The sequence below is a fragment of the Camponotus vicinus genome, unplaced genomic scaffold (assembly GCF_025532165.1).
Source record: "Camponotus vicinus isolate PSW18456_S1 unplaced genomic scaffold, iyCamVici1.0 SCAF_8, whole genome shotgun sequence".
NCBI classification, from domain to species: Eukaryota; Metazoa; Arthropoda; class Insecta; order Hymenoptera; family Formicidae; genus Camponotus; species Camponotus vicinus.
The window spans coordinates 169,726-241,814 of NW_028141980.1; the positions used below are offsets into that span (position 1 = coordinate 169,726).

The window sequence follows — 72,089 nt, forward strand, 5'->3', positions numbered from 1 at the left end:
AACAAAAATTTAATCGTTTGGAAAAAGTTGATAATAGTCATTCTGAGAAAAAATTACATAATAATCAATTATTAATATTAACGGACAATACGCCAAAAGAATTTATACAAATAACGAATGACAGTAAAAAAATAAGTAATATTGAAGAATTTATAAAACTAACAAATAATTTTAAAGAAACAAATGATATTGAAGAAATAAATATTCCAAAAGAATTTATACAAATAACAAATGACAGTGAAAAAACAAATAATATTAAAGAATTTATAAAAACAAATAATATTAAAGAAACTAATAATATTGAAGAAATAAATAATGTTGAAGAATTTATAAAAACATCAAATAATATTAAAGAAACAAATAACATTGAAGAATTTATAAAAACAACAAATAATATTGAAAAAAAAATGATGTTAAAGAAACTGATAAATATTTTCAAAATAAGCATTATATTAAAAATTACACCGGTTACAAAATTATTGATAATAATAATGATTTATGTAGTAACAATAAAATAAGTAAAATCAAAATTTACCAACCAATCTATCCAAACAAAGATTCTAAAAATAAATGTACTAAGAAACGTTCTCGATGTGAAGATACTGTCCAATTAGAAGTTAATATAAAAAAACAATGTGTGCAAGATTTAGAAAGTTCTCTTATACATTATACTAAAAATTTAGAAAATAATCGAGCTAAAAAACGACGTCCATGCGAACAAGATTTAAAAATCAACCGCGCTAAACAACGGTATAGATATAAAAAGAATTTAGAAGATAGACGCGCTAAGAAAAGAAAGCGATATGAACAAAATGTAAAACATAATCGCGCTAAGGACCGGTATCGATATGATCAGAATATAGAAAATAAACGCGCTAGGAAACGGGATTTATATAAACAGAATATTGTAAAACACGTGCACAAAAACGTAAACGCTATTCCATAAACACTCAGCAAGAACGAGATAGACAAAAAGGATTAGATCCTGATCGCAAATGGCTTTACAACAGACGATATTATCAGAAAAGTAAAAAATCTGTACTTGTTATAAAAAATCACGATGTTGGAAAAAAAGTTACTAAAAAATATAATAAGTTTTGGTCGAAAAACACGATAAAACTTCATCATTCTTTAGAAATATTTATACAAAATATTATGAAGAAACTCACTATTAAAGATCACATCGAGAAACGATTAAAAGCTGAAAAAATCGTACGTTGGTGTATGTATGTTAGAAGAAGTTATATACGTAATATTTACAGAATGTTAGCTTTGATTAAAAAGAAAACAGAAGCGGAGTTTAACTCAAATTGAAAAATGTTCTACAGTTGAAGAAAAATTAGATGCCTTATGTGGCGAATCTAGTCATACAGCCTCATCTGAAAATTATTTTATTGATTCTACATATCAACATGTAATTCCAAAAGAATCATTAGTAATAAATGGAGATGAGAAAATAAGAAACTTACCGTTAATAAAATCTGCATTCGAACCTTTAGTAATGAATGAAGAAGGAAAAGTAATAAATATATTACCGTTAATAGAAATAGAAACGAAAAAATCATGGTCGTGCAATTTTTCATGTAAAACTGACGATCCAATTTTAATTAGTCGTTATCAGAAATTTCTCGAAACTTTGAATTTCTGTACTTTAAAAAATGTACCTAAATTGATACAAGATATTCATAAATGTACTATGAAAACTTCAAATGAGAAATTGGGCCATACGCGTAGCTGCCATATTGATTTAACACTTTGCGAAGGAATGTTTCTTCCAGTTCAACTATTATCGCCTCATTTTCCACGAGTAAGATATATTAAGCGTTTAATTTATCAACTTACAGATTCTTATCGAAAGATGGATAATCTAGATGAAGCATTAACTAATGCTGATTTAAATACATTAAATGAAATTGTAACTTCTGCAGAAGAAAAAGCAGATATGTACAAACAGCAACAGACAGATACAATTATGAGCGATGATGATATTATTTCTAAATATCATCAAGCGTTTAAGGCTTTGGTTAAACGATCAACAGACACGTCACGATATGCTTGCGTATCGTGCGAAAGATTGTGTTACAAGAGAAATGTTTCTGAAGTCAATATTCTTCGAGGATTAGACACTCAAGATTGGAAAAATTTAATGGCACATATACAACAAGAAAGTAATGCGCAATATATATGTACTTATTGTGCAGGTAAATTTCGGAAAGGCGTAATGCCCGCATACTGCATTTTGAATAATCTCTTTACACAAGATGTGCCCGAAGCAATATCATCTCTTAACACATTTGAAAAAATTCTTATACAGAGAGCTAAAGCATTTCAAACTGTCGTCAAAATGGGAACTGTTATTAATAAAAAATTGCCTCAAAGGCAAATGGTACAAAAAGTTAAAGGCAGAACATTTCATTTACCACTTCCGTTACAGGAGACATTGAAGAAATTATGCTTGGATACTGATCCAATAAATGTTAATAACGAATTATATATTTTAGTTAGAAGTATCCCGAACAAATCAAAGATTATTTGGGAAGAAATGGTTAATGTTAAAAAAGTTTTTGACGCTTTAATATGGTTAAAGGACAACAATTCTTTATACTCTAACATTATATTGCCAAATGATCATAATAAATTGAACATTTTAGAACAATTAAAAAATTCAGAATTTCAAGTGGAAGAGACAGAAGTGATATTAGATGACGAACCTGACAATGAGATATTAGATAATTCAATAGATGAGACGAAAAATGGTGTCGAAAATATATTAGACAATCAACATAAGGCAATGTTAACTCAAGTTACAGATGAAAAAGATGGTTATTATGAAGAATACACTATCTATCCCTTATATGAAAAGAAAGCAAATAAAACTTCTACAGAATTGTACCAAATGTTAAAAGTTGAAAATGCACCTTTGGATAATCGTGAAAAAGATTTAGATTTAATGTGTTTTCCAGATTTATATCCTTTTGGTATTAATGGACAACGTGAAAGTAGAAAAGTGAAACTTCAAGATCATGAATTTATTAAATGTCGTTTGACATCTAAACATCCAAAATACAGATTAAACCAACAATATTTATTTTATTTATTGAATGATGCCAATATTCGTCAGTTAAGACGTGGAATTTATCATAAATTGAATATAACTAATCCTCAAGATCGTTATACGGCTGCAGAATATTTAGAAGCATTGTCGAAAGAACAGTTGGAATCTGATCTAACAACAATATTTTCTACACTTCGAAATACGGAACAATATTGGCGTAAACCGAGAAGTAATCTAAGGTGTATGACGCAGCATTATGGACCTGCGACATGGTTTTTAACACTTAGTCCGAGTGAATGGTTATGGGAAGATTTAGGTGAATATATTCGTGAAGTAAATAAATGGCATGATGTTTCTTTAGTTAGCGAACTTGTTGCTAAAGATCCTGTATCAACGTCCAGGTTTCTTGATAATAAGTTTCGGGCAATGCTCGATTTCATTAACTCTAAAGATCATCCAATTGGAGAAGTAACACACTATTTCTGGCGACGAGAATACCAAGGTAGAGGTATACAACATTTCCACTTATTAATTTGGATTAAAAATGCACCGATTTTCAATGAATCTACTGTTGAAGAAGTCTCCAAATTTATTTTACAACATATAAGCTGCAGAATGCCAGATGAAAATATTTCGCCACTATTGTACAAACGTGTTGATACGCATCAACGACATAAACACAACGATTATTGTCTTCGCTCTAAAAAAGTAGGCCGTAAAGTTATTCGTCGATGTCGTTTTGGATTTCCTCGTCCCGTTACTGAAACTTTTAACATGAGAGATGTAGCAACTTCAATAGCAGGTAGAAAACAATTGAAACAGAAAAGTAGGCTTTACGATCTTCCTCGAACGGAGAATGAAGTTAATATAAATGATTATAATCTTGTTCTTCTTACTGCATGGGAAGATAATATGGATATACAATTTATTGGTGAAAAATCATTGCTGCTTACCTCATACATTACTAAATATATGAATAAAGCAGCAAAATGTGAGTTGTCTGATTCTATTCTTAATATTGAAAATAATAATAATAATAATAATAATAATAAGAAATTAGTAAGTCATCTTTGGAATATAAGTATGCGATTTGTGAATAATAGAGAATGTGGAGCTCTCGAAGCTGCTGATACATTGTTAGGTATTTCTTTGTATGGAACTGATCGGAATACAACTATCAGATGGTTAGATGTTAATCAAATACGACGTAAAAGATTAAAAAATTACAAGGAAATTGAAGCTCTTGATCCTGAATCTACAGATATATTTTATCCGTCTTTAATAGATGATCTTTAGCCACATAGACCAAACGAATTAGAAAATATATCTCTTTATGAATTTGCACAGTGGTATGATGTCTCGAAGATCAAACCAAAAAATAAGTATGTTGAATATTATAAAATAGGTGATGGTAAATATCTTAAACGACGACAGCGTGGATATCTTATTGATCATTATAAAATTAATGTTAATACACAGCCGGAAAAGTATTTCTTTGCGTTATTACTTATGTTCAAACCATGGCGAAAATTAGACGATCTTAAAAACGGAGATACATATGCCGAATCGTTTCAGAAAGAAAAATTGCATCTTGTAGAAGCGTTACAATATCATGAAAAATTAGAAGAATTGCAAAAAGCATTTGAAACTGCAAAACAGTTAGTTCAGCAGTGCCTAGATGACGATTTACAAAAACAACAGTCTCAGGATGCTCCTGAAAATCCGATAGGTGTTCAAAATATAGAAGCTGGTGAAGCAATGCAACATTTTAAGGATCTTGGTGATAAAGCGGTTCGAGAAATCGATATATCTGAAATGATAGCAAAATTAAATGCGGATCAAAAACGTGTATTCGATAAAGCTATCAATACTGTAAAGTCAGATGAATCAATATTGCGATTATATGTTAGCGGAGAAGGTGGTACTGGAAAAAGTTTCTTAATCAAGACTATTACATGCTGGATAAAACAAAATCTCAACAAAGATACTGCTGTAGCAGCACCTACTGGTATAGCAGCATTTAATATAGATGGTTTGACAATCCATAGATTGTTTCAATTACCCGTTGAACATGGTAATACTCCTAAGTATAAGCAACTATCTGATCATGTATTGGAAGTTTTACGAGAACAGCTTAATAATGTTATTCTTTTTATAATTGATGAAGTGTCAATGATATCTAATTTGACTTTAATGTATATAAATCTTCGATTGTCTCAAATATTTGACACTAGTGATTGCGATGATGGTTGGTTTGGTCGAAAGCACATTCTTTTATTCGGAGATTTGCTTCAACTACCTCCCGTACGCGATGATCCTATTTTTAAACATTTATCAGATGAAAAAGTTGCTAAATATCTTGGTTCCATAAATGCGGTTAATTTATGGACTACATTATTTGAGTATGATGAATTGATAATCAATATGCGTTAGCAAGGAGATAACACTTATCGTGAGTTATTGTCAAGAATTCGTATCGGTTTATTAACAAAATCTGATGGTAAGATTCTCGAAAGTAAAAAAATTTGTTTTAAAAGTGATTCCTTCGAATCTAGACTAAACGAGTTATGTCATTTTATTAACAATCTATCATCAGACATCGTTTGTTTACTGCCCACTTGTCATATGTGTGATGTTCTCAATGATGCAATGTTAAGTCGCATTACTTCTAAAGAAATAATATTAGTTGCTGAAGATACAATTGAATGTATTCCATATCTAAAAAAGAAAGTATTAAAAGTATTATCAAATAATGATGATGATAATTCAAAAACAGCTGGGCTTTCGAAAAAAATCATAATTAAAATTGGAGCGAAAATTATGATACGGCGTAATGTTGATGTTAGTTTGGGTCTTGTAAATGGTACAATTGCTAAAGTAATTTCAATTGTACAAGATAATGATGGTCAGGTAGAAAAAATTAAACTTCTTTTATCATCAGGTTTAGAATATTTAATTGAAAGAGTAAGTGTTAAATTTGAGGTGGTAGATAGAACATACGTTGTCAGAAAACAATTCCCAATATGTTTGAGTTACGGCATCACTATACATAAAAGCCAAGGATTGAGTTTGCAAAGTGCTATTATGGACATTGGTAATTCTGTGTTTAATTGTGGCCAAACTTATGTTGCATTATCGCGATTAACATCTCTAGAAGGATTACATTTAATTAACTTCGATCCTTCATCAGTAAGAGCTAATGAAGATGCAATTATTGAATATAATCTAAAACAAATACATAAACCGAAAGTAGAAATGATTGCTATGTCAAAGGAACAATATTACAAAGTAAAAGATGTCTTATGGGTGTTACCAAAAGTAATAGCTTCTGTTCAAAAATCAGGTTTAGATGAAAATGTTCGAAAAAGTACAGCTTGGGTCATGCATGGTTTTCAAAATACAGACAAGGTTTCATGCTATGCAAATGCAGTATTACAGTGTTTATTGAATTTAAATACCATTAGGCAGCAATTGTCCAATTGTGATAAATCAGATATTTTACGTATGTTAATGCATCGATATGAAAATGGAATATGTAATTTAAATACATATGCAATACGACAATGTGTAGGAGAATATTTTTCAAGTCCTATAAAACGAAATGCATCTGATTTTTTTATAGCTCTTTGTGAAAAATATGAATATATAAAGAGTTTAGTGAGGCATCAAATAACTTCTATTAGACGATGTAAAACTTGTGATAATACAAAAACTACTGTTGATAATAATATTATTATTTCTATTCCTATTAATCATTTAAAGAAGAAAACTTGTAATCTTAATGAATTATTAAATATTACGTTTTCACATTGGTATCAGTCGCATAATGAGACGTGTGAATATTGTACTGGAAATGATATAATATTCAAAAAAGAAATAATATTATCAAAAGAGATAGTTGTTATTCGTGTAATATTTTCATCACAGGACAATAAATTAACGAAAGCAACACAAAACTTTAATTTGAGTGCTATTCCAACAACTAAAGTATTAATAGATGGACATTTATATAAAGTCATGAATGCTATATTTTACTATGGTTCAAATATTGATGAAGGTCATTATATAAGCATGTGTAGAGAAGGAACATCTAATATTTGGATTGAAGTTAATGATGCTCAAGTTAAAAAAAGGCAGTGGCCTAGAGGTGCTAAAGATGTTTATTTACTATTTTTACAGAAAATGTAGTAAATAATAAATATCAAATGTTATAAAATAAAGAAAAAAATTCCTTATTAAAATATATTTACATGTTTAACTTGATTAATACTTAATCATTTAATAATTGTATTTCGATCAGTTCTATGCAAAAAAAGGTGTTATGTATCAGCAATTTCATGAACAATGTTTAATATTCTGTACTATTTATGTATAAAAAATTTTAATGTGAAAGAGAAAGAGAAAGAGATTATCAATTATATATTTTTATTATTAAATAGAATATTTTTATTATTTAAAATAAAAGTTTGTAACTCACTCTTTTCTTGTTTTACTTATTCAAAGATGAATTAGATAAGCAGAGCAATGATTATTTATTACTAAATTTAGAAATATTGATTGAGTGAAAAAATAATTAACTTATAATGACATATTAATTTGTTTGTATTTGTCTAGTAAGAATAGCAAAGAAGTTTGAAGTCTGGTTGTCTAAGTAAGCTCTAAGTAAGATCTAAAAATGACCGTCATATTTTAATAAAATATGATGGGGGTGGTGGCGAGGTCTTTCCTTATATATTTAATCATGTTTAATGTATGTATAGTACAAAAAGGAGTGATATCTCTACAAAAATTACCCTTTTAAAAAAAAGGTAAAAAAGGTGCTAAGTCCGCGTAAAAACTGTTATGTGTTTGCAAAATAATGGTTATTATAACCCTCAAAAACTATAAAAAACCTATTTCAAAAATAGTACCATTTCAATCTACAAAATTATTTTAATCTACAAAATAGTTATTTTAAACCGTAAAAAAACTAAGTTATTTTAGTTATACATTTTACTTACCTTACAAAAGTAATGATATCAATAAAATTGTGCTAAGTAAAAATAAAAATTTATAAAAATAAATCAAAAAACTGTATCAAAAAAGTTACAAAATACTATCAAATCCAAACAAAAAATAATATCGAAAAGTTGTGCTATTTGAAGATAAAAACAATAATATTTTAATAAAAAGTTAGACATCATGTGTTTAATTTTTTTAAAATATATATTACAAAATTGCGCCAACAAAATAAAAACTTTTAATATAAAATATATATTTTTCTTAAATTTCTAGTCAAGTTACAAAATACTATCAAATCCAAACAAAAAATAATATTGAAAAGTTGTGCTATTTGAAGATAAAAACATAATAATATTTTAATAAAAAGTTAGACATCATGTGTTTAATTTTTTACAAAAATATATTACAAAATTGCGCCAACAAAATAAAAACTTTTAATATAAAATATATATTTCTCTTAAATTTCTAGTATTAAAAGAAAAATATTAAATAAAAATAAAGTTGAAAAATTTAATTAAAAAAAGAAAAACAGAAAATATTAAAAATAAAATTAAAACTTATCAAGAAGATAAAAATTAGAAATTAATAGAAAAAAAATACAAATTTATATAAAAATTAAAAATTAAAATAAAAATTAGAAAGTAAAATTAAAAATTATTAAAAAAATAAAAATTAGAAATTAATAGAAAAAAATTTATATAAAAATTAAAATAAAATTTTAGTTAAAAGACTTAGCGCTGCTATATCACTCTTTTTTGTACTATACATATATTAAACATGACTAAATATATAAGCAAAGAACCCCATATTTTATTAAAATATGACGGTCATTTCTAGATCGTATAGCAGCGCTAAGTCTTTTAACTAAAATTTTATTTTAGTTAATAATTTTTGTAGATAATTTTTGTAGAGATGTTTATTTACATGTCCTGAATTCATAAAAGTAGCCTCATCGGAAAAGAGTATTTTGCACAAAAAGTCATTTTCCATAACACCCTGCAGCCACTCACAAAATGTTACGCGGTGATCGTAGTCTGCCATCGAAAGCTCTTGTGATAAAATCAAGTGATATGGATGATATTTTTGCCGTTTCAAACTTCGTTGAATTGAAGAACGACTGATATGTGATGTTTGTGCAAGTTTACGTTGACTAATATGAGGATTTAATGTAATTGCAGCAAGAATATTGACACTATTATTTTCATTAGTGACAGGTTTAGGTTTATTGCGAGTTTTTTTACACAATTCACCGTGCTCACGAAGCCGCTTTTCTAAATTATAAAATGTTACATGAGATTTTTCGATCCCATAACGTTCAAAAAACATCACTGCTGCACGCCGATAATTTTTTTGGCATTCACCTAACACTAATAACATATTCACTTCTGTATCAAAAATAGCCATAATCACAATGTTACTGCTTGAATAACAGCTCTAAACTGAAAACGTTTTCATGGATAATTGAGTCAAACTCAAGAATTGTAAATATTATTATTTTTGTTTCTTCACGAATAAGCAAAGAACTCAAGCGCGTATAATTCAACAACGCTATTTCCGAGCGCTTCAAGTAAGTACCTACAAGTCGAAACTTCAAACTGTTATATCTCATCATGGAAATATCTGACAAAAAAATGTTTCAGACAAAATTTACTTGTTTTTTCCTGTAGAATCTAAATATGTAACGTTTTATAGGGGGTTCCATTTAAAATTATAAGTTACCCCCGCCCCCCCTTAAAGGGGAAGGGGGGGCCACTTCACGTTTATGTAGTTAGAAAGGCCCTTCAGATCCATGCAATTTAAGACCAAGAACTTTAAAATCGATGGCATAGTTTTCGAGATATTGAGCTGTTAAGAGTTATGTGGGCCACCCTGTATATTATGGTTTTTCTGAATGTACACACACACACACACACACACACGTTCGATTCATGGCGTTGTTATACACTTTTTTTTGCAAGCCGCGCATCTGCCGTGAGACTCGGATGCCCGTCGCACGCGTCATCTTACTTCGCATATACTTTGATTACACATATAAACTATTATACTTATCATAATAAAGGTGTAATCACATTTAAATAAAATTTTCAGTTTATTATTAGCGCATAAATTCTATGATTTTTTAACATAATATACGGTTATTCTTCATTCTCTAAAAGTGTGATTTTTTGCAAAGTTTAGATAATTATATTTTATTGTAAACATTATATTTCAAAGTGTGCGATTTTTTTACATGTAGCTTGAACCTTCTTCTTTAAAATAAGCCAAGGTAAAAGTTGATAGGATTATTTGTTTAAAAGTTATGATTTTTTTCATAAGTGGAACATATGTATATGTCTCGGAGGTACGAAAGGGTTAAAGGAATGAGAGAGAGATATAATAATTGTGTATTTATTACTACATAATTTTTCTAAAGCAAAAATTGAAACAGAAATTGTTGTTCTTAAATTACGATTATTTAGTTCGTACAAATGCTTGAATTACGATACAATTTGTCAATTTGAAACGCAAATACATTAGTGGAGTCGGTGTTGAAATACATATTTATACGCATATGTGAAAGATGTGAATTGATGTGAATTTCATAATATTCAGCACAATATTATTTATTAAAAATTTTATTTTTATTATCTTTTTTTCTATAAATATTGCTTCTTCTTTTGTATATATTTTATATTACGCTTATAAGCTGGAGTGTTCATAGACTGAGGGAAAAATTTTTTTAAATCAAATAAATCTGTTTTCTTGAAACTTTTGCATTAAATGGAAGGAATTGTTTATTTCATTTAAGCAAAAGCATTTAATTTTAATTAAATATGCATGTTATATTAAGTACATTATTTTTATTTTTTATATTTAAATACTATTTTCATAAAATATATACTATAATTTATTAAATTAATTATATTATTTTTTAAAATTAAAAAATTTAAAATTTTTGGGAATAAAAATTGCATTTTAATAAATATTTTGTAAAATTAAAATATAAAAATATTTAATTAAAAATTATATTTTTTTAAGCATATATATTTTGCAATAAGTAAATGTACATAGTTCAAGAAAAAAATGTTTTTTTATTTAATATGTCGTTTATTATATAAAAATATATAAGATTTATAAAAAAATTATTTTATATTAATTTAAAAAAATATATGTATTTCAATTAAATATGTGTTTTTTAAATAACTAAAAATATTTGTTTTCGATTGTATATATAATCATTTTTTAATATATAAAATTTTACATATAAGTAAATATTTTTACTAACGTAAAAAATACATATTTAGTTAAAATATATATTTTAAGATTTGTGTAATACTAACAATAACATCATATACTCTTTCATAAACATAATTTTCTTACACACATTAAATATTAAAAGAAAAAAACCACTTTGTGTGTATGTGTGTTTCTTAATATATATTTATTTTAAAATACATATGGTTACATATATTAAAGTAAACATATATTTTTTAAACAACTATTGTGTCATTTTAATTAAACTACGTACTTCCTCTGGAATACATTTTTATTTAAAAACAAATTTAATTTTTAAGTTTTAGAAAATAATATACTTTAATTATAATAACTCATAGAATGTATTTTATGAAAATAATATTTAAATGTAGAAAATGTATGTATATTGAAAAAAATCTGCACTATTTGCACTATCATAAAACAAAAAAATGTAATTTTATTTAAGAAAAATATTTATATTGATGTTAGTGATATATTTATTTGTATACAATATATAACATTAAGTTTATGCATTAACTTATTTATAGCAAAAAAATTTTTGATAGTACAAAACAAAAATAAATTGCGATCAAATAAATATATCCTTCATATTATATATGACATTCAAAATACTGAAAACTATTTTCTTAATTCAAGAAAATATAATAAGAAATTATTTATTTGCATTTAGAAGTTTTTTTATACTATTAAAGAAAGGTAAAATCTGATGAAATAATTATGTTCTTTATATCAATTTTCGATTTACTATACTGGAAAATATTTCTTTTACAATGTAAAAAAATATAAAGAAAAAATAAAAAATTATATATTACTAAATAATTTTTTTAAACAAATTAATTATTCAAATAACACACATATTGTTTTGAAAAAATACTATCCATATTATATAATGAAAATTTTCTAGCATCAAAGAATTATAATAACAAACCAGAAAAATATTTAATACAAAAAAGAAAGAACATAATAATAAAAGCTTAATATGTTTTATTTCATATATAAAAATAGTTTTTCTCAATTTAAGAAATACTTATTTTTTAATCTTAGTAATAATTCCTTTTAAAAAATAAATTATGTTCATGTTTGTTTAAAAAAATATTTATTTACATATTTATTTTATTAAAAACAATTTCTCTAAAGAATCAAATCTTTCTTATTACAGCGTATGTTGCATCTATCAAATAAGGTTTTTGCGTCATAAAATATTTTTTAATACCTAATAAGCATTCATTTTATAATATGTTTCTCTTATATATGTTTATCATAAAAAAATATTGTTTAAATACTAATAATATAATTAAAGAAATATTATTATTGAATATCTTTTTTCAATTATATTTTCTTTTTAATTATATAGTAAGTCTATCATAATATTTATGTGCATATGTATGTATGTATATATGTATAAACATATATATATATATATATATATATATTTATTTATTTATTTATTTATTTATTTATTTATTTATATATACATATACATTCAATTAAAAATACATTTGCTTAAATAAAAAAAGGAAATCTCTAAAGATAACATTAATTATACATGCACGAAGATGTATTTTATTTTAAGAAAAGAAATTATTTATTATTATTACTTATAAATTATTACTCTTATGAAAAAATTGATAACTATCAACGCTATATTCGAATATCCCGCTGAGAATGGCGCGTATATTGCGTAGAAAGCGCTGCGATTTTGCGGGGAACAATCGAGCGGAGAAAAACAAACGCGAAGCACGAGTTGATGGTGTGATAGTGATACGTGAGTGCGAGGCAGAGTAAAGACAACGCAATAAGACAAAAGACTGTTTGGATTTGTCTGTACTTCGTGCTGAGCCGGCATACGCTGCTCACACAATTAGTTACTTTTTCATATAAGTGGTTTTTCGATAAGTTATTTTTCAATAAAAGTTATTTTTCTATATCGAGAGCCAGTTTTATATGTAAGTACACGTGCTTTTTACATAAATTGAAGAAAAAGTTTCGTATCAAGCTAGCGCCAGACTGCATAATTTGTAATTCTTAATTCGTTAAACAATATATACGGGCTTACATGCATCTTGACACATAATATAATAGAATAAATTAATTCTCGATGATTTATGTCTTTTCAGTTTTATAAAAAACCATTTGCTTAAATAACTATAAGAAATTAGGCTCTGTATATTAAAATATAAACTTAAATTTAAACAGGCCATCAGAGCTAAACGCGGATGGTAGTGCGTAAGTTCAACGAGAATTAAGTTTTCGTTGAAATTTATTTGTGTGCACAGGGCACAAAATTTTCTTGGTACGATACCAAGCAAATTTTAAATAATTCTCAATTCGAGAAATTATTTAATTATTATCCCTCTATTTCCCCCCTGTAGTGTTGTAGGCGAGAAAAATATCGGGCTGAAAGTCGCTGAATCGGGAATCGAACCCGAGTTGAGGGGTCTGAATAGCTCAGTGGTAAGAGCAGTCGCCCGGCAAGCGAAAGACTCGGGTTCGATTCCCGATTCAGCGACTTTCAGCCCGATATTTTTCTCGCCTACAACACTACAGGGGGGAAATAGAGGGATAATAATTAAATAATTTCTCGAATTGAGAATTATTTAAAATTTGCTTGGTATCGTACCAAGAAAATTTTGTGCCCTGTGCACACAAATAAATTTCAACGAAAACTTAATTCTCGTTGAACTTACGCACTACCATCCGCGTTTAGCTCTGATGGCCTGTTTAAATTTAAGTTTATATTTTAATATACAGAGCCTAATTTCTTATAGTTATTTAATTCACGCCGGCGGAAGATGGCGTTATACTTTAATTTAATATATATTTGTAGGCGACCGAGAAGTATCGAGTTGAGGGGTCTGAATAGCTCAGTGGTAAGAGCAGTCGCCCGGCAAGCGAAAGACTCGGGTTCGATTCCCGATTCAGCGACTTTCAGCCCGATATTTTTCTCGCCTACAACACTACAGGGGGGAAATAGAGGGATAATAATTAAATAATTTCTCGAATTGAGAATTATTTAAAATTTGCTTGGTATCGTACCAAGAAAATTTTGTGCCCTGTGCACACAAATAAATTTCAACGAAAACTTAATTCTCGTTGAACTTACGCACTACCATCCGCGTTTAGCTCTGATGGCCTGTTTAAATTTAAGTTTATATTTTAATATACAGAGCCTAATTTCTTATAGTTATTTAATTCACGCCGGCGGAAGATGGCGTTATACTTTAATTTAATATATATTTGTAGGCGGCCGAGAAGTATCGAGTTGAGGGGTCTGAATAGCTCAGTGGTAAGAGCAGTCGCCCGGCAAGCGAAAGACTCGGGTTCGATTCCCGATTCAGCGACTTTCAGCCCGATATTTTTCTCGCCTACAACACTACAGGGGGGAAATAGAGGGATAATAATTAAATAATTTCTCGAATTGAGAATTATTTAAAATTTGCTTGGTATCGTACCAAGAAAATTTTGTGCCCTGTGCACACAAATAAATTTCAACGAAAACTTAATTCTCGTTGAACTTACGCACTACCATCCGCGTTTAGCTCTGATGGCCTGTTTAAATTTAAGTTTATATTTTAATATACAGAGCCTAATTTCTTATAGTTATTTAATTCACGCCGGCGGAAGATGGCGTTATACTTTAATTTAATATATATTTGTAGGCGACCGAGAAGTATCGAGTTGAGGGGTCTGAATAGCTCAGTGGTAAGAGCAGTCGCCCGGCAAGCGAAAGACTCGGGTTCGATTCCCGATTCAGCGACTTTCAGCCCGATATTTTTCTCGCCTACAACACTACAGGGGGGAAATAGAGGGATAATAATTAAATAATTTCTCGAATTGAGAATTATTTAAAATTTGCTTGGTATCGTACCAAGAAAATTTTGTGCCCTGTGCACACAAATAAATTTCAACGAAAACTTAATTCTCGTTGAACTTACGCACTACCATCCGCGTTTAGCTCTGATGGCCTGTTTAAATTTAAGTTTACCATTTGCTTAAGATCAATATAAATGATGTCTCATAAATAAAGAATTGATAAATTTTCTATCGACACTTGACAAATTTGACAAAAACTATTAATTATGAATCAAATTGCGAATATGTGCTAACTTGATATGTGCTAAATAATATATATTTGTTTATTATTTAAGCTTACATTCATAACACAAAGAATATAATAAATAATTAATAATATTTTTGTTGTAATATAGGTAAACGAACCAAATAATTCCAAATTGATAAATTATATTCATTGTAAATTATGGAAGACGAGGAAGTAAAAAATATTTTACTTGATTTAAAACTAGAAGAGTATATTGAAACTTTTAAAAGTAAGTAATCAATGCATGTGCGACACTATGTATGTATCTACATATTAACACACATTTCAATTAGTTTTTTAGATATTTACAATTTTAAAAGAAATAAATTTTATTGATATAATACATATTTCTTTTAAATATATGTTTTTATGTATTATCTTTAATTATTATTATTTTTTATTATTATGTTTTATGTATATATTTTTTTTCATGGTTTACAAATTGCAATATACTTTAATAAATTTAGTTAATAAATTGTGATATACTTATACATATATATATGTAAATATGTAATATTTTTAGAAAACAAAATTACTATTGACATTATAAAAGAATTATCAGAACAAATGATATCAGAATTGATCCCTGCTATTGGTCCAAGAGTAATATTTTTATCATATTGGAGAAAACTTAAAAATGAAAATCCTTTACGTTTCATTGAAAATGAAAATATTTCGCCTAAAAGAAACGTGAGTTTAGAATGATTATTTTTTACTAAACTCTGCTGAAAGTTTGTTGTGTATATACTTCTCTTTCATATCATGTTATTTGATATCTTGTTTTTTTCTTTACTTTTGTCTGTTTCTTTTCTCTTTTTCTTTCCTTCTGTTACCTGTGGCAGGCGTTATATCTTTCAATTTATTGACGAGTTATATATCTTTATTTGTACATATATTTTATATTCCATGTTATATTACAATTATGCATATATATATAATTATTTGTTATTTTTTGAAGAAATTTGATTACGATACCGAAATTATTAGTAATTCAGATGAATTTGAACTTTCACAAAAAGATTATTCAAATATGCAATTATTTGGAAATTCACGCTTACGAAAAATAAGTGATATTCTTAAGGAATGTGCTCAAGGCCAACGCATATTAAAAGTATATGTAAGAGAAAAAGAATTAACAGAAAAACATAGAAATAAAATATGTGATATGATTATCACAGACTTAGAAAATCGTCATGAACGGTATAAATTTTTGTTTTGCTTTTATGTAAAATATTTGACTTTTATGAATATAATTGCATATAAAATTGTTTATTATTATGTACCTTTAGATTAAGAAATGAAACTGCGGAACAAATTGCAAACATGATTATTGCTGAGTTTCCAACAGAAGTACCTAGCACTTATTATGTTCCGCCTATAAAAAAAAAAGATTCTCTCTTATATAAATCTATACCAGCACGTGGAAAAATAATTACTATGTGGAGAAATCGTAAATTTTCAAATAAAAAATTAGAAGGTTTAATGAACGTTACAGCAGGAACTTCTAATAATTCTACAAATGGTAAAATCATTATAAATAAATTTAAATAATATTTTCTACATTTCATTATTGTTTGTATATTGTATATGTTTATACATTTTATATTTGTACACATATTTTATAGATGTAAATTTAGACAAGACTGAAATAGAAAGTATTGAATGGTTAAAAAGACATCAAGCCCCGTGGGAACTTGTAGTTCAGCACTGGAGTAAAACATTTAACATTCGTAGTAAAAACATTAAAACCTCTAATCAACGTACTTTAATTGATATTTTCACGGAATGGCCTATTTTAAAGCATCCAAATGGCTATTTTTTAATAATCAAAGATTTCAAATGTATGAATTTATCTAAGGAAACGTTAAGTATGGATAAATGGGAAAACTTTTTCCAACAAATAAAAAGTTGGATACCACTATCTCATAAAGATGACACAGTCAATATTTTATTTGAAACATTAGAAGATAATGACATTGCTGATGGTAAAGAAATCTTTTATCAATAATATTTTAATAATATTATAATTTTTCTTATCTTTATCTTATTCTTTGTTTACTTATCTTATTCTTTTACTTATCTTATTCTTTCTTTATTTTTTTCTTATTTTAATATCTATATTATAACTGATAAAATATTTGAATAAAATACATTTTTTTAAATAATAAGTTTCTTTAAATTAAGACAAGTATTTTAATAATTATGCTTTGTACATATATATTAACTTTTATCTAATATTAAGCATTTATGCGAATCCTAAACAATAAAACATTATGTAATCTTTTTTTATGGTTTTATTTTATTATATATTTATATATTATATATTTTATTTTTATTTTAATTTATACATTAATTTGTATAAAATCCGAAATTTTGTTCACAAATTAAATTTTCATCAACTTATTTGTAACTGTATATATATAATCTCTTAAAAATATTTACTTAAGTTTTCACAAACGGTTTATTACATTATTTTATTTGTTACATTTTTCTTGATTATTTAGATTCGAAAATTGCTTTGCAACTTATGATACTATCGCATTTAATCCCTCTTAAAACAATGAAAAGATGCAGTAATAAATTTTGGAAACCATCTATATGGAACGCAAAGGATAGCATGATAAAACATGCAATAGTTAGTATCTCATAATATTAATAACTATAACTTTATCATTTATTTATTTATTTATTTTTATTTGTTCATTCACTTTAAGTTTAATATTGTTATTTTTAAATTTTGTTATTTATTTTTTTATTATTATTTTATGTTATTTATTGTTTTGCTAATTTTTTAAATACTTTAAATTATAATTTTATATCATAAAAAAGCTGAAAATTATGCAGGAATTATAATTATCAATTTTGTTTTTTTTTCTCTTTATCCTTTTTTAATGTAATAATAATTTTATAGATTCCTGGTGACGTGACGAGGTGACTTAGAGAGGATACGATAAAAAGATGTAAAGAATTGAACCTCACTATTCAACCTTATATAATTATCGTAGGATCTTCATTGAAGGAGATCAATAAATCATATGTTTGCATTGATGACATTTTATACGATACTTCTTCCACTGTGGAAGCTGTTGATATCTGTTTTAAAACATTTCATGTTCTTCAACTATATTATCCAATAGCAAGTGAACACTTATGGTTACTAATACAAAAATGTATTTATAAATTTGCAACCAAATGGGACAGCATTATTCCAAATATTGAGTATATCATTAAAAAGTTTGAAAACGATACCTCTGATAAATCATCTGTAAGTCATAATTTACATTAGTATAATTCTTCTTTTCATTATTGTTCATTTTTACTTTAATATTAATTTAAGAATAACATTTAAAATGTTTCGTTGCATGTTTTGTTCCCGTTTATTGTTATCCATAAATTTTTTGATGGCACATATAAAACTAAATCATAAGTCACGTATGCATTGTGAAGTTAAATGCAATGTTGAAAACTGCTTTCAAATATATAATAATATATATTCCTTAAAAAGACATATATTATCTGAACATGTAAAACGTCGTAATGATTTAAAACTTATTCGTGAGAAAAATATTTTGCAACAAACAAGTAGAAATATTTTACAACCTATTTTAAATAATAGAAACAGTATTCTTAATGTAGAATATAATAACATTATTAGCCAAATCTCAAGCACTTTTGATGTAAATAATGATAATTATATGTTTGTATTCAAAGAAAAACTTAATGAGTGTGTTCGGTTATCTTCCAATTCGATTCTGCAAACTTATGTTGTGACTAAAAGAAGTTAACGCAGATGAGGTAGAGAAGGCAATTGAAAGCAAATTTCAATGTAAGACATGTTTTTATGTATTTGTCAGAAATTATAGTTAGTTATCCTTAAATTTCAATAATTATCTAAGAGTCTATGGTTTCACATAATTATATAACGTTTATCTTCTAATTAAAGTCATGAAGTAAGATTATCAACAATGAAAATTAAGCTCAAGCAATCATAAAAAAGAAACCAACTAAAATAAATACTTTAAAATGTTATAACAATAACTTAAATTTAATTTCATAATATAAGACGATTAATATTTCTATTAATAATGATCATAATGTGATAGGCTTCACAGCTGAAAATTAAAAAGAATTAATTATCTGTAAGAGAAGTAGTTATTAGTTGACTCGAGAATAATACGATTGTATATGAACGTAATGCTATATTGGCAAGCACCCCCTCTCCCTGTCGGAGGGGTCTGCACATGGCAAACAATGGATATCAGTCGTATAGAGACTGTTCCTTCTGTGATTGCTCAGAGTCGAACTGGGACTCAACACCTTGCAGCAGAATACAAGAGTCGAACTGGGACTCAACACCTTGCGGCAGAATACAAGAGTCGAACTGGGACTCAACACCTTGCGGCAGAATTGAAAGGCTAATTAGCCTTAGAGAGAGATTTCTCTCACTCTTCCACCTTTCGGCACGTTTCCTCAGATTGCCCGAGAAAACCCAAGGTATAACTCACAAACTCGTCCCCAATTGGACTAGTATAGGGTTTCAAAATTCGGAAATTCACAAGTCTCGCGAGACACGTGTCGTCACGACCCAAAGACAAAATTCAACATGGCTTCCGTCCGACGCAGCCACGATCCTCCTCCTCAAAGTGAGCGGCCCCGCCGGGACTTGTCGCCCCGAGCGCTCTCTACATAGATTTAGCGTCGGTAATACAGTTCGTTTTCTCAACATTTCCGCCCGCCTTCGACAGGGTATCTGTCGAATGTGCTTCGTTAGGATCTATAGGCAGCACACACAGCTTAGTTATGGGCCTTTTCATCGTGGAAACAGCTGTCTTCACAGTGACCACCCGTGTTAGCCCGTCTGGCCCTGGATGAAGATGGATTACTCTTGCTAAGGGCCACTTCCCAGGCGGATAACGTTCATCTGTTATCAACACCATGGATCCCTCCTTGATGTCATTGGAAGGATGATGCCACTTTGATATTGACTGATACCGTTGAAGACATTCCGAAGACCACCTTGTCCAAAAGTGATCCACTTTCTGTCTCAGCATCTGCCAGCGTGAGAGTCTGAAAGTCTTCTCGTCTAATAGACTGGGCTCTGGTATTGTAGTGGGGGGTTCTCCAATAAGAAAATGCCCGGGGGTTAAGGCGGTAAGGTCAGATGCGTCTTCTGACAGCGGACATAGCGGTCTGGAATTTAATACTGCCTCTATTTGAATTGTGATGGTCGTCAATTCTTCATACGTCAAAATGGCGTCCTTTAACACCCGTTTCAAATGGTATTTTGTTGATTTCACTGCTGCTTCCCACTTTCCTCCGAAGTGGGGGGCAGAAGGGGGATTAAAAATCCATTTAGTATTATCCTTGGTTAGTATGGAGGCAATATCGTGTAACTCCTTTGAAGATGACTCAAAGAGACGTCTCAGCTCCACATCCGCTCCTACAAAATTTGTGCCACAGTCACTTTGAAGTGTGGCGCATATTCCTCTCCGTCCTGTAAACCGCTTGTAGGCGGCAATAAAGGCTTGGGTCGTGTAATCAGTGACCACTTCAATGTGGATGGCTGACGTAGCGAGGCATACAAATATTGCTAAGTAAGCTTTATAAGTACGTGCCGCCCGCCCTTTCCAGGTTTTCACCATCAAGGGACCGGCATAGTCAAGACCGGTGTTGTAGAAGGGTCGAGCAGGAGATACTCGAGCCGTAGGGAGCTGGCCCATCAACTGTTGAGCTCGCACGCCTCGGTAGCGCGCGCATCGCCCACATTTCAGGATGTGAGATCTTACAGGAGCTCTTCCACCAATGATCCAAAATGATCTTCGAATGAAGCTCAGGGTCACCTGAGTACCCACGTGAAGCATTCTTTCGTGAGCATCATCTATTATTAACGTGCTGAGTGCTGATCTTCTAGGTAGTATGAATGGATGCTTCGTTTCCGTGTCAATTTGAGCATTGTGGAGCCGTCCCCCCACGCGAAGCAGGCCATCTTGATCCAGGAAGGGAGTAAGACGTGCTAACGGGTGAGATTTTGGCAGCTGCTCTTTCTTAGAGATAATTCCTATCTCATTCGAAAACCATGCCTGTTGTGTAATCCGTATCCATAACTTCCGACTATTCTCTATCTCTTCAGGCGTCAGTGGATGTGTTAGTGGTGACGAGTTCGGCTTCTTCCGTAAACAAGAGATGAACCGGCAACAGATTGTTGTAATTCGAAGTAATCTCGTGATAGAAGAGTACTTGTCCATTAACTCCCAATAAGGAGCTTGTCGAGTGACTGCAACCATGACGTTACTTTGTCGTTCTTCCATATCAACGTCATGTGTAGGTTCAACTCTAAGTGAAGGCCAAAATGGTTTGGGTCTTGGCAGCCAGGTGGGCCCATTCCACCATAATCCATGTTGTTGCAAGTCAGCTGGTCTCAACCCTCGAGACGCACAATCCGCTGGATTCTCCTTGCCGGGTGTGAATTGCCACGTTGCATTCGGCAAATTGTCATGTATTGCGGAAACTCGGTTGTGGACATAGTCTTTCCAGCGGGCTGGATGTGTGGTGATCCAGGTCAGTGTCACGGAAGAATCGGTCCAACAATATACTGGTGCATTTGTAAGATCGAGTGCTTGAATGGTTTTCGTCATTAAGCGCGCTAGGAGTAAAGCAGCGGTCAGCTCAAGACGGGGAATAGTGACGCGTTTTATCGGTGCAATTTTAGTCTTGGAACACACGAGCCGCGTAAGATGTTCCCCATTATCTTGAGGTACTCTCACGTAAATCACTGCGGCAATTGCTAACTGTGAGGCGTCTGAAAACCCATGGAACTGAACGGAAGTAGAAGCGCCATTGCTGCCGAGCCATCTCGGAATCGACAACTGCTCGAGCTGTAGTAGCTGCTGACGAAAGGTCGTCCATCGTTGCTGTAACTGCAATGGGAGAGATTCGTCCCAACCTACTTTTGCCAGCCTCTCTTGTAGAATTATCTTGGCCCTTACCAGGATCGGCGCGATTAATCCCAGCGGGTCGTATAATCTTGCTATTTCAGATGCTATTTTTCTTTTTGTGAAAATAACGTTATTGGTCGCTAAAATGGTTGAGAAATGGAAGGTGTCTGTGTCTGGCTTCCAGACAAGACCTAATATCTTACAGAGTGCAGGTTCGATTTCAACAGGAGATGGTGACTTGTCGGTGCTCTCAGGTAACACTTCGGAACAGTTGCTGCTCCATTTTTGCAGCGGAAATCTGCCCGCTTCACAGAGCAGTGTAAGTTGTTTTATAATTTCCTTCACCTCTTCGATTGAATCCGCTCCTCCGAAGATGTCGTCGACATAACGGCCTTTCGTCAAGGGAGTGATTGCTCTTGGAAAGCGATGTCCTTCATCCTGCACTAACTGCTGAACTGTTCTTAACGCAAGATGTGGGGCGCAATTTAGTCCATATGTTACGGTTGTGAGTCGGTAGGCAACGAGTCGGTCGTCTTGTTCGCGCCACAAGATCCTCTGTAAATCCCAATCGTCTTCATGTACCGCAATCTGGCGAAACATCTTGACTATGTCTGTTGAGAATAAGATTCTGTGTGTTCGAATCCACAGGAGAATTTCTGTTATGTCCGCTTGTAGTTTTTTGCCTGCGTGTAAAATGTCGTTGAGGGAGAGTCCGCTGCTAGTGCGGCTGGAACCATTGAACACTACCCTCAGCTTGGTTGTAGGGCTGTTCTCTCTAAGCACTCCTAAATGAGGCAGGTAGTATACGGGTGAGGCTTGATTTATGGAAGCATCAGCTCGCACCATGTGACCCTGGTCCTTATATTCCTCAACGAAATCACGATATAGCTGATGAAATCTCAAATTGGATGAAAATTTGTGTGTTAACCTGTTCAGGCAATTGAGTGCTCGTTGTTTTGAGTCTCCTAGAAGCGTCGGTTCTCTTTTCAAAGGGAGACGTACGATGTATCTTCCCGTTGTGTCTCGTGAATGTGTGGTTCGGAAGTGTCGTTCACAAACCTCTTCATCCTCGCTTAGTTTTGAGGCAACAGATGAAGGGAGTTCTTCTTGTCTCCAAAATCTGGCGATCAGCTCTTGTAACTCATGGTCGAGTGTACAATGATGAGCTTGTGCCGGTAGTGTCATTTCGTTTGTAAAGATCGTTCCGGTGAGAACCCATCCAAATATGGTTTGTTGCGCGACAGGGGTTGACGGCTCGCCCTGGATCAAACCGGGGCGGATAACTGTACCGTAATAGTCCGACCCGAGTATGATATGGATAGGCCCGGAGCAAGCGTAATCAGGATCAGCTAGTGATAGACCGGTTAAGTGTGGCCAGTGTTGTGAGGTAGCACTGTAGGGTGGTAACTTCGCAGTGAGCCTTGGCAGTATATATGCCTCGATGGTACACGATATTGTTGGATCATGGATTGAATAGAGCTGTATTGTTACAATTCCTTTGGTATGACCTGCGTGTGTGCCACCAATTCCGAGAAGCGGGATTGAAGCTGCGGATCGTCTTAGCTGCGCACGTTGTATCAATTCTTCTGAGATAAAGGATAGCTCTGATCCTTGGTCGATTAACAGTCGTACGGGATAGAGTTCTTGGTTCTTCTTTCTCAACAATGCTCTGCAGGTTGCAAGTAGCGTTAGTTTTCGATTTGAGGAAGCTCTCCCGGACTGATGTATGCACACTCTCGGATGTCATTGTGTAGTAGGTTGATCTCCTGAATGTAGGGCGACGGTCTTCATTTGTTTTTCTGCTGATTGTATTGACGTCGTGTTGCTGGCATCGTATATCGATGTGTGATGCTTTTTTCCGCACTTTACGCAACGTCTCGTGGAGTTGCATTTACTAGCCACGTGTGGTCCGAGGCAGTTAAAGCATCGTTTTTGTTTTGATATGTAGTCCCTTCGTTGTTGGAACGTCATAGATTGATATTTCTCACATTTCGCAAGGTAGTGAGGAGAACCGCATAATATGCACGCAAAGGCACCTTGTGTAGTCGTTGAAGAAGTGGCGACGTGCGCCGCAACTTTTGTTCGGGGTTTGCCATGAAACCCAGCGGCACTATCCTTGTGTGAATTAGAAGTGGGAGTGAGTAGGTTGAGGTTTTCCAATGCTCTAGTTCTTCCAACCAGGAACTCCTCGAACTGTGCGTAAGTAGGATAGGATGTAGATGTTCCCAGTTTCACTTCCCACGCTTCTCGAGTTTCAGGATCTAGTAACCTTACGAGTAGGTGTAGTAGCAACGGGTCCCAGTGATGCACAGCGCAACCAAGTGCTCTTAAAGCGCCTATGGCTTCCGAAATTGTTGTTAAAAGCGTTCTCAAACCTTGCGGGGATTTTGTCTTAAGCGGCTTCAAGCTGGTGATCCTGTCAATCTGTGCCGTTATCAGAAATCGCTTGTTTTCATATCTGGAAACTAATAAGGTCCATGCAACTGCAAAATTGTCTCCTGAGACTGGTAAATTGCAAACCAAGCGGACCGCTTCTCCGGTTACGCACGTTTTCAGGTAGTGCATTTTCTCCACGTTTGACAATTCAGTGTTGTCGCGTATGAGCGACGTAAATAGATCGTGGAACGACTTCCAAGATTGATAATCCCCTGAGAAGGATGGTAGTTTTATCCGCGGCAAGGCACTACGAGGCATTATTGTAACAGAAGCTCCATGGTCAGAAATTGAAGATCTTGTCTGTAGATCTAATGTTTCGAATTCGTCTCGTTGCGAGAGCAATTTTGCGCGAGAATATACGTAGAACGCCTGACAGCGTTCATAAACTCGTTTTCTGATATACTGCTGGTCGCTCAAGGCATCACTTTCTGATAGGCACATATTCTCATGTTCTTCCTGGAATCTTGTCCAATTCTGTTCTAGCATTTCTAAACGCGTAATAACTAATTGACGCGTGACTCGTGGAACTTCCGTGTTGTCGAACTCCGCAGCTTCCTGTATCAGATTAAACCGGCTCAGTTGGAGAGCAATCCTTCCATCTAAGTTGGACATCTTGTTATTATCCGGCTCGAAGGACCACTAAATGTTCGGTTATCTTCCAATTCGATTCTGCAAACTTATGTTGTGACTAAAAGAAGTTAACGCAGATGAGGTAGAGGAGGCAATTGAAAGCAAATTTCAATGTAAGACATGTTTTTATGTATTTGTCAGAAATTATAGTTAGTTATCCTTAAATTTCAATAATTATCTAAGAGTCTATGGTTTCACATAATTATATAACGTTTATCTTCTAATTAAAGTCATGAAGTAAGATTATCAACAATGAAAATTAAGCTCAAGCAATCATAAAAAAGAAACCAACTAAAATAAATACTTTAAAATGTTATAACAATAACTTAAATTTAATTTCATAATATAAGACGATTAATATTTCTATTAATAATGATCATAATGTGATAGGCTTCACAGCTGAAAATTAAAAAGAATTAATTATCTGTAAGAGAAGTAGTTATTAGTTGACTCGAGAATAATACGATTGTATATGAACGTAATGCTATATTGGCAAGCACCCCCTCTCCCTGTCGGAGGGGTCTGCACATGGCAAACAATGGATATCAGTCGTATAGAGACTGTTCTTTCTGTGATTGCTCAGAGTCGAACTGGGACTCAACACCTTGCGGCAGAATACAAGAGTCGAACTGGGACTCAACACCTTGCGGCAGAATACAAGAGTCGAACTGGGACTCAACACCTTGCGGCAGAATACAAGAGTCGAACTGGGACTCAACACCTTGCGGCAGAATTGAAAGGCTAATTAGCCTTAGAGAGAGATTTCTCTCACTCTTCCACCTTTCGGCACGTTTCCTCAGATTGCCCGAGAAAACCCAAGGTATAACTCACAAACTCGTCCCCAATTGGACTAGTATAGGGTTTCAAAATTCGGAAATTCACAAGTCTCGCGAGACACGTGTCGTCACGACCCAAAGACAAAATTCAACATGGCTTCCGTCCGACGCAGCCACGATCCTCCTCCTCAAAGTGAGCGGCCCCGCCGGGACTTGTCGCCCCGAGCGCTCTCTACATAGATTTAGCGTCGGTAATACAGTTCGTTTTCTCAACAGAGTGTGTTACTCATTTTGTAGCAAAACTGTATGCTTATGGTACTATGAATCGTACCATCATTCATGATATTATTTTGAGTACTTCTTCATTATACAACTTTTGCTTAGAATTTATAAAATTAAAATATGGAAAAATAGATGAGTTGTGTAATATATTGCAAGTAATAGAAAAAGCATTTGAAAATTTTAAAACTGAACATTTAACATTTCAATATTTCCAAAAAATAGGATGTTTAATATTACCGTCAATCAAGAAAATACATTCATCTTTAACTTTTGGTTTATTTGATCGATTTACAAGATCTACAATTTGTCATAGAAAAATAAATATTGTACCTCTAAAAATAGTATTAAAAAACTTTTTAGAAATTCCAAATGTTTTTTTTTCCATAACTGAATATATCGAGCATTGTAAAAAAAATGATTCTATTATCATTTCAATAATTCAAAGTAATTTTTGGCAATCAATTTGTTCGCGAGCGAATCCGACAGTGGACAGTAGGAGCGGAAAGTCTTTCAGTAAAAAAGTGCGCCACGTTTGACAAAACGAAAAGTGACATTTATTAGAGTCAAAAGTAAAAGACAAGTGTTTAGTGCAGCGATTGAGTGATTCGCGGAACAGCGGTGTAACGAAGTAAAAGTTCCGCGATCTTCGCGAGCGGAATCGCGAGCGTTGCAGCGAGATAAGAGCGTTTTCCGTATTCGTAGGCGGTCGTATAAAGCGGTTCAATTGGCGTATTATCAAAGCGAAGATAAAGCAGTTGTCCAGATGAATAAGCGGTCGTTATAAGCGGTTAATCAGCGGTTTTTCTAAAGCGAAGCGGTTTAACAAAGCGGTTTGGCGAAAAGTGCGAGACTTCGGCCTGCTCGCGTGCGGTGCCCGTTATAAGACGAGCGAAATTTTGGGCCCGTTGCGACGTGGCCCAATAATTTTAATTATTTAGCGGTGACCTCAGGGCGCCGCGCGTAATTGGCCGCCGATGAGGTCTGAGGTAGACAATTCTTTAATTGTCATGCGCGCAACCTTTTTCTATCAGCTGATTGGCAATCAGCTGATCGTGACGTATGGGCGCGTATGCCCATACGCTACGCTGATTTTGTCGACGGTTGCTACTGTTATTGTGATGTTTATGACACGCGTTTCTTATGTATTGAAAAAATGAGAGATAACGGGAACGATCGAGTTTTTCTGAAAAATAGAAATCTCGAGAAGTTTCTCGACGCCCGTTAATTTTGAATTCTAAGATTTTTACAATGTTGAACAATGCGGATATTTGTTTATGCGAATTCTCAACTGAGATGATTTTTTACGATTTTCGAACAAATTGAAAAAAATAGGAAAAATAATTCTACCATTAGTCTTATTCTTTGATGATATTGAAATAAACAATCCTCTCGGCTCACACAAATGCATAAATAAATTAGGTGCAATATATTGTTCAATTCCATGTCTACCTGATGAATATGCAAGTAGACTAGAAAATATTTTCTTAGTTCAATTACATAATTATATAGATCATAAATTTTTGAGAAATAAGATATTTAACCATGTAATTGATATGATAATAGATTTGGAAACAAATGGTATAAATATCACTATAAATGGAGAAATACAAACAGTATTTTTTGTATTGTGTTTTATAGCAGGAGATAATTTAGGATTAAATACAATATTAGGTTTCTCGAAAAGTTTTAATTCATTACACTGTTGCAGAATTTGCAATGTTTCTAAAACAGAACTTAAAAAACAAGTAAAAGAAAATGTTGATATGACAAGAACACTAAACAATTATGAAGTAAATGTAGTAGGAATTCAAGAAAATTGCATTTTTAACATTATCCCACATTTTCATGTGACGGAAAATTTCTCTGTTGATCCAATGCATGATATATTCCAAGGGATATGTCGTTATGATATTGGAAAAATTTTAAATACTTTAATTAATAAAAAAAAATTTTTAAATTACATGTTTTTCATGAAAGGATTCGATTTTTTAACAAACATTATTTTGGTGAAAATATTCCTTTGATAACATTAGATTCCATAGAAAAAGAGCTCATTATTATATCAGCTTCTGAAATGAAATATCTTATTCTGAATCTCAATTTATTTATTGGAGATCTTGTTCCACTCAATAATGAGATTTGGGAATTATATTTACTTTTAAGACAAATGTATGTATTGTAATTTTACATGCTCTAAATGTACAAACTATTGACTTGGTTGAAACACTTATTTCTGAATACCTTTCTCTACATATAAAGTTATTTCCTAATTCATTAAAAATTAAGCATCATAATTTATTGCATTATCCGAGAATTATGCGAAAATATGGACCTTTAAAGAGTATGACATGCATCCGATTTAAAGGAAAACATAAACAAATAAAAGAAAACAGCAAAATCTGTAAAACACGAATAAATCCGTCGTTTACACTCGCTTTAAGACACCAATTACAGCTTTGCTACAGATTTTTTTGTAATCAAGGCTTTGAAGATCATATATGTTTTGGAAGTATTACTTCAAAATTGAAACTAATAGATAACTATGAATGTTTTAAAAACCTTTTGCCTTCTGATGATTTTAAAGATTATAATTCTGTAAATTGGATAACAATAAATGGGACAAAATATGATATTAATTCATTGATATGCTTAAATATAAACGACATTGATCCCGTGTTTGGAAAAGTTAAACATATTATTATAAGTCCATCAAAAAATATTTATTTTCTATATATTAAAATGATAACTGTATGTTATTGATCATCTTAGTGCGTTTGAAGTAAAAGAATCGCAAGAATGGAATTTTATATCTCAAAAAAATCTTGCAGATTGTGAAGTATACTATGTTCAACATATGTCAAATATGAAAAGTTACATTCCAGCAAATTTTTAAAATACGTTTTATTTTAATATAAATAATTAATACAACAAATATATATAATTAGTTATATTTTTGTAGGCCAAATTAAATATATATGATGTTGGGTTTTTAGATTAAGCAGATTTATTTCGAAAGTTATGATTTATTTTTTTTATATTATAGTTATCTTTATAAAATTAATAATTTAATTTATTTTAAACAAAACATGTTTTATTTTAAAAATTCGACATTTTTGTGTTCCTTTATTAACGAATAAATACGAAAAAATATTAATTTTATACGTCGTATTTATATATATAGTTTATTATATAATTAAATATTATATTAATTTTTTAAGAGAAAACAAATAAAATACGCAATTAATATATTTGTACTTTTTATTTAAAAAAAATTAATATTTTTTTCTAATTGACTTTTTTATTTGTAGTTCATAGTTATACGTGCACATACTCTCTATGTACCTTTATATACAGTACCTTTCCGTTAAGTACTTTTTGAGTTATGATGCTTGAAATAATTTCTTAATTTTACATAAACCGTAAAATATCTTGTAAAATATTCATTTTTCGATTATCTTACCTTAATACTTTTATGTACAAAATAATGAGAGGAATCAATTGGTGTAAAGAAAACACATAGTTGTTTTTAAGAAAAAATATGGAATTGTTAATTGCAAATTACATATTTTTTCTTCGAAACAACTATGTGTTTTCTTTACACCAATTGATTCCTCTCATTATTTTGTACATAAAACTATTAAGGTAAGGTAATCGAAAAATGAATATTTTACAAGATATTTTACGGTTTATGTAAAATTAAGAAATTATTTCAAGCCTCATAACTCAAAAAGTACTTAACGAAAATGTACTTAATTATAGTGTTTCGGAAAGCTCTCGAGATGAGCTACAAGAATGTACAAAAATATATAGGATGTTCCATTTAAAAAAATTGAAGTGACCTTCACGTGACCTTCAAATGACTCTTCAAGGTCAAACCAATGATACCATCTTATGGCCCCCTCGAAACCATACAACTTTTGTCTAAAACATTTTTCTCTATCTTGCTTATTTTTCGAGTTATTTGGCTGCCTAAGTTAAAATGGGTCACCCTGTATATATATATATATATATATATATATATATATATATCCCATTACACAAAGCAACAGTAACATAAGATCAATGCTATAATTTTTAACTCAACAATGTAATTATAATATGACATACCTTGTATATAACTGTTAATTTGGTGAATAAGAAGTTGGTGAATAACATTGTTACTGTTATTTGTGTTACTGTTATTTTGTGTTTAAATATATGAAAATGAGATATGTATATATACACATGCGCATATATACGCACATAAATATTGCGTAGACATAATACAGTTGAAATAGTGAAGAAATAATAATTGAAGAGTGTATGTGCGTGTGTGTGTGTGTGTGTGTGTGTGTGTGTGTGTGTGTGTGTGTGTGTGTGTGTGTGTGTGTGTGTGTGTGTGTGTGTGTGTGTGTGTGTAGATATATATTTATTCTTCAATTATATATTAAATGAGATTTATTTTTTAAAACATTAATTGCCTTGCTTTTCATGAAATATATATGCAAAAAATATTTATTTAAAAAATAAGAATTTATTCTTTCAAATAGGTTTTTTCTACGATTAAGGAAATGAGCTTATAATTAGAAAGAATAGTTTTATATGTAAAGGAAAGCATATTTTATACTACTATTATGTTGCTTCTTCGTTCTATTAAATATTTTTCTAATTTTTTATTATGATTCTTCAACGTGAAAAAAATTTTTATTATACTACAGATACCATTTCTCGATTTTAAAAGAATATTTGTATTATTTAAATAATTATTTTGTTTACATTAATTATTTAGTAATTTTTAATATTATATAATTTCTTCTCTCATCCTTATATTTTCTTGCAATAAAAAAATACTCTTTAGTATCTTGAATTTTGATTTTAATATTAAGAATATATTTATTCGATTGCAATTTATCTTAGTTTAATAATATAAAAAAATTTTGTTATGCAGATAAATAATTTTGGTTTTGTCATTATATTTCCTTGCAATTAAGAAATATTTTCTAGTATCTTGAATGTCGGATTTAATACGAAGAATATATTTATTTAATTGTAATTTTTCCTTTCTTAATGATATCAAAAAATTTTTTAATGCAAATAAATAATTTTGGTTTTGTCATTATATTTTCTTGCAATTAAGAAATATTTTCTAGTATTTTGAATGTCAAATTTAATACGAAGGATATATTTATTTGATCGCAATGTATTTTAATTTAATATAGTATAAAGATTTTTTTTAACATATGTAAATAAATACTTAACTTAAGCAAACAAACGTTTTGAATACAAGTAAATACGTGATTAGTATCCACCGAATAAATAGCTTTCTTGAGTTAACTAAAATTTTTTTATTTCAAGATAATTTCTCCCTCAGTGTATATATTTAAATGTAGTTATAACGTAGTTACAGTGTAATAAAAAGTGTATAGGATATATATAATATGTGTAGAATATATAGAATATATAATAATAAGACATGTAAAGAATATAAAATATATAGTGTATGAAGTAATATGAATATACAGGGTCTTCAAAAAGTCCCGGAACGCTAAAATATCTCGAAAACGATCAACTATAATGAAAAATATGTGAGAAATAAAGTTGTAGGACTAAATAAAATGTACCTAATGATGATAAGAATTTGACCTTGGATGAAGTACTCAAGGTCATATGAAGGTCAAGTTGATTTTTTTAAATGGAATTCCCCATTTTTTATTGCATATTCTTGTAGCTCATCTCGAGAGCTTTCCAAAACACTATAATTAAGTTAGTTTTTATTAAGTACTTTCCGAGTTATGAGGCTTGAAATCATTTCTTAATTTTACATAAACCGTAAAATATCTTGTAAAATATTCATTTTTTGATTATCTTACCTTAAGGGGATCCCTCAAGTGTACATTTTTACCAACAAAACACCGTAATTTTCGGAAGTGTGCCATTTTTTATTGCCTGTATAGAATTAAAAATCCTTCTCCAGAATTGAAGTATACACGCAAACGGACACGTGAAAAGTCTTTATAGTATGAGATTTTATGTTGAGAAAGAAACTAAGTATAAAATTACAGTTTATTTATCGACTTCTTAAATCAACATGGCGTCAGAGCTGTCAACTTGTATAAATATTGACTTCGTATAAAAGTTTTACAGCTTTTATGCATAAAACAGTAGCTTGCACGATTGTGTACTGCACCATAAAACATTGTCGACCTATAAAAACTGAATTTAATTGCCTAATTAATACATGGCATTCTTCCGAAAATTTCACTCCATAAGTGTTCAAGATATCGGTAATATAGAACGGAAAAAGCAACAAATTTAGTTCACAAGCATCGCGGTAGAGAGTGCTGCAATTTTTTTATTAGAGAAGCGAAAATGGAACATCAGAGAGAGAGATAATGTAACGATTTGTATGTGTATGCGTGCGTGCGTGCATGTGTACGCTTTTTCCATCTTCTATATATATATAAAGCATATAAGTTCAAAGCATATATTTTTGATGATCTTATGAAAAGTGAAATTGAATATGACAAGTTGGAAAATAGTAAAGAAGCAGTAATTGATGATACTGTTTTTATCCTCTTTAAAAATTGCTGTGGGATCGTGAATTGGCGTTTGCATTGTTGTCGCTTTATTCCGTTTGTGATTGGCCGTCTCGATTTCGCGATGTGATCGATCTCGCGATGATTGCGTGACGAGTCAGGTGGCATTCATTTGACAGTTCGAAAAAATAGCAAATGAATTTTTTAGTAATTATGTTATGCTATAAATTATTTTGAAGAAAAAAATAATTTGAATAAAAATTATCGAGGGAGAGATAATACTAAAGAATGGAAAATACTATGAAAAGATAAAGTAATATGAAAAGATAAAGGAACAGAGAAAATATATATGCGGTTTGTATGTATGTTTGTATGCATCTATGTATGTGTGTGTGTAGATAAAGGAACAGAGAAAATATATATGCGGTTTGTATGTATGTTTGTATGCATCTATGTATGTGTGTGTAAATTTTATAACTAAATACAACTTGCTTATACAAACTTTATTGCGTGCAAAATATATTTTTTTTTAGAGTAAAAAACAGATTATAATTGCAAATTCTATAAATTTAACTGTATTTATACGAACATTTTATTGCAAAATATAAACTTTTTCAAACATAAATTTTTCTAACATAGATAAAACGCAATAATAATTATATTGTAATCTTACAACAGTATTTTATATTGTAATATAGATTTTTCTAACAGAGATGAAACGCAATAATAATTATATTGTAATCTTACAACAGTATTTTATATTGTAATATAGATTTTTCTAACATAGATAAAACGCAATAATAATTATATTGTAATCTTACAACAGTATTTTATATTATAATATAGATTTTTTTAACATAGATAAAACGCAAGAATAATTATATTGTAATCTTACAGGAGTATTCTATATTGTAATATTATACTTTAAATTAAAAATAAATTTCAATTTATTTGTAATTATCGCGATTACTTCTTTTTGTACTGTTTTGCGACTCTCGTGGGTAATTTCAATTTGTAAAAAAAATTATTATAAATATTAATTTTACATTAATAATTTAAATCAATGTTAAAATGTAATTGTACATTTCAGCTCAATTTCGAGACACGTCCATATTGTCCTTCACTTGCTGCTCACGCATTAACAACCGCCATCAAGCATGCTGAACACGTTATTAAGGCACGTGGCACTTCTGTTCAAGAGTGTCAGCATTGTTTTGTATTTTTTGTAAATATATAGAGTATCTACTTTAATTTATTTAAAAACAAACAAAACCTGCAATTAATTTGAGTTTTATATTAAAAAAAATTTAATATTTTATTAAAATTAGCATATAGAGTATTTATTTTAATTTATTCAAAAAGACCTGCAATTAATTTAAATTTTATGTTTTAACAAAAAAAGTTTAATATTTTATTTTTAATATATAAAATTAAGATTAGTAAATTAACCTATTTTATTTCATTTACATTAATAAACAACTTTCTTAAAAAAAGTGATTAACTTACCGAATGTTTTTTAAGGAATTGGATGATATCCGTTTAAAGTTTTTAAAAATGGCATCTTTTCTTCGTTAACTAATTTAACATTGTTTATTGAAGAAACTGAGAGATATGGGGGTTTGTCTTCAGATATTCGCATTCTTCCTGTTATTTTGATTTTTGAACCATAAGTAAATTCATCTTTAAATTCTCCGTCATTTGTTATTAAAACACATAGTTTGTAATAACCATCTGTGATTGCTCCAATATAAAAATTATTATTTGATGGTTTTTCAAAAACCATTTGAATATAATGTATCATTTCTGCAAATACATTAAAATATTTTAATAATTAATTTGGATAATTTGTAATTTCTTTAATAGCAAATTATCTATTATATTATAATTATTATTACCTATTATTACACCATTCTTTGCTCTAGCATGACGCATTTGTATTAATGAAATTTCTTCAATTTGTCGTGGAATTTTATAAATTCCCAATGGTATGACAATGGTACAAGTTCGAATTAGCAACTCAAACGGAAAAGATGCATTATGTAAAAACTCTTTTTTTACAGGAATTTTAGGTACTACATTTTGTAAAGTATAAACCTGTAATTCAGTAAATTTTTTAAATTATAACAATCTTGGAAAAATTGATATGTGATAATGTTATTAAAGTTAGTACTATATACTCTTGATTATTTACTAAAATGATATTTTTGATATTATTGTTAAATTAAATTTTCATAAATTTTTGCATAAATATGGCTTTTGTCAAAAACTATGTACTTCTCACATATTTTTTCTTTATTATTTATTTATATCTTTTTTATTTTTTTTTTCATCCAGATAGAAAAGCATGTAAAAAAATTTTAGTATCTTTTTAATTTTAAAATATAAGATATAATATATCATATTAGAATTTTAAATTTTGAAACCATTTTAAATTTAATTATTGTAATATGTAGTAATCTACGTAAAATTAACACCTAAAATAAATGCTAATATAATTGTAGTATTAGCAAGAATTATTTTAGCACATTTATTGGTGAATACATTTTAGAAACTAAGTTTGTACTTGTGAAAATTGTTATAGCATAAAATTATACAATTATTATTGAAGTCTTCTTAAATGAAAATTTCGAAAAAGAAATTTGAAGATTTTATCTCGGAAATAGAGCATTTTAGAGAAAAATGTTTCAGATAAAAGTTGCATGATTTCTAGGGATATATAAGGTGTCATTGATTTGATCTTGCATAGTTGTTTGTAAGTCATATAAGGTCATGATGATTTTTTTAAATGGAACACTCCATTTTTGATTGCATATTCTTGCAGCTTATTTCGAGAGAGCTTTTCAAAATACTATGATAAAATATTTTTTTCATTTAATGATTTTCGATTATAAGGCTTCAAAATTGCAGTATTTTTAACATAAAATACAAAATATCTTGTAATATACATGACCTTCAAACGATTATCCAAGTATCGGTGTGGGGCTAAATAGCTCAGTGGTAAGAGCAGTCGCCCGACAAGCGAAAGACTCGGGTTCGATTCCCGATTCAGCGACTTCGCCCCGATATTTTTCTTGTCTACATCTCTTCAGGGGGGTAAAGAGGGTTTTATAGAATTCTCAAAAATGAGAATCTATATCTTGGTTTATACACCAAGTAAAATATTTGTATATATGCCTTGTGCACGTTAAAAATTTTTCACGAACAATTAATGTTTAAGAAATTTACGCACTACCATCCGCGTTTGGCTCTTATTCGCTCGTTTCTTAAGTATCGTGTTATTAATTACATAGAGCCGAATTCTTTATCAATTTATTTTTCTCTAAAATGCTCTGTTTCTGAGATAAAAGAGGTGTACGGATGGTCTCAGACTTTCTGTACATTGTATATTATTGTAAAATTATTTCTAAATAATTTTCTTTATAAAATTATCTAAAATATTTAATAACTTATAATTAGAAAATTCTTTTTAAGAAAAAATGTGCATTTTGCATAATCATATTATGGCATTTATTACCAAACTAAGACTTTTCTATCTAAGTGTTTAATAATAATATATAAAATTATTTTTTTTTATATTTTTATTTTATCCATTTACTTTTCATTGAAATCGTAAAAGTAATTTGACTAGAATTAAAAACATACTATCGATACCAATTTAGTATATGCGATAAAGCGCTAACGAAATATAAATTGCTAAATTTTGGTATCAATTTAATATACAGGGTGGACCATTTTAACATTTAATGGAGAATAACTCGAAAACCAAGCCCGAGAGAGAAAAATGTTTCAGACAAAAGTTGTTTGGTTTCAAGGGGGCCATAAGATGGTATCATTGGTTTGACCTTGAAGAGTTATTTGAAGGTCACATGAAGGTCACCTTCAATTTCTTAAATGGAACCTACTATTTGTCATTGCATATTCTTGTAGCTTATCTCGAGAGCTTTCCAAAACATTATAATTAAGTACCTTTTCGTTAAGTACTTTTTGAGATATGAGGCTTGAAATAATTTCTTAATTTTACATAAACCGTAAAATATCTTGTAAAATATTCATTTTCCGATTATCTTACCTTAATACTTTTACGTACAAAATAATGAGAGGAATCAACTGGTGTAAAGAAAACACATAGTTGTTTTGAAGAAAAAATATGTAATTTGCAATTAACAATTCCATATTTTTTCTTAAAAACAACTATGTGTTTTCTTTACACCAGTTGATTCCTCTCATTATTTTGTACGTAAAAGTATTAAGGTAAGATAATCGAAAAATGAATATCTTACTAGATATTTTATGGTTTATGCAAAATTAAGAAATGATTTCAAGCCTCATAACTCGGAAAGTACTTAATGAAAATTAACTTAATTATACTGTTTTGGAAAGCTCTCGAGATAAGCTACAAGAATATGCAATGACAAATAGTAGGTTCCATTTAAGAAATTGAAGGTGACCTTCATGTGACCTTCAAATAACTCTTCAAGGTCAAACTAATGATATCTTATGGCCCCCTCGAAACCAAACAACTTTTGTCTGAAACATTTTTCTCTCCCGGGCTTGATTTTCGAGTTATTCTCCATTAAAGGTTAAAATGGTCCACCCTGTATACAATACATCTAAAAAGAAGTGCTAACATTAATTTTAATTATTTTAATTTCAAATTAAAATTATTAAAAGAGTTCTGACTCTAACGAAGAAGCTAATACAATCAATAAGCTCATTATAGTGTTGTTGTTAACATTTATATCTATCTTATTATTTATCGTTATTATTTGTTATATTTATTTTTATTGTCAATAAATAATAAAGAATTAATAATAAATTATTAATATTAAGTAGATTTATAGTAATTATATATGTATATATATATATATATATATATATATATATATATATATATACAGGGTGTTTCATTTTAATACGACCAGTCGAATATCTCGAAAACCAAGCCCGGGAGAGAAAAATATTTCAGACAAAAGTTATTTGGTTTCGAGGGGGCCATAAGATGGTATCATTGGTTTGACCTTGAAGAGTCATTTGAAGGTCACGTGAAGGTCACTTCAATTTTTTTAAATGGAACACCCTATATATTTTTGCACACTCTTGTAGCTTATCTCGAGAGCTTTCCAAAACACTATCATTAAGTACCTTTTCGTTAAGTACTTTTTGAGTTATGAGGGTTGAAATAATTTCTTAATTTTATATAAACCGTAAAATATCTTGTAAAATATTCACTTTTCGATTATCTTACCTTAATACTTTTATGTACAAAATAATGAGAGGAATCAATTGGTGTAAAAAAAACACATAGTTGTTTTTAAGAAAAAATATGGAATTGTTAATTGCAAATTACATATTTTTTCTTCAAAACAACTATGTGTTTTCTTTACACCAATTGATTCCTCTCATTATTTTGTACGTAAAAGTATTAAGGTAAGATAATCGAAAAATGAATATTTTACTAGATATTTTACGGTTTATGTAGAATTAAGAAATTATTTCAAGCCTCATAACTCAAAAAGTACTTAACGAAAAGGTACTTAATTATAGTGTTTTGGAAAGCTCTCGATGTCAGCTACAAGAATGTGCAAAAATATATAGGGTATTCCATTTAAGAAATTTAAGATGACCTTTATGTGACCTTCAAATGACTGTTCAAGGTCAAATCATTGTCACCATCTTATGGCCCCCTCGAAACCAAACAACTTTTGTCTGAAATATTTTTCTCTCCCGGGCTTGGTTTTCGAGATATTCGACTGGTCGGATTAAAATGAAACACCCTGTATATTTGTGTGTGTGTGTATAAATAAATATCTTACCCGTTCTGTTTTAGTTATTAAGCTTGCATATTTAAAAGCCAAATTATTCCAAGCAGTGACTTGTATAGTGGTTTCACCGGTACTTAAAATAAAGTTAAAAAGATCCCATTTCTTGTCATTCTTCTCGTATGATTTTATTTGAAAGATTGAACTCACATAACCTGTTATTTCACTGTAAAATAAAAAATATATTTTATAATATTTAAAATACAGAGCTTATTTGAGTAAAATTAATGTATCTAAATTAAAAATCGTGTGTATATGTGCGCGTGTACGTGCATATATGAAATTATCAATACTGATTTTGACGCGTAATTTTCTTAAGCAATATCTAAAACGATTTTTTTATAAATAAATTATAAAATTATAAATTATAAAATTTGTATCAAATGTATGTGTGTGCTTTATAGTTTTAATCGATTCTATATAATATATACTTATTCTTTATAATTAATATGTGATTATTAATAAAATAAAAAGTTGTTTATTTACAAAGTTGTATCGTTTTCAACAATATCCTCTAAAATTTCCTTGTGTGTAAATAAATCTGAATCGGTAATTTCCTTTAAGATCATGTTCTCGTTTTTTGCAATGTCTTTTTTTTCCTGTGTTGGTCATTTTTATTTCCGTATTTTATTTTATTAATTATGCAAATAATTGTTTTTTATCTCAACTACTGCAACAATATGATCAACATGCAATAATTAAACTTTGATGTTAACTTTTGTATTAATTTAAACTTTTTATGAGCACAACTAATATCTCGTATTATTTGTAGGTTACTACATTTATATGTTTTTTTTAGAAAACAAAAAATATAAAACAAAAAAGAAATTTTGCCTTTTCTGGAAAAAAAGTTAAAACAAATATATATTAATGGATTCTGAAGAATGTATCGTAATAAAAAGTAATTGAAATTTAATTTTAATTCTGCAAATGTGACAATATTTATATTAACTAAAAAGCAAGATTGCAAAGATTATGTACATTTTTTGAATTGCTAAATTTTAATTTCGTTTATTTAGATCGAAAAAGTTTGTTTCTAAAAGAGAAACATTAAAATATTTTAATTTATAAGGATGTTTAGTATCTATGTTTAAGATATTTAGATAGGAATTTAACAAAAACAAATTGTTGTTACATATGTTTAAAGATTTATAAAAAAATCTGAAGTCAATGAAACAATCAAAAGTTATAAGGAATTTAATTTTCAACAAAACATTTCATTGCATTGAAAAATAATTAAAATCGATAGCTAGAATTATTAAAACAAAAATTAGGAATTAGATTAAAAGAAAAGTGCAATTTGAATATAAAAAAGACATACTACATTTCATTAAATAATTTTGACTAAATATTCAATTATATAATATATTAATATAATATATTTATATAATATATCAATTATATTATATATTATAAAAATATATATGTTTACCTTGTAAAATAGATTACTCCTATAAAATTGCTGTAAGATTACTTTTTATGTTTTGATTACTCCTATAAATAAAATATTAAAATTAATAATTTAATTTTTCTTAAAATAGAAGTATGTTATATTTTTTTTGTTTGTGTACTTTATTTTATATGTACTTTATCTTGTTTGTGTACTTTATTATATAATATATAATTCAAAACTAATGTGTAACTTGTTGAAAAAAAAGATTTAAAAGAAAAAGTTAAAAGAAAAGTTATTAAACAAAAAATTGAGAAGAAAACTTAAATGCATGTATAGATACATTAATGTTAATTTTAAAATTAAATTATAATTTTAACTAATAGTTAATAAATATTTTACTGTTAAATTTACGGAAATATTCAAAGTGAAATAAAATTAATAAGTAAACAATCAAAGATAAAAAAGAAGAAGAAAGAAAATAGAATAAAAGAATATACCATAATGTCATTTTCGGATTTCCTTTTCCTTTTCGGAAGAAATACTGCCTTCGAAAGTTCCTCATCGGTAATAATACCTGGTATGATTTTTATATCTGATACATTCTCAACAAGCAAAAAATTTGGCATTCTATCAATTTTCAGAATTCCAGATATTTGAAGCTTTGTTTTTACTTTAAATTTATTTAAAACATTATGATCTTTACATCGTATTTCAAACCGAAATTTTCCGATTCCTACTGATGAAATATAAGTAATTTCTCCAAATGTATCTTCAGTAAAATCGTGTTTTAAAAAAGCTTCCAAAGTCACTATAATTAGAATAAAAATTAAATAAGAAAAAGGATATACAACTAATTATTTTGATAAAAATTAAAACATTTTTTCAGTTCTATTGTTGACATATATTTGTATATGTATTATATTTAATTAATAAATTTGTTTTAAGAAATGTGTTAAACTAAACTTTACATTTACATAGTACATCTTTAAAAAAAAAATTATACTTACCATACTTCGTTGGAGAATTTAAAATATTTTGAATATCAATTAATGTATAAGATTGCATTTCCTCCGAATTTCGAATTTTTCTAATAACATTTACGATTGTATAATCTTTTATTGTTAAATCCATTATCACATTTCCCAAACTTGTAGAATGACGAGGCTGAGAAAAAGCTCCGGATATATGTATTACCTATAATAATAATAATAAAAACATTTATGTAAAATATTATTTATTTAAAAAACAGTTTTATATTACTTAAAATAATTAAATCCCCTGTTTAATTCAAGGTTAAAAGTAAGATTTTTTTATTCATAACTTAACAACTAGACATCATGAATATAAAACAAAGTGGAAATTAAAGAAGAAGCTTTTCTTTCGCAATTCTCTAACTTTAATTTCCATTGTGGTTTATACATATGCTTGATTATTAAATAATTATAAAAAATGTCATTCTGAGTTAGACTTGGATTAAATAAAAAAAAATTGTGTAGATGAATTAGAACCAGAGTACACACTTTTGCATAACATATAACACATATGCATAAGAAAATTGATTGTTCCAAAAGCAACTACATAAAGAATTCAACCAAAATGCAAGTGTGTTTTGGCCTTTAAAGTAATTAAATATTTTTTTATTATTAAAACTAAACAATTTAAAAAAATTTTTATAAATTATTTCATAAAAATAAAATTAAATTCTATAACAATTAGTACTTTTACTTTTTATTCAATAACAAATTAAAGTAAAACATTATTATCATAATTTGTATATTAATTTATAGTAAATATTTATAATAAAACATAATTTTAATTTTATGACAAAAACTTACGAATGATGTTTGGAAGTTATGTATTACTCTATTTATATTATCGCCCCATATAGTAAGTTGTACTTTCCAGTCAATATTATTTGTTAAAAGCACTCGGCAACGTTCAACATTACCGTTTTTAGTTTTTACAGTAATTTTGCCATCGACTCGTTCCACCATAGCGATAAAACATCTGAAAATACATATAAAAATAATTAACACCTTATATTTGTTTTAATATTATTTGTATTTATAATATATATGTATTATAATTAATATTACATATTTGTATTTGTTCGAAAATCGTAAAAAATCATCTCAGTTGAAAATTCGCATAAACAAATATCCGCATTGTTCGACATTGTAAAAATCTTAGAATTCAAAATTAACGGGCGTCGAGAAACTTCTCGAGATTTCTATTTTTCAGAAAAACTCGATCGTTCCCGTTATCTCTCATTTTTTCAATACATAAGAAACGCGTGTCATAAACATCACAATAACAGTAGCAACCGTCGACAAAATCAGCGTAGCGTATGGTCATGCGCGCCCATACGTCACGATCAGCTGATTGCCAATCAGCTGATAGAAAAAGGTTGCGCGCATGACAATTAAAGAATTGTCTACCTTAGACCTCATCGGCGGCCAATTACGCGCGGCGTCATGAGGTCACCGCTAAAGCACAAAAATTATTGGGCCACGTCGCAATGGGCCCAAAATTCCGCTCGCCTTATAACGGGCACCGCACGCGAGCAAGTCGAAGTCTTGCACTTTTCGTCAAACCGCTTTAGTAAAACCGCTCCGCATAGTATAACCGCTTATAACGACCGCTCATTCTCTTGGACTTTCGCAATCTCTGTATTAAACCGCTGACTAACCGTATTATACGACCGCTTACGACTTCGGAAAACGCATTTATCTCGCTCTTGTTTCGCTATACCGCTCGCGATACCGCTCGCGAAAACCGCGCTCACTTTGTTACACCGCTGTTTCGCTAATCGAAATCACTGCACTAAACACTTGTCTTTTAATTTTGACTCCAATAAATGTCAGTCTTTTGTGTGAACGAGGCGCACTTTTTTCGCTTAAAGACCTTCCGTTCCTATCATCGCACCGTCGGATCCGCTCGCTTTCTGGTCCTTCGAGCCGGATTCCTCATCCGCATCCGCAGTTCGTGGGTGAAATTCACGTGTGTCGTCCAGTGCGCGAACCTGAACAGAAAGACAATTAGTGAAGATGAGTGCCGATTTGAAGGCGTTGCTAGAGGCGCAGAACGATATCCACGGGCGAATGTCTCGCTCCGTGGACAATCTGCGCAAGATGGACGTCTCGAGCATCACCGCCGAAGCAATTCAAGCTCGCCTCCGCATCCTCGAGACGTTGTGAACTAAGTTCGAAGCACATCACGATCTCATCAGGACGGCGCTGAAAGACAAATATCTCGAGAATGAGTACGCTAAGGCAGATTTCATTGACATCGCGGAATCTACGTACGTGACACAACGGAGCACGCTAGTCGAGTACGCGAACAAGCTCAAGGGCGAGTCGTCCGTCGCGTCTAAAGCCAAGGCTCACCAGGAGCACTCGCTCAAGACCTCGCTACCGCGGATAAAGCTCCAGACGTTCTCTGGCGCATACGGTGACTGGCCATCGTTTCGGGATATCTTCCTGTCTCTAATAGGCAACAATCAGGCCATTTCCGATGTCGAAAAGCTCCATTACCTCCGTACAAGCTTGCAGAGTCCTGCGGAACAATTAATCCGATCATTGCCAATCGTCGGGAGCAATTATGAGCGAGCGTGGGCGATTCTTAGCGCTCATTACGAGAACAAGCGGGAACTTATTCGCGCCAACTTCGCCGCTTACACCGCCGTGCCCAAGATGAAGGCCGCAACCGCCGACGAGCTAAGCCGCATCTATCACGCCGCCACAACTGCCATCAATGCTCAAGAGAGCATCGACAGACCCATTGACACGCACGGGATGGACCTGTTTAATCACTTGCTCGTCGAGCGATTCAACTCACAAACCCGGAGGGATTGAGTAACCTCCATACGCGACTCCGTAAATCCACCGAGCAATGACGTCCTGATGGACTTCATTGCAAAGCAGATCCTAACACTAAACGCCGTGCAGCCGAACTCCGTTGCAAAACACGGAGGCACTTCCCGGTCCGCGAAATCGCACTTCGTGAAGCGCATATCCGACTCCTCAACTTGCGCCGCATGTAAGGGAAAGCACTCCCTCATGCAATGCACCGAGTTCAAAGCGAAAACCGCGAGCGACCGGAAAAACTTCGTGGAAGCTAACAAGCTATGCTTTAACTGTCTCGGCAATCACTTTCTGGCCAAATGTCAATCAGTTAAAACATGCTTCACGTGCAAGTCACGACACCACACACTACTCCACGACGCATACGCATCATCCGACGGAGCGAGCTCATTATCAGCCACACGAGCCGCGTCGGACCGCAAGGCGATCCTCCTCGCCACGCGTCACTATCACGGATCACCTGGGGAGGCCTCAAGACGTTCGCGCGCTGATCGACCAGGGATCGGAAGTCTCGCTGGTCTCCGAGACCTTGGCGCAACGCTTGCGTCTGCCGCGGATCCGCTCCTCGATGGTCATCGCCGGGATTGGGGGAGCATCCGGAGCAACTCGCGGAAGGCTATCCCTGAGCCTCGTCTCTGGAGTAACGGGAGCCACGCTTCCAGTCATGGCGTACGTCCTTCCGCGCCTCTCGACTTACCAGGGTCCCATCGTGCGCAGTACCATCACCTGGCCACACATTCGCGGTCTCTCTCTGGCGGATCCGCAGTACCTCGACCGAGATCCCATCGAATTACTGCTCGGCGCGGACGTGTATTCCGCCATTCTACAAGATGGTCTTCGCAAGGGGCGCAGGGACGAACCCATCGCGCAGCGAACCTCACTCGGCTGGATCCTGTCAGGAGGTAACAGGGCCACGACCCAGAGCAGCCAAAATACCCACCAATGTTCGGTCGATCACCAGCTGAACGACCTGGTGCAGCTGTTTTGGGAGCAAGAAAGAGAGCCCGCCGCTCCCGTCGCGCTCACCGCCGAAGAGAAGAGGTGCGAAGACCTCTTCATCCGCGAGCACACGCGCACCAGCACCGGACGGTACGTTGTAAGGCTGCCGTTTATTGGAGCACCGCCCTCTCTCACCGACACCCGAAGGCCGGCCGAACGTCTGCTCCACGCCGTGGAGCGCCGCTGCTCAAAGGACGCTCGACTCGGCGATCTTTACCGCGGCTTCATGCAGGAGTATGAAGACCTGCAACATATGGAGATCGTAAACACCTCATCCGAACAAGAAGACACCGCTAAGTGCTACTTACCGCATCACGGAGTGCTGCGGGAAACGAGCACAACAACGAAGCTCAGGGTCGTGTTCAACGGCTCGCAGTTCTCGATCTCGGGCGCGTCCCTAAACGTCAATTTGTTAACGGGCGCCAACCTCTTGCCAGTCCTCGCCGACGTGCTCCTTCGTTGGCGTTGGCACCGCTATGTCTTTGTGACGGACATCGAAAAGATGTACCGCCAAATCCTCATCCATCAGGAGGACCGCGACCACCAGCGGATACTCTGGCGGCACCGAGTTACCAACAACATCCGCGAGTACCGCTTACGAACGGTCACGTATGGTTTGGCGTGCGCACCATTTCTCGCCATACGGACCCTACACCAGCTCACTGACGACGAGGGTTCGCAATTTCCGCGTGGAGCGATAGCACTACGCCGCGATACTTACGTGGACGACGTCGTCACCGGAGCAAGCACCATCTCGGAGGCCACCACGTTGCAGCGGGAGCTACGCGGTCTTTGCACGGCGGGCGGGTTTCCGCTCAGGAAGTGGGGGGGCCAACAACCTCGGCATCCTGTCTGGAGTCCCACCAGAACATTGGATCACCAGTTCACCGCACTCGTGGTCCCACGAAAGCCACGCGACACTGGGCCTTCACTGGCACCCGGCCAGTGATCACTTCACTTTCTCGGTACAAGCACGTCACTTCACAGAGCTCACAAAAAGACGCGTCCTGTCCGAAACCGCACGACTGTTTGATCCTCTAGGGTGGCTCACTCCAGTCACAATGCGAGCCAAGATTTTAATCCAGTCCGCCTGGTTGAAGAAGTTGGACTGGGACGCTCCTCTTCCGTCGGCAGACGCCCTGTCCTGGAGGAACCTCCTCTCTGATCTTCCGCGCCTGAACGAGATCAGGGTATCTCGCTGGTTAGGCAGCGACGGACCACACACACAAACCGAACTCCATGGGTTCGCCGACGCCTCGGAGCGAGGATACGCCACGGTGGTGTACCTCCGCTCCGCCACCGAATGTAACACCGCAGTTCACCTGCTGGCTGCCAAAGGCAAGGTCGCCCCTGTGAAGCCGGTGTCTTTGCCTCGACTCGAGTTGTGCGCGGCCACCCTCCTGACGAATCTCACTGTTCACACGCGCACTCTCCTAGGTTTGCCCACAGCGCCAGTCTTCCTGTGGTCTGACTCCAGGGTAGCGCTGAGCTGGATCCAGGGACATGCCTCCCGCTGGAAGACCTACGTGGCCAACAAGGTGTCACAGATCCAGGTCCAACTGCCTGACGCTCGATGGCGGCATGTGCCGGGAAAGGACAATCCGGCCGACTGCGCCTCCCGAGGAATCCAACCGGGTGACTTGATCGGCCATCCGCTCTGGTGGACCGGACCATCCTGGCTGCGGAGTGACAAGGCGCTTTGGCCAAGCGACAATTGCGTCTTGCCAAACTTGGAAGTGCCGGAACAACGAGCCGCCGGCTCGCTCAATACCGTCGTCAAGGCCATCACCGAGCCAGAACTCATTCTCCGTTTTTCATCTTTGCACCGGCTACTCAGGGTGACGGCCTGGTGTCTTCGTTGGCGACGCGAAATCATACGGAAAACGCACAACGTCACAGACACCGCACAGACTCTAGAGCCACACGAAATCGAAGACGCACTTTTACGATGGGCCCGAATTTCGCAGGCACTGCACTACACAACCGAGGTCTCATCACTGAGCAGAGGACGTGCCTTGCCACCACGGAGTCCGCTCACCAAGCTGAGCCCTTATCTTGACGACAGCGGCACAATGCGAGTCGGAGGCCGTCTCAAACACGCCATTCTGTCTCACGACGAGCGTCACCCGATCATCATTCCGCCGGATTCCAGGATGGCAGGGCTCCTGGTGGACTCCTGCCATCGTAGAATTCTACACGGAGGAGTGCAGCTCACCCTCGGGCTACTGCGCCAACGGTTTTGGATCCCGCGGGGTCGAGCCATCGTCAAGAGATCCATCCATCGATGCGTCACGTGCACACGATGGCGAGCCACCGCACCGCAGTCACTCATGGGCAACCTCCCTCACCAGCGAGTAACCCCTGCACGTCCATTTTTGCGTACCGGAGTCGACTACGCCGGTCCGATTCTCATCCGGACCAGCAAAGGGCGCGCAAAGGGTCACCGAGCAAGCAAAGGCTTTATATCGGTATTTGTCTGTCTTAGTTCCAAGGCTGTTCACCTCGAGGTCGTCTCCGACTACACGGCTGAGGCGTTCCTGGCTGCCTTCCGTCGCTTCGTTTCCAGACGGGGACTCTGCCACGAGGTGTTCTCGGACTGCGGCACCAACTTCATCGGAGCAAGCCGAGAACTCCGAGAGATGTTTCGCGCTTCAACTGCCGACGGCCGTCGCATCGCAAAGGCAGCAGCTTCAGACGGCATAAGGTGGCGGTTTAACCCGCCCGCAGCTCCCCACTTTGGTGGACTGTGGGAGGCAGCCGTCAAGTCGACGAAGCACCACCTTCGAAGGGTCATCGGCGAGGCAACGCTCACCTTTGAGGAGATGACGACTCTTCTCACACAGGTGGAGGCATGCCTCAATTCGCGCCCGCTTCAACCGCTGACCGACGATCCGGACGACTTGACGGCTCTCACACCCGGTCACTTCCTAATCGGAGCTCCTCTTCTGGCCGTCCCCGAGCCGTCGCTTGCCACCGAGAGAGATAACACGCTGTCACGATGGCAGCTTCTCCAAAAAATGCGCGATCACTTCTGAGAACGGTGGTCGCGCGAATATCTCCAGACGCTAGCCTCCAGACCGAAATGGCAGAAAAACGAGACCGGCCCAAGCGTCGGCGACCTGTGCCTCCTGCGGTCGGAGACAGCACCTCCAACCCGGTGGCCACTCACCCGAATCACGGCACTGCACCCGGGAAACGACGGCGTAACACGCGTGGTCACCGTGCGCACAACATCCTCGGAGTTCGTCCGGCCACTCGCGAAGATCATCCTCTTGCCAGAAGCCGACACTGCCGCATCTCCAACGCACTCGGATTCGTGAGCTCTTATAAACTCCGAATTTTCGTAAATGTCTCATCCGCATTGTATAATATTCACTCACATTATGTTTCACGGTATCATATTTCCGGGAATCGCACCGCGCTTAATTACATGTAATTATATTCAGGCACATTCAATATTATGTGCGATCCGCGAGCCGCGTTATCAGTCTCTTTTTTTTCTTTTCTGTTCTCTCTCTTGCGTCACAATTTCACGATCACTTTCACATTTCACTGCACTCGCGAGATTATTCACAAATTCACTGTACATTTTCTCATTACTTTCACACGATACTATTCTCGCGAAAGACTCGAATGAACTAAGTAACACGTGTCTGTGTGCTACGTCACGCATTCCATTCATGATCGCGATCAACAACTCATCGATGGAACCGTTCGCGACACCTGCCCGCACACTCGCAAATTTCGTCATGTACTGACGAGGCGGGCGGGATGTTCGAAAATCGTAAAAAATCATCTCAGTTGAAAATTCGCATAAACAAATATCCGCATTGTTCGACATTATAAAAATCTTAGAATTCAAAATTAACGGGCGTCGAGAAACTTCTCGAGATTTCTATTTTTCAGAAAAACTCGATCGTTCCCGTTATCTCTCATTTTTTCAATACATAAGAAACGCGTGTCATAAACATCACAATAACAGTAGCAACCGTCGACAAAATCAGCGTAGCGTATGGTCATGCGCGCCCATACGTCACGATCAGCTGATTGCCAATCAGCTGATAGAAAAAGGTTACGCGCATGACAATTAAAGAATTGTCTACCTTAGACCTCATCGGCGGCCAATTACGCGCGGCGTCATGAGGTCACCGCTAAAGCACAAAAATTATTGGGCCACGTCGCAACGGGCCCAAAATTCCGCTCGCCTTATAACGGGCACCGCACGCGAGCAAGTCGAAGTCTCGCACTTTTCGTCAAACCGCTTTAGTAAAACCGCTCCGCATAGTACAACCGCTTATAACGACCGCTCATTCTCTTGGACTTTCTCAATCTCTGTATTAAACCGCTGACTAACCGCATTATACGACCGCTTACGACTTCGGAAAACGCATTTATCTCGCTCTTGTTTCGCTATACCGCTCGCGATACCGCTCGCGAAAACCGCGTTCACTTTGTTACACCGCTGTTTCGCTAATCGAAATCACTGCACTAAACACTTGTCTTTTAATTTTGACTCCAATAAACGTCAGTCTTTTGTGTGAACGAGGCGCACTTTTTTCGCTTAAAGACCTTCCGTTCCTATCATCGCACTGTCGGGTCCGTTCGCGAACAGTATTAAAAAATAAGAAATTAATAAAAAATTAAATAAAACTTTTAATGTGTTTTTTATATATCAGCTTAATTATATGACATTGCGCAATAACTTATTTTATTATAAATTCTTCATTCATAACTATTATAATTTTACAAATATAATAATAATATTAACTTTATGAGAACAAATTTATAAATATGAAGTTAAAAATTAAAAAAACAATTTTTTGTGATAATACTTACACTGTGCCATCATTAGGTAGCATAACTTCAAAAAGTTCCCTCGGTGAGACATATAATGTAGGAGTATTACACAAATCATAATAAATGTCTGAATCACTGTCCATGTTTGAAATTTTATTTTACAATTTTGTTGTATTAGACACATAAAACGCCAAAATATAGTAAATATTGTAATTTCGTATTTATATTTTGTTTTATAAAAGTATAACCAGATGCACTTCTATTATTTGTAGGTTACTATAGCGTTCCCTTTTAGAAAAAAAGATTCTGATATAAAACAAAACAAGAAACATTTGCTTTTCCTGAAAAAAAAGAAAGTTAAAACAAATAAAAATTAATGGATTTTTAAGGATACATGTACACTCAGTTATAGAAATACTTCAACATATGAATTGAAAACTAAACTTTTGAAATTTTACATTCTTGAGTAATATCTATAAAAAATAATTTTTTTATAGATATAAAATTATCAATATTATATAATATATATAGTGTATTTTATCGATAATGTAGAGAAAAAAGAAAAATAGTATTAACTTAAATATACATAATATATAAATATATTTAATTTTTAAATATTTATAAAAAATATTTTTGATATATATTTTTCCTTATATTTTCTATACTTTTTTATATTTTTTACATATGTATGTATATTATAGGAATATCTTTTTATTATTTTTTATTATATTTCTTGTCTGAAATATATTGCTAAAATGATACTTTTTTAATATAATATTAAAAATATATTTATAATATTTTTAATATTAAAAACAAATACACTTTAATGTAAACAATGCATTAGAATTAATAATTACACATATCTTTTAAATTTCTTCTATTGCTGTACTGGACCAATTTGTAGAACTTAAAATCGATTCAAATTAATGTAGAATTATCCACAAAAATCTAATTAATTAATCGTAATTGTCAACATAGACATTATTTTTTAAATTGTAGTAAAAACAATAACAAAAGTACTGTCAAAACTATGAATAAGAAGCAACATTTTTCATTATAATTTTGACTATAACTTCTTTAATTAAATTTCATATGTAATTTTGTATTAAATTTTATATAAAACTTTAATTGAATTCTATATAATTAATAAGAAATGAGAAAAATATACAAAAATAACAATAATACTATTCTGATAATTCAATATTATGTGTAAAATACAGTTTCAATAAAGAAAATCTATAAATAATAAGTTTTTATTTAATATATATTATTATTCAAACATTGATTGGAAATTGCATAAAATAACTTTTGTCAAAAGTTGTGTACTTTATCCATTCTTTTTAAATCAGCATAGTCAACAATGTGCAAAATTTTTTTAAATTCTATTTATTTTTTTTATATTTACTTGTTTTTTATTAAAATCATGAAAGTATAATTTGGCTACTAAAATTTAAAATATGATATAATAACATCAATTCAGCATATGCAATGACATATGAAGTGCTAATAGAATTTGAATTGATAAATTTTGATATTTTTTTAGTATATACACACACACACACACACATTATATATAACTTTGTATCCTCGAGAGGAATCAATATATACTGTACATTATATATAAAAAGGTACTGCTTCTTATTTTAATTATATTAACTTTAAATTAAAATTATTAGAAAACATTTTGATTCTAAATAAGAAGCTGATAAAATTGATATTATGCTCGATATATAGTATCATTGTATTGTATATATACATATATAGATATGTTTCTTACCAGTTTTGTCTTATTTATTATTGCATATATATTGCATATTTGAGAGCTAAATTACATATTCCAACCAATTATTTGTACAGTGGCTTCACTATTAAATTGCAAAAAATTTTAAAAATCCAATTTCTTGTTATTCTTTTCAAATAATTTTATTTGAAAAATTAAAGTCATGTAACTTGTCATTTTCCTATAATGTGAAAAATATATTTTTATTTTATTAAAATAAAAACCTGTTGTTTGAGTAAAATTAACGCATCTAAATTAAAAATTGTGCATGTGTGAGTGTATGTGAGTATATGTGTGTGCGAAATGACAATAATTCACAATTTAGTATATGCGATACATATGAAATTATGAAGTTCTAATATATATAGAATCTGAATTAATAAATTTTAATATCTTTTTAGTATTAACTTTATATATATATATATATATATATATATATATATATATATATAAAGCTATTGCTTATTTTAATTATATTAACTTTGAATTAAAATAATTAAAAAACATTCTGATTCTAAAGCAGAAGCTAAAATTGATATTATGCTAGATATGTACATCAATGTTATTACTTATTATATTTATTTGTGTTAATAAACAATAAAAGATTAACGTTAAATTATTTAATAATATTCAATAGATTTATAGAATTGTATATGTATACATATATATATATATATATATATATATATATATATATATATAAATCAGGCTTAAGATTACTGCTTTTCCATAAAAATTGCAAGTTGATTGGTTAAACATTTTTGGGATCAAGAAAGTTCTAATATTCATGAATACTGAGTCTCTAAAACAGTTATATGTTTAATTGATATCGATACTTGAAACTCGAATATCTCGAAGTATTGAAAGTTGAAACCTCTTTTTGCGATGCTAATTGTCTGTGCAGATTCATGTTGTTACTGTTAAACTGTTGAACAAATTTAGATAGATTGTAACACGAATTTATTTTAACAATTTATAGAAAATAATAGATGTAAAATATAAAAAAAAGAAAGAAAGAAAAAAAAGAAAACGATAAAGAACAAAGCAGATAAAGAAGAAGAAGCGAATAAAAAAAAGTATGCATAAATGTGTAAATAAATTTTAATATTATATGTAAATATGTAAATAATTTTTAAATATTCTGTTATTTATAATTGTTATGTTCGTATATATAGCGAAAAAATTAGGGGATCACTTTAAAACTTATAATTATTATTTTATCGATATTTAAAAAGTTATATCTCAGCTTCGGGAGGTCGTAGAACGGTGTTCCAAAGCGCATTTTAAAGGGTGAAGTGTCAACTTTTTTCCTTCCCCCCCTTTTTTTATTTCCTTTATCCCCTCCCTCTCTAACAGCTAGCTTCGATATTTCGGCATGCGTGTCTTATTACTGTTCGAACTTGCGATCCATCGATACATGAGTTTCGACGCTTCTCGGGCTCTTGGATGGGCCTAATTTGGTTAACTCCTTTCTGCTTTCTTCCGGGCGTCTTGGTGAGCTTTCTATCGAATTTTTTCAATTGCTTCTTACCTTTTGTTTCAACGGTTATTATTTTGCGAATCCCTTTTTTTTATTTTTATTCCTTATTTCATGTTATTTATCTTTGCGTTTGATTTCAAAAGTGTAACGGTTCGTCTTTGTTATTTTATTGCTTCGGTACATAACATATTATTTTTGCGACATCTGTTGACATGTATGTTGGGTCTTCTTGACTCCTTCTGCTTGTAATTTTTACAGATTTACCACGGTAATTTTCAGGACCATAAACACATTAATGACTCGCTACTTCTGATTACTAAATTCTTGGATTTTGCCATGCTTTTATATTGAGGAACGATCCTTTTTAGAGACTCTTCAACGCCTAAGATGAGTGTCATGTTTGCACATGTACACTGATCGGTTATTGTCTCTCATGCGTAAACAGATTCGTCGCCGTCTTTCATGCGTTCCGATACCTTTATATACCGGCAACTCCATAATTGTTTATTTGTAAGTTATTATAAATAAAATGAATAATAAGAGGCAATAAGGAGCCAACGCGGTTGTAGGGCGTGAAAACAAATTTTTTCTCCAAACAGTCAATTGAAACGATCTTTCTTCTTTATTTCATACGTTTCGGCCTCATTTCGAGCCATCTTCAGTGATTCTAATACAATCAAAAAATGCCAATTAAGACAGTAAAAAGGATGCGGTGTCAGTAAAAAATACAAAAGAGAAAAAAAAAAGGCATAATCACATACATACATAGTCTATAGGAGTGAACGCTATCTCATCCAAATCGATCCACCCGAAAAAGACCGATGCAAGCAGCACTCTCAACGGTAAAAAGCGCGAGGAGCGATGCACTGACAAAGTAAACATAACAGAGTCATATATTTGCAATAAAAATTGATTGACAACAGTCAAGGGCTACTCACTCGGACAACGAGAAGACCGGCAGAGACGAAACGAACACTCAGCACGCAAACAATCAACTAAGTCGAAAATTCAAACAACAACGGAAAGCAATATCAAACTGTGGTCGAACAAAAACAATCCGTGTACATGGAGGGCAAACATCAGCCCATTAAATCTTAGATATGTTTTCAATAATCGACAGACACGATGTGTTCAACTTTAAAGTATCGCTTTGGAGGTTCAACGAATTCCTTTGGCGCTTGATATGAATCATTTCAGATATTAGTCTTTTACCTAAAAACATTTCCTCATCCAAAATGTCAACCTTATCAAAATCAAAAGTGTGATCAAGCGCTCTATGTTCCGCGATGACGGACGTAAGATTCCTTCTATGTTCTTTGATTCTCGTTTTCAACAAGCGTCCAGTTTGTCCCACGTAAGAAGCGTCGCAGTCCATGCAGTTAATTTTATACACTATATTACTGCGCGAATCTCTCTGCAAACCATCCTTACCGACCCTAATAAATCGGCGTAAGTTATTGATTCCCGTGTAAGAGAGCCTAACATTAAGATTCCTGACGCAATGTCGAAAACGCTCCGATATGTTCCTCACATATGGGACATTAAAATATGTAATTCTGCTTCCCCCATTAACATCATCTGTCCCGATCTCAAAGTCCGTCAGAATGTTATTACATTTGTCACTGAATCTGTGAAACAGAATATTAAGCCGGTCAGCAATAGTGTGAAAAATAAAAGAGAGCGGATATCCATTGTTCAAAAGAATGTTAATGACAAATTCAAAATTTTCTTTATGGAATCTTGGATGAGAAAGCCAGAAAACTTTATCCGTTAAGCCGATTATCGTACCCTTCTTCTGGCAAAGGGGGTGTCGCGACTCAAAGTGGAGGTATCTTCCGGAAAAAGTCGGTTTATGAAACCAATTAAATTCGATAAATCCATTTTCTAAAATGATTGTGATGTCAAGAAAATTCAAACGGTTGTCGACACTCTCCTCAATAGTAAACTGCAGCCTAGTGTGGAACGAATTGAACGTGTTCATAATAGTATTAAGCATCGAGGGGGGAGCCGCCAACACAATATCGTCAACGTATCTGAAATAAAATGGAAGATCCACATCAAGAGTCGCGATCGCCCTAGCTTCTAAATCTTGGAGCGTGATCTCCGCGATGATCGGGGAAAGAGGAGAGCCCATGGGCGTGCCAAACGTTTGTTGATAGCAAACATCGTTAAACATAAAAAATGTAGAGTTCAAAATGAGGCTGAAATGATTCATATCAAGCGCCAAAGGAATTCGTTGAACCTCCAAAGCGATACTTTAAAGTTGAACACATCGTGTCTGTCGATTATTGAAAACATATCTAAGATTTAATGGGCTGATGTTTGCCCTCCATGTACACGGATTGTTTTTGTTCGACCACAGTTTGATATTGCTTTCCGTTGTTGTTTGAATTTTCGACTTAGTTGATTGTTTGCGTGCTGGGTGTTCGTTTCGTCTCTGCCGGTCTTCTCGTTGTCCGAGTGAGTAGCCCTTGACTGTTGTCAATCAATTTTTATTGCAAATATATGACTCTGTTATGTTTACTTTGTCAGTGCATCGCTCCTCGCGCTTTTTACCGTTGAGAGTGCTGCTTGCATCGGTCTTTTTCGGGTGGATCGACTTGGATGAGATTAGCGTTCACTCCTATAGACTATGTATGTATGTGATTATGCCTTTTTTTTTTTTTCTCTTTTGTATTTTTTACTGACACCGCATCCTTTTTACTGTCTTAATTGGCATTTTTTGATTGTATTAGAATCACTGAAGATGGCTCGAAATGAGGCCGAAACGTATGAAATAAAGAAGAAAGATCGTTTCAATTGACTGTTTGGAGAAAAAATTTGTTTTCACGCCCTACAACCGCGTTGGCTCCTTATTGCCTCTTATTATTCATTTTATTTATAATAACTTACAAATAAACAATTATGGAGTTGCCGGTATATAAAGGTATCGGAACGCATGAAAGACGGCGACGAATCTGTTTACGCATGAGAGACAATAACCGATCAGTGTACATGTGCAAACATGACACTCATCTTAGGCGTTGAAGAGTCTCTAAAAAGGATCGTTCCTCAATATAAAAGCATGGCAAAATCCAAGAATTTAGTAATCAGAAGTAGCGAGTCATTAATGTGTTTATGGTCCTGAAAATTACCGTGGTAAATCTGTAAAAATTACAAGCAGAAGGAGTCAAGAAGACCCAACATACATGTCAACAGATGTCGCAAAAATAATATGTTATGTACCGAAGCAATAAAATAACAAAGACGAACCGTTACACTTTTGAAATCAAACGCAAAGATAAATAACATGAAATAAGGAATAAAAATAAAAAAAAGGGATTCGCAAAATAATAACCGTTGAAACAAAAGGTAAGAAGCAATTGAAAAAATTCGATAGAAAGCTCACCAAGACGCCCGGAAGAAAGCAGAAAGGAGTTAACCAAATTAGGCCCATCCAAGAGCCCGAGAAGCGTCGAAACTCATGTATCGATGGATCGCAAGTTCGAACAGTAATAAGACACGCATGCCGAAATATCGAAGCTAGCTGTTAGAGAGGGAGGGGATAAAGGAAATAAAAAAAGGGGGGGAAGGAAAAAAGGAAAATGAGGGGTAGGAGGAGAGGGAAAGAATAGGAATAAAAGAGAGATAAAAGATATGCTAGACTAAATTTCTAAAGGAGTTAAACTAATTTCTTTAAAATGGGAAAGTAAGAGCTATCCAGCAGATCCGTGTCCTCTTTGATATTAATACTGTTAGATTGATTTTTGATATGCAGCATTTCAGATACCAGTCTTTTGATGTAATGTGGTTCGTTGTCTAATATGAAAACGTTATTCCAATCAAATTCATGACCTGCTAATCTGTGCTCCGACACAACGTTTAAATTAGCAGATGGATTATCTCTGTTAGAACGATGTTCTTTGATCCGAGTAGTGAGTTGTCTCTTAGTTTGTCCTACGTAAGAGGCATTACAGTCAAGACAATTAATTCTGTAAACTACATTGGTTTTTTGTTCGTTGGGTAGGGGATCCTTGTGTACTTTGATGAAACAGTTTAGCTTATTAAGAATGAGGAATGCTAATTTTTTATTAAGGTGATGCGACAGAGGTATAAATTTAGGAGCTATGTTTTTAATGAAGGGGATCGCAAGTCGAAGGGGATCGTTATCATGTGTCGATTCCTCCAAGCGATAAACGTTCATATTATTGTTCGAAGCTCCGTTCAGCTGTTAAATCTTCGTCTCACTCCTTCCTTCCCCAATATTCCTGTCAACCCATCCCTTCACTTTCAACCTTTGAATCTTATTGTGTGTCCCTCCATCCTTCAAATTATCCCTCTCTTACTTCTTGTCTTAACCTTGAAAAAAATTTTTTCACATTAAAACCTAATTGGTTTAAAAATCTATCTTCCACAGTTATTCCGGAAGAGGTCATATCTTTGCTTCAGCTTGGGGAAAAGTTTAGTTTGCCGGTCTCTGCTCCTCAAACAAATTATGTTGTCCATGAATACATTAAAAACATGGAAAAAAATTTTCGCGGTGTACATCCGGATGTAGCCACTAATGTTCGCAACCATACGATACATATTTTGGAGGGCTTTCTTTCCTCAAATTCGGTTCCCTCCAGTATAGATAAAATGATTCAAAGCAGGTTTGTTAAAACAAAAAAATTCCTTGCAGACCACCCTAACTTACTTTTCACCAGAGCGGATAAGGGTAACGTTACTGTTTGTCTTGACCAATCTCTATATAAAAACAAGATGAATGAGATGTTACACGATTTGAACACATACCAGACTATAGACAGAAATCCCTTGAACAGTCTAAATAACAATTTAAAAACATTGTTGAAGGATTGGGTTGGTAAAAATTATATTACTAATATTAAAGCGAAGTCTCTCAAAACTAGTGCGGGAACTTTACCACGAGCTTACGGCCTGCCTAAAATACACAAACCTGGCATTCCGCTCAGAATTATAGTCTCTTCCATAGGAAGTCCCTTACACTCCTTTGCTTTATTTTTACACAATCTCATTTATAAAAATATCCCCAATCCTTCTAGTCATGTTACCAATAGTTTTAACCTCGCTAAACTTATGCAGGATGGGCCTTTTGATGAAAATTTAAACCTTTTTTCGCTAGATGTGATTTCTCTGTTCACTAACATACCTCTAGATTTAGCAGTGGGAGGGTTGGCCAAGAGATGGCATCATATAAAAAAAGGCTGCTCTCTTCCGTTCCATGAGTTTGTAAGAGGTGTAAAATTAGTAATGAATTCCACTTTTTTTACTTTTGATAATGTTATCTACAAACAAACATTTGGCACACCAATGGGATCTCCACTGTCACCGATTTTAGCGGATATAGTGATGTGTGATTTGGAGGAGAGAGCACTCAAACAATTGCCTTGTAGTGTTCCTTTCTACTTTAGATACGTCGATGATATTATATCGGCTGCTCCCCTCACACTCATTTCAGATATTAAAAAAATCTTTAATTCTTTCCATCATAGAATTCAATTTACAGTAGAAATTGAACAAAATAGATCATTGAGTTTTCTTGACGTTTCACTTATTATTCAGGACAATAAAATCGTAACGGACTGGTACAGAAAACCTACTTTTTCAGGACGTTTCCTAAATTTTAATTCACACCATCCTATGGCCCATAAGAAAGGCATTATTGTGAGCTTGACTGAGTGTCCACGTCTCGCACCCGCAGTTCCATGAAAAAAATCTCCATTTCATCATTAAAATTTTAATTGAAAATAGTTATCCTCTTAGTTTAATTTTTAAAGTTATCGGCAATAGAATTCACAAACTAATTTTTTCTATTCCTAATTCAGTCAACTCTCTTCCTTCGTCTACTTCTCCTTGTCTTTCTACATCTGATCCTTCCCCTCCCCCCTCCTACTTTGCGATCCCCTTCATTAAAAACATAGCTCCTAAATTTATACCTCTGTCGCATCACCTTAATAAAAAATTAGCATTCCTCATTCTTAATAAGCTAAACTGTTTCATCAAAGTACACAAGGATCCCCTACCCAACGAACAAAAAACCAATGTAGTTTACAGAATTAATTGTCTTGACTGTAATGCCTCTTACGTAGGACAAACTAAGAGACAACTCACTACTCGGATCAAAGAACATCGTTCTAACAGAGATAATCCATCTGCTAATTTAAACGTTGTGTCGGAGCACAGATTAGCAGGTCATGAATTTGATTGGAATAACGTTTTCATATTAGACAACGAACCACATTACATCAAAAGACTGGTATCTGAAATGCTGCATATCAAAAATCAATCTAACAGTATTAATATCAAAGAGGACACGGATCTGCTGGATAGCTCTTACTTTCCCATTTTAAAGAAATTAGTTTAACTCCTTTAGAAATTTAGTCTAGCATATCTTTTATCTCTCTTTTATTCCTATCCTTTCCCTCTCCTCCTACCCCTCATTTTCCTTTTTTCCTTCCCCCCCTTTTTTTATTTCCTTTATCCCCTCCCTCTCTAACAGCTAGCTTCGATATTTCGGCATGCGTGTCTTATTACTGTTCGAACTTGCGATCCATCGATACATGAGTTTCGACGCTTCTCGGGCTCTTGGATGGGCCTAATTTGGTTAACTCCTTTCTGCTTTCTTCCGGGCGTCTTGGTGAGCTTTCTATCGAATTTTTTCAATTGCTTCTTACCTTTTGTTTCAACGGTTATTATTTTGCGAATCCCTTTTTTTTATTTTTATTCCTTATTTCATGTTATTTATCTTTGCGTTTGATTTCAAAAGTGTAACGGTTCGTCTTTGTTATTTTATTGCTTCGGTACATAACATATTATTTTTGCGACATCTGTTGACATGTATGTTGGGTCTTCTTGACTCCTTCTGCTTGTAATTTTTACAGATTTACCACGGTAATTTTCAGGACCATAAACACATTAATGACTCGCTACTTCTGATTACTAAATTCTTGGATTTTGCCATGCTTTTATATCGAGGAACGATCCTTTTTAGAGACTTTTCAACGCCTAAGATGAGTGTCATGTTTGCACATGTACACTGATCGGTTATTGTCTCTCATGCGTAAACAGATTCGTCGCCGTCTTTCATGCGTTCCGATACCTTTATATACCGGCAACTCCATAATTGTTTATTTGTAAGTTATTATAAATAATTCGAGCGTCATGTCTGCACACGTTCACAGACATAAATTAATCTTTGATGCGCAATGACACTTTTATTTTATTTTTGCGACTTTTACATGCTAATAATGTTTTGTACCACTCGACTCTTTTGTTTGCGTTTGTCAATTAGCTAATTATCTTTTTCACTGAAGAGAACCCGAATGGGGTAGAAACGTTTGTCTATTGTCAATAAATCTTGCACTTGATCCATATGTTATTTTCACAGTTTTTTCCATCTTTGCCAAAATAATATATAGGTGCTGTTTCTTTTGTTTGTCGCCACAAGATACGCGATCTCGGTTCATTGACCCGGAATTTTAATTACTTTTTTATTATTTGTTATACACTGAACCTTAAACTATTTATTCGTTTTTTAATTTGTCTAATAATAGACAATTATTGCAAACACATAATATTACAAATTTATGGAAAAGAAATATGCAAAAAGAAAATGTAGTGAATAGTATAGTTGGACCATCTAATGAAAATTTATCCAGAATTAATAATAAACAATTATTGCAAACACATAATATAATAGATTTACACAAAAGATATAAGCAAGAAGAAAATATAGCGAATAACATAGCTGGGTCATCCAATGATAATTTGTTCAGAACTGATAATAGACAATTATTGCAAACACATAATATTACAGATTTATGCAAAAGAAATATGCAAAAAGAAAATGTAGCGAATAGTATAGCTGGACCATCTAATGAAAATTTATGCAGAAATAATGATGAGCAATTATTACAAACACACAATAATACAGATTTAAACAAAAGAAGTAAGCAAAATTATCGAGCTAAATATAAAGGATTTCAAAACATAGACTGCCATAATTTAAATCAACATTATATAGGAAAAATGAATGTAGAATGCCAATATTGTAAAGCGAAGCATTTTCAGGCTGAAAAAGTTCACAATAAAGGTAATTCATTCAACGATTATTGTAGTCATGGCAAAGTTATGTTAGAGCCTCTACCACCACTTCCTGATAAATTACAACAATTATTTTCTGGAAATCATCAAAAATCCAAAGAGTTTTTAACAAATCTACGAGGTTACAATAGTGCATTTTCTTTTGCATCTTTTAATGCTAACTTGGTTAATTTCAAAGCACAAAGACGAGGACCTTATTGTTTCAAAATTCAAGGTCAAATTTATTACCAAATTAACACTGCATTATATCCTGCTACAAAAGAACAATCAAGTTATGGACAGCTTTTTATACTTGACGCTAACGAAGCTACAGAATACCGTTTAAATGCAAATACAAATCTCGATGAAGAGTTATTGCATACGTTAGATAATATTATTCGCAGCAATAATATATTTGCTCAGTCATATGAAATGATGCACGAAGAAGTTCGTAATGAAGAAAATTTAGGTTTAAATGTACCTAATTTAAAAATGGCATTCTTAAATAAGAAAATAGGTATTGATCGCGGAAGATATAATGTTCAAAGAACTAACGAAGTTGCCGCAATTTTTTCAACTACTGCAGATGGAGATATTCCTGATTGTTATGTTACAATTAGAAACAAATGTGATAAAACTTTAAAATATGTTAGTACAATGAATCCAAATGTTGAACCTTGGATTTATCCAATGTATTATCCACATGGCACGCAAGGTTGGCACGATAATATTAAACAAATTAATGGAAAACGTGTAACTAGATCTATGTACATTCAATATCGAATGGCTATACATGACAATATCAATATTTTTTTAATGGATAAACGATTATTTCAACAATGGCTTGTTGACAACTATGTAAAAATAGAAAAAGATAGAATTAATTGGTGTAAAGAAAATCAAAAACAGTTGAGAATGGAAAAGTATCAGGGACTGATCGATTATTTAGAAAAAAAAGCGACTGATGCTAATGCTCGTGTTGGACGAGTAATGATACTTCCATCGACATTTATTGGTTCACCTTGAAATATGATGCAAAATTATCAAGATGCGATGGCTATTGTTCGCAAATATGGTAAACCAGATGTTTTCATTACAATGACCTGTAATCCAAATTGGCTTGAAATTAAAGAAAATTTGCTTCCAAATCAACAACCTGCTGATAGACCTGATATTTGCGCCAGAGTTTTCGATATAAAAAAAATTATTTGACAGATTTGATTATTCGACAAGAATTTTTTGAAGTGAAGGTGAAGTAAAAGCATTTGTTTATGTAATCGAATTTCAGAAACGTGGTTTGCCACATGTGCATATGTTAATAACTTTAAAACAATATTATAAAATTACTAATTCGGAAACTGTTGATAAGTATATTTCCGCTGAAATTCCGAATCCTGCTATTGATAAAAATTTGCATGAAATTGTCATGAAAGATATGATTCATGGACCATGTGGTGATTGGTGTGTGGTAAACGGAAAATGTTCAAAGCATTTTCCAAAATCCTTTCATGAGGAAACAACTATGGATGAAAATGGTTATCCACAATATCGTCGAAGAGATACTAACATTTCGTATGAGAAATCTGAAGGATTTGTAGTAGATAATCGATTTGTTGTTCCTTATTGTCCAATATTATTAACGATTTTTAATTCACATTAATGTTGAAATTGTTTCAAGTATTAAGTCGGTGAAGTACTTATATAAATATATTTACAAAGGTCACGATGCAGCATCTGTAATCATAAAAGAAGATGTGAATAATATAGAAATTGTACATGACGAAATCAAGGATTTTATCGAAGCACGTTATGTAGGACCAGTTGAGGCTTATTGGCGCATTGTAAATAAAACATTGCAAGAGAAAAGTCATGCTATTATTCGTTTACCTGTACATTTACCAAATGAACAAAATGTAATTATCTCTAACCATTTAAATGAACAAAACTTACAATTTGTTTTAGAACGTATAACAATGTTAATGGACTATTTTGAATTAAATAAACGAGATATTGATGCACGCCAATATATCTATACAGATATACCTTTATATTACGTATTCAAAAAAGTAATTCTTGATAGAAAACAAATTAGTCGTTGGGAAAAACGTCAGTGTAAATTTAATTGCATCGGACGCATGTACTCAGTTAGTGAAATCGAGTTATTTCATTTACGTATCCTTTTATTGAATGTTAAAGGAGCAACAAGTTATAATGATTTAAAAACAGTCAATGGTGTATTGCATCAAACATTTACTTCTGCATGTTTGGCTTTGGGTTTAATTGAAGATGATGATGAATGGAAACGTGCAATAAGCGAAACTTCTACATGGATGATGCCAAGACAGCTTAGGTCACTTTTTGTTCGAATACTAATGCATTGCCAACCATTGCATCCAAAAGAATTATGGAATGAATTTCAAATTGCAATGTCCGAAGATTACATACGACGATTTGGACGAGTCACTGGAATAAAAAAAGCTTATGCTCAAATCGATCAATTACTTCGCAAAGAAGATTGGGAACTTTCGCAATTTCCAGAAATGGAACAATTAATGATAAAATATGAGGAAGAAGATGCGGAATAATTGCAAAAAGAAGCTTTATGCGGTCAGCAACAGTACAGTCAGTTAAATTATGATCAAAAAGTGTTGTTGATTATGTTTTAACTCTTTTGGAGAAAACTGACAATCAACAGAAAAAATGCTTATGTATTGACGGTCCAGGAGGTTCAGGTAAAACTTTTGTTTACACAACATTATTACTTATACTATTTACTCAAATCTCAAGGCAAAGTTGTTAATGCAATGACTTTCACTGGTATCGCTGCAACATTACTTCCAAATGGAAGAACAGCACATAAAACTTTAGGTTTGCCTGTGCCTCTTCTTGATGACTCAACATCGAATATAAAAGTTCAATCCAAAGAAGCTGATTATTTAAAAAAATAGATGTTTTTATTTGGGATGAAGCACCAATGGCACCACGATATGCCCTTGAAGTAATGAATCATCTCTTACAGGATTTAATGCATAATGATATACCATTTGGAGGAAAAATTGTTATTCTTGGTGGAGATTTCAGACAATTATTGCCAGTAAAACAAAGAGCTACACGTTCTGAAATTGTAAATTTATTAATTAAATTCAGTTCATTATGGCAACATTTCGAAATTTTTTCATTAACGGAAAATATGCGTATTTTACCACATGAACAGGAATTTGCTCAATTTTTATTAGATTTGGGTAATGGTACTCTAAACGATCAGTTTAATAATGTTGAAATTCCACTAAGATGTATAGCAAATTTAAATGTAAATATAATAAAAGATACATATGAAGAAATAATCAAACACAATCAATATAGACTTGCAGCAAAACGTGCTATACTTTCTGCAAGAAATGTTGATGTGGATGAACTAAATAAACAAGTTGTGAATTTACTTGATGAATCAACAGAAAGAGTTCATACTATACACAAGTATAGATACTACTGAAACTACTGATGATAATAATGATATTAATGAAGCTATTTTAATAGAATATTTAAATACTTTAAATCCAACAAATTTTCCACCTTATGAACTCCGATTAAGAAAATATACGATTATCATGCTGATTAGAAACCTGAATATCAGTGAAGGTTTGTGTAATGGAACAAGATTATTAATTTTAGAATTAGGAAATAATTTGTTAAAGTGTGAAATTCTGACTGGTAATAAAAGAGGAGAAATAATCTTTTTAAATCGTATAACTTTATATTGTGAAGATGTTTATCCATTTGTATTTAAAAGAAGACAATTTCCAATTAAAATTGCTTTTGCTATGACAATAAATAAATCACAAGGACAAACATTTGATAAAATTGCAATCGATTTAAGAAAAGATGTATTCAGTCATGGACAACTTTATGTTGCATTTTCACGAGTTAAATCTTGGGAATCATTACAAATTTATTTAGGACAAGAAAGACAAAGTAGATTGGTTAAAAATTATGTATATACAGAAATGTTTCAATAAGAATGCTGGACGTATAGATTCTACAGTGTAATTATAATTATTTTAAATAAATTTTAAAATAATAAATTTCATATTATATACATATTTATAATAATTACAAACAGATATAATTTTGTATCAATATTTTATAATACAACATTTTTTATATATTTATTTATTTAATAATGCATCCTGTGATGAAAAATGCTTTTTGGAAATGGATTATTCCATATTCCTTTAAGCATAACCCTGAGGATGCATTATCTATAACAAAATAATTTGTCGAGTAAAATAATAGAAAATAATTTATTTTCTATACATAATGACAAGAAATATTATTGAAACAATAAATGAGAATTCAATATTTAACATAAAAATATGTCTGAAAGAAAATAACCAAAGTACTTTAAAATTGAATATAAAATAATTTAAAATTATATTAAAAAATTATTTAATTAAATATTTATAGCATCATATCATAATATTTGTAAAATTAATAGAAATTTAGTAAGAATGTAGTGATATAAACTTTATATGTGCATATATATACAGGGTGTCAGGAAAATTTTCGCGGTCACGAAGTAAGGAGGTAGATTGGCTCAAATTAAGAAGGAAGGACTTGTACTGTTTTGTGATATTCGCAATAATTAACGAAAAATTAAATAAAGAATATCGGCCAATCTGCGTGAGTAGAAGCGCGCGGCGACGAGAGTCGTCCCACTGTAATCTTATACTAGGCGCGCGGCGAAGCAATGGGCGGATCGCTCTCCGAGACATAATGGTGGCGTGCGATATATCGCAATACCGCGCCGAAAAATGACGCGTCCTTTTAGTGGCGAGAAAATGATGCGCTATCATTTCCACACCACCTTGCGGTAGATAGCATGGTGCGCTTTTTTTATAGTGGTTTCCCCCATAGGCCTATTCCACTCTCAATTTAATATGAAAATTGTTCAAAATGCTGTTATTGTACGCTGAATGTATCGTAAATGTAAAAAATTGATGATGACAGTACCTTCACAAAAATTGATCCGTGGTTGAAGATCCCTCGATAAAATGTGTTGCACACGTTGGTAATGATACGAGCGTAATCCGTTACACGTAAAGCGTGATGTACCGCGTATCGCGAAAAACCAAATTCATGTGCCACACGACGCACGCTAGTTCCAGGATTTTTATAAAATGCTTCAAGAATCCTTTCTTCATCTCGTACACGAAGACGCACTGCTGGACCGGTTATCCCGATATTATGCACGATACCCAGTTTCACATAATTATTGCACAACTCGTAAAACTGTACGTTCACTTGGCTTTCGTGCACGCCCGGAAAATCATTCCACGTAAATTACGGCCGCGCGATAAGTATTTTCTCCCGCTAGCCCGTATGCCACAATCATATCCGTATATTCCTGCAGAGTACACTTCATTTTCACTATTAATTTACTACGCGAACACAAGATTTTTACTAAAACCGTCTGAACTCTCGCAGGCTGTTGCCAGAGTGCATACGCCAGCAGCACGCAACTACAGCTGAGCGGACATGCGAGTGTAAGCGTACGTGTGAGCTCGGCGCCTGCGCATTAAGCCTATCGCACACAAAATGCATAGAACATAGACATAACATAGCATAAGCATAAAGAAAGATACGCAATCTACACAAATGTGCATAGACATAAGTTTTGGCCAATCAGAATTGAGGAACAATAATTGACATTTGAAAATGCGTGTCTCTAACCTATTATTTACAAAAACTCGCGATACGTTCAGCAAATTTGTCAAAATGGACACGGATGATTTGATTTTCATTGCGATAATATCAGCAAGTTATGTTCTTTTACAAAAGCATAAAAAAGTAAAAAAACGACTATGGGTACGACCAATATATGTACGTCGACCACTATTTGGTGATTTTCAACATCTTTTTCAAGAATTGAAAGAAGATGCGACAATGTTTTTTAAATACACAAGAATGAATCTCTTGACTTTTAATAAATTATTGGATATATTGCGACCTCACCTAGAAAAAAGAAATTGGAGAGCATTACCGGCAGAACAACGGCTTATTATTATGCTCAGGTATTTTACTTCTTATTGTAAATTTATTATTATGTAATTCTTATTATTTTTACTAATAATTTTGCTTTCTTACAGATTTCTTGCAACAGGAGACCAAGTATCCTCGATTGCATTTGCACATCGCATAGGTGAATCAACTGTATATAAAATTATTAAAGAAACATGTAGAATTGTAACACAAGTTTTAAGTCCTATGTATTTAAAAGTACCTACAGAAGAAGAGTGGAAGAAAATAGCTGCTGGATTTTGGAATCATTGGAATTTTCCTAATTGTATTAGAGCGATCGACGGCAAGCATTTTGTTATCAAAGCACCTTCAAATTCTGGCAGTTTATATTTTAATTACAAAAAAACTTTTAGTATTGTATTATTAGCTGCATGCGATTATCAATACAAATTTACTGTAATAGATTGTAGTGCATACGGAAGTGCAAGTGATGGTGGAATATTTGCAGTCAGAATTTGGAAAGTGCTTAAACAATAATAATCTTAATATACCTGTAGAAAATTGTAAGTTACCTCTGTCGGATATAGAAATGCCTTATTATTTTGTTGCTGATGAGGCATTTCCTCTATCAAAACGAATAATGCGACCTTATCCTGGACAGTTTTTGAATGAGAAAAAGTCTATTTTTAATTACCGATTATCAAGAGCTAGACGTATTATTGAGAACACATTTGGAATTTTGGGCTCAAGGTGGAGAATTTTTACACGTAGCATATGTTTAAAGCCAGAACATGTAGATGCAATAATAATGGCTGCAATAAATTTGCATAATTTTCTAATGACGGAAAATAACAGTACAGGCGAAAACATTTACTGTCCTCCAAATTATGTAGATAGCGAAGATCATATAAGAAATGTTATACAAGGTGCATGGAGATTCGGTCTCGATAATGTAAATAATTTGCGACCTACTAATATACATAGAGCGATAAGAGAAGTTTATACTCAAAGAGAGATTTTATCTGAATATTTGTCGTCACCACAAGGTGAAGTACCATGGCAAATGGAATATATTCATAGAGGATACAATAGAGATAAGCTATAAAAATGTATATGATAAACCTGTTTTATAAACTTTATTTTATATTATATATATGAACATAAACTATATATGAACATGTAATAAAATATTTAAATAATACTTAATATATATATAAAATAAAATATTTAACTACACTTAATTATACTTAATAATACTTAACTATTTAACTAAATACTTAAAATATTTAATATTTAATGTAACATTTATAATATTTTTATAATAACTAATATTTCTATAACTATATAATAAAATTTTTTGTATTACAGATTATATAATACTTTCATTAGCTGACCCTTTAGTTGAGATTTTTGAGGTTCTGATATTTTTTTTAATTGACATGCAATTGCTCTTGCAAAAATTTCGTCTTCATCTGTTATATCAAAGGATTTATTTTCACTTTTCTTTTCTAAATGTGATGAAACCACTGACGTTAATTTAAAAAAGGATTCTTCCAACTTATCTGCTGAAGATGTGTATTTAATTTTTTTTATGAATCTTTTTGGTGAATTTAATGACATTCTTGATGACGAAGAGTCAAGAGATGGAAGTACTAATTTCCGATCAAGTTAAGATGCTGGAAATACTGATTCTCGATCAAGTTGAGATGCTGAAAATACTGTCTCTTGATCAAGTCGAGATGAAATTTTTCTATTAGGAGAAGATCTTGAATGTGCTGCTGGAGAAATTTCTTTGTTTTTGGATAATGTTTCTGAATATTCTAATGAAGGAAATATTTTATCGTTAGTTGTTAATGCGTTTGGACTAGGCGGTGAAAGAAAATCAGATGCATTTGGACTAGGTGGTGAAGGAAAATCATCATCGCTATCACATAAGTCTGAAGAAGAAAATGAATACATAAATATTAATTTATCTTCAGTATTGATATATAAAAATTTGCATATATATTTTAGAATTATAGCTATATTTGTAATATAGCTATTATTATATTTGTTATATATACAAATATAGCTATAATGCTGGATTCACATTGCGTCCGATGTCGGACGATATCCAATGATAAAGCTTGTTTTTTAGAAATTCTAGCTAGATATTTTAGATAACTCTGTTTCTTAGATAACGCAGACGTAGTGTGAATCTATCATTAAACCGTACTTGTTATATTTGCAGGTTCAGGATTTATAGGAAATGGTCTCTTTAGTTTATTATGTTTATGTGGTTCCTTGACCATATTTTTCTGGGAATAACTATTATCACTATTATTTGAGCAAAATGTAGTAACTGAATAAGAAGAAGAATGGAATGCAGAAGGTGTTGATAAATTTGTAGAAGCTATTTCTGATGATGCATTCACAGTTCTTAACGTTGGTTTAGTTGATTTATTAATTGTATCATCTTCGTTACTTCGGATCTGATTTCTTAATATATTTTTTTGAGGATCCTGCAATTAAAATTATATTTAAAATAACACACACACACACACACACACGCACAATATTTTATAAATAAATACAATATTATTAGGCCTCGTTTACAATAGAGTCATAAGTCGTAAGTCATAAGAAATTAAACAATCTGATTCGATTACTCTTCTCCAAATTTAACTGTGATTAATTTTTTACGACTTACGACTCCATTGTAGACAAGGCTTTAGTCTAAGTAGTAATACTATGAGGTTTCTAACCCAGGGGCTCCGAGGGGGGGGGGGGAACCGCGGGCGGGGGGGTGACGTCACGCGGGGGGGTGCCGTCACGCGGGGGGTGACGTCACGCGGGGGGGGGGGGTGACGTCACGCGGGGGATGATGACGTCACGTGCGGGGGATGATGACGTCACGCGGGGATGATGACGTCACGTGCGGGGGATGATGACGTTACGCGGGGGATGATGACGTCACGCGGGGGATGATGACGTCACGCGCGGGTAGGGGGGATCCGCGGCGCGACCGGTGGACGAGGGGGTCCGCGCGGGTAGGGGGGATCGCAGCGCGAGCGATGGACGAGGGGATCCGCGCGGGTAGGGGGGATCCGCGGCGCGAGCGATGGACGAGGGGGTCCGCGCGGGTAGGGGGGATCCGCGGCGCGACCGGTGGACGAGGGGGTCCGCGCGGGTAGGGGGGATCGCGGCGCGAGCGATGGACGAGGGGGTCCGCGCGGGTAGGGGGGATCCGCGACGCGAGCGATGGACGAGGGGGTCCGCGGGGGTAGGGGGGATCCGCGGCGCGAGCGATGGACGAGGGGGTCCGCGCGGGTAGGGGGGATCCGCGGAAAGAAGACGGTGGTGTGAGAAGAATAGCGCTACGTGTGGGAAAAGGATAGCGTAAAGTGTGTGTGTGAAGAGGACAGTGCGACAAGGATGGCATCAACGTGCGACAAGGATGGCGTCAACGTGGAACAAGGATGATGCATTGTAAGATGCCACATAGGTGGGAGCAGGACGACGCAAAGGTAAGTGAATGAGTGATAGCGGCGAGCTTGTGAATGAGAGAGAACGATAATAGCGCGAAGAGAACGCATACGAAAGAGAACTATAATATCGCGAGAACAACGTATGCGAGAGAGAACGATAATAGCTAAGATAACGCGTGCGAGCGAGAACGAAGATATCGCGAGACTTACAACTAACGCGAGACTTATTGTTAGAACGATAGCGCGTACGAAAGAGAGAGAGAGAACGATATCGTTATACTTACAACTAGCGCAAGAGAGACGCAAGGGATGGGAACGCAAGGAGAGGCGCGTAAATAAATACATTTCTTTTTAATACTAAATATAACATTTATTGTGTGCGTGTATTATACAATTTGTGTGTGTGTGTTTGTGTGTGTGTTTGTGTGTGTGTGTGTGTGTGTGTGTGTGTGTGTGCGTGTGTGTGTGTGTATGTGCTTAATATGTAATAATAATAAAATAAAAATTTAAAAATATAATAATAATAATATAATAATAAAAGATATAAAAGGTATAAAATTTAAAAATATAATAATAATAATAAGAAGAATAGTAATATAATAATAAAATAAAAATATAAAAATATAAAATACATACAGGGTGTTTTATTTTAATCCGACCAGTCGAATATCTCGAAAACCAAGCCCGGGAGAGAAAAATATTTCAGACAAAAGTTGTTTGGTTTCGAGGGGGCCATAAGATGGTATCATTGGTTTGACCTTGAAGAGTCATTTGAAGGTCACGTGAAGGTCACTTCAATTTTTTTAAATGGAACACCCTATATATTTTTGCACACTCTTGTAGCTTATCTCGAGAGCTTTCCAAAACACTATCATTAAGTACCTTTTCGTTAAGTACTTTTTGAGTTATGAGGGTTGAAATAATTTCTTAATTTTACATAAACCGTAAAATATCTTGTAAAATATTCACTTTTCGATTATCTTACCTTAATACTTTTATGTACAAAATAATGAGAGGAATCAATTGGTGTAAAAAAAACACATAGTTGTTTTTAAGAAAAAATATGGAATTGTTAATTGCAAATTACATATTTTTTCTTCAAAACAACTATGTGTTTTCTTTACACCAATTGATTCCTCTCATTATTTTGTACGTAAAAGTATTAAGGTAAGATAATCGAAAAATGAATATTTTACTAGATATTTTACGGTTTATGTAGAATTAAGAAATTATTTCAAGCCTCATAACTCAAAAAGTACTTAACGAAAAGGTACTTAATTATAGTGTTTTGGAAAGCTCTCGATGTCAGCTACAAGAATGTGCAAAAATATATAGGATATTCCATTTAAGAAATTTAAGGTGATCTTTATGTGACCTTCAAATGACTGTTCAAGGTCAAATCATTGT

At 32.9% G+C, this 72,089-nt stretch overlaps 6 protein-coding genes, 1 non-coding gene and 3 pseudogenes across 8 annotated transcripts; 6 read left to right on the forward strand and 4 right to left on the reverse strand.

Annotated features, from left to right (window-relative positions):
- The first annotated feature begins 1,432 nt into the window (after positions 1–1,432).
- LOC145975847 (uncharacterized) lies at positions 1,433–7,243 on the forward strand (annotated as a pseudogene).
- Positions 7,244–16,390: 9,147 nt separating this feature from the next.
- On the forward strand, positions 16,391–18,773 carry LOC145975703 (uncharacterized; annotated as a pseudogene). Its single transcript, XR_014440061.1, has 5 exons — positions 16,391–16,610; positions 16,700–16,932; positions 17,036–17,395; positions 17,915–18,045; positions 18,322–18,773. The product of XR_014440061.1 is annotated as an uncharacterized LOC145975703 (transcript).
- Positions 18,774–20,092: 1,319 nt separating this feature from the next.
- Positions 20,093–24,092, reverse strand: LOC145975848 (uncharacterized). The gene is made up of 2 exons (XM_083106588.1): positions 23,978–24,092; positions 20,093–23,931 (listed from the first exon to the last, which is right to left on the reverse strand). Exons 1-2 carry the CDS (start codon positions 24,090–24,092, stop codon positions 20,093–20,095), a joined length of 3,954 nt encoding a protein of 1,317 aa, XP_082962714.1.
- Positions 24,093–34,098: 10,006 nt separating this feature from the next.
- LOC145976218 (uncharacterized) lies at positions 34,099–39,393 on the reverse strand. The gene is made up of 5 exons (XM_083107259.1): positions 39,290–39,393; positions 38,798–38,969; positions 34,880–35,078; positions 34,491–34,787; positions 34,099–34,257 (listed from the first exon to the last, which is right to left on the reverse strand). The coding sequence occupies exons 1-4, from the start codon at positions 39,370–39,372 to the stop codon at positions 34,501–34,503; spliced, it is 741 nt and encodes a 246-aa protein (XP_082963385.1). The 5' UTR covers positions 39,373–39,393; the 3' UTR covers positions 34,099–34,257; positions 34,491–34,500.
- On the forward strand, positions 35,965–36,036 carry Trnav-gac (transfer RNA valine (anticodon GAC)). Its single transcript has one exon. It is a non-coding gene; the product is annotated as a tRNA-Val (tRNA).
- Positions 39,394–43,243: 3,850 nt separating the features above from the next.
- LOC145975850 (uncharacterized) lies at positions 43,244–44,050 on the forward strand. Its single transcript, XM_083106591.1, has 2 exons — positions 43,244–43,389; positions 43,426–44,050. The coding sequence occupies exons 1-2, from the start codon at positions 43,244–43,246 to the stop codon at positions 44,048–44,050; spliced, it is 771 nt and encodes a 256-aa protein (XP_082962717.1).
- Positions 44,051–44,723: 673 nt separating this feature from the next.
- On the forward strand, positions 44,724–46,007 carry LOC145975851 (uncharacterized). Its single transcript, XM_083106592.1, has one exon. It carries the CDS (start codon positions 44,724–44,726, stop codon positions 46,005–46,007), a length of 1,284 nt encoding a protein of 427 aa, XP_082962718.1.
- Positions 46,008–46,119: 112 nt separating this feature from the next.
- Positions 46,120–48,093, forward strand: LOC145975852 (uncharacterized). Its single transcript, XM_083106593.1, has one exon. It carries the CDS (start codon positions 46,120–46,122, stop codon positions 48,091–48,093), a length of 1,974 nt encoding a protein of 657 aa, XP_082962719.1.
- A 6,109-nt stretch (positions 48,094–54,202) lies between these two features.
- Positions 54,203–55,413, reverse strand: LOC145975853 (uncharacterized; annotated as a pseudogene).
- Positions 55,414–56,776: 1,363 nt separating this feature from the next.
- On the reverse strand, positions 56,777–57,298 carry LOC145975854 (uncharacterized). The gene has a single exon (XM_083106594.1). The coding sequence runs from the start codon at positions 57,296–57,298 to the stop codon at positions 56,777–56,779; it is 522 nt and encodes a 173-aa protein (XP_082962720.1).
- Between the last annotated feature and the right edge of the window lie 14,791 nt (positions 57,299–72,089).

Coding starts and splice junctions, on each gene's coding strand:
- LOC145975852 (XM_083106593.1), top strand. CDS start 46,120: ATGCGAGCCAAGATTTTAATCCAGTCCGCCTGGTTGAAGAAGTTGGAC.
- LOC145975854 (XM_083106594.1), bottom strand. CDS start 57,298: ATGAACGTTTATCGCTTGGAGGAATCGACACATGATAACGATCCCCTT.
- LOC145975851 (XM_083106592.1), top strand. CDS start 44,724: ATGGCGTACGTCCTTCCGCGCCTCTCGACTTACCAGGGTCCCATCGTG.
- LOC145975850 (XM_083106591.1), top strand. CDS start 43,244: ATGAGTGCCGATTTGAAGGCGTTGCTAGAGGCGCAGAACGATATCCAC. Junction 43,390..43,425: donor CTCCGCATCCTCGAGACGTT/GTGAACTAAGTT, acceptor CGATCTCATCAG/GACGGCGCTGAAAGACAAAT.
- LOC145976218 (XM_083107259.1), bottom strand. CDS start 39,372: ATGATCTTAAAGGAAATTACCGATTCAGATTTATTTACACACAAGGAA. Junction 38,970..39,289: donor GTTGAAAACGATACAACTTT/GTAAATAAACAA, acceptor TTTATTTTACAG/TGAAATAACAGGTTATGTGA. Junction 34,788..34,879: donor AAAGAATGGTGTAATAATAG/GTAATAATAATT, acceptor ATGTATTTGCAG/AAATGATACATTATATTCAA.
- LOC145975848 (XM_083106588.1), bottom strand. CDS start 24,092: ATGACATCCGAGAGTGTGCATACATCAGTCCGGGAGAGCTTCCTCAAA. Junction 23,932..23,977: donor AGAACCAAGAACTCTATCCC/GTACGACTGTTA, acceptor CCTTTATCTCAG/AAGAATTGATACAACGTGCG.